This window comes from Lathyrus oleraceus, chromosome 1 (genome assembly GCF_024323335.1).
Source record: "Lathyrus oleraceus cultivar Zhongwan6 chromosome 1, CAAS_Psat_ZW6_1.0, whole genome shotgun sequence".
NCBI lineage: Eukaryota > Viridiplantae > Streptophyta > Magnoliopsida > Fabales > Fabaceae > Lathyrus > Lathyrus oleraceus.
Window position 1 is genome coordinate 204760802 of NC_066579.1, and position 72089 is coordinate 204832890.

The 72089-nt window shown below is 34.8% G+C and overlaps 1 long non-coding RNA gene and 1 pseudogene across 4 annotated transcripts; one reads left to right on the forward strand and one right to left on the reverse strand.

The window, feature by feature from the left end:
* Window positions 1-17925: 17925 nt before the first annotated feature.
* Window positions 17926-20978, forward strand: LOC127127761 (uncharacterized). 4 transcript variants are annotated; one of them, XR_007805450.1, is made up of 7 exons: window positions 17926-19103; window positions 19227-19358; window positions 19473-19512; window positions 19589-19942; window positions 20029-20258; window positions 20337-20407; window positions 20486-20978. It is a non-coding gene; the product is annotated as an uncharacterized LOC127127761 (long non-coding RNA). The 4 variants fall into 4 exon arrangements; XR_007805449.1 differs by having other exon boundaries at window positions 19227-19512; XR_007805451.1 differs by lacking the exon at window positions 19473-19512.
* Window positions 20979-21066: 88 nt separating this feature from the next.
* Window positions 21067-23887, reverse strand: LOC127099988 (lysM domain receptor-like kinase 3; annotated as a pseudogene).
* Window positions 23888-72089: the final 48202 nt, after the last annotated feature.

Consider the following 72089-nt stretch of genomic DNA (forward strand, 5'->3'; position numbering starts at 1 on the left):
AGAGAAACCTACTATGCAAATGATGCATGAAGTGCAATGCTTTACTTGTTTTTATTTTCAAGGGACTTACTGTTTTATTTGCATATATATATATATATATATATATATATATATATATATATATATATATATATATATATATATATATATATATATATATATATATATATATATATATATATATATATAACAACAATTGCAACAATTTGATATGACCATAAAAAATATTTTTTTATTTATATAATTGGAAGGATTACACTAAGTACAATTTCAGAAACCAAAACTACAAAATACATGAGCAAAGGAAACTAATCATCCTAAGGATCCCTAACAAAAATGTCAGAAGATCTAACTGTAGGCACGTACTTTCTTCGAATGCGTCGGATCTCAGACTCAAAAGAAGTCTTCATCTGAGTCTTCTCAAGGACTAACTGATCAACAATCTTCTTCCAAGCAACAGAAGGATGAGGCATACTAGAGGAAGATGAAACCTCTGGTTCTCCCTATCTCTTCATTACTCGGTCTTCAAGAAGCTCAACAAGTGTATCTTTATCCTTTGACTAAAGCTGTAGCTCCTCATGATTTCTGTTCAAAGCATGGAAACACTCTTCCCACATATCCTTCTCTTGTTTCATCTTGGTGAGTGCGTCTTCCAACTCCTTGTTGGTGTAAGCCCTAGAGGACAATACTTTTGGTACTTGTATCGAATTATTTATTAATAATAAAAGGCTTTTTCTTTATTATGTTTGTTTAATAAAGTCCCTAGAATAGCTAGTCCGTTTAATGTATCAAGTGTGACTTAATCATGAAATCACATTAAACATAAGGACACTATTCTTAAAGCATCCGTAGTCGAGCTTTGTTGTAAAGTGGGACAACATTAAAGCATTAAGATTATTATGTATATAGACTGATGATCATATCTCATGGATCATGGATAAGGAGTTATCAAGTCTTAAACATAAGTATGAATATTAAGAGTAATATTTATACTGGATTGACCCGCTATGAGAATACTATATAGAATGTTATGCAAAGTGTCATAAGTTATTCTCATGGTGATAGTGGTGTATACCACCCTTCGACCTAAAACCACTATGGACCCTAGATGTAGAGTCGAGTGCCTTATTGCTGATCAAATGTTGTCCGTAACTAGATGACCATAAAGATAGCTGATGGGTACTCCATGAAGCATGTTGAGGGACATGAGTGACCTAGATGGAATTTGCCCATCCTGCGTAACAGGATAAATGTCTACAGGCCCAATATTGAACTGGACAAGGATGACACAATCTATGCCTTGTGTTCAATATAGACATAAGGGAAAAAGGGTAATTGTACACATAAGTATTATCACAAAAGGATTTGTCAGATCACATGACATTTTCGTGTCTTGGGTAGCAGTGATGTGTTGCTAGATACCGCTCACTGTTTATTATGTTAAATACGTGATTTAATATAATTGCCAAATGCCGCGAAAACCTACAGGGTCACACACAAAACGACAGATTGATGAGAGATAGAGTAACTAAGGAACACCGTAAGGTACGGTGCACTTAAGTGAATTGTAGAACATCGTAAGGTATGGTGTACTTAAGTAGAATACGAAATATGGTAAGGTACCACGTGTCATACCCCAATTTTGTCCGGGCATATTTAAATTTTGATAGAATTGATTTCATTTTTATTTTTTGCATTATATGCATAGCATGACATACATTCCATCATGAATAATGCCTAAAATACCAATCAGGATAAATTTATTAAAAATACAGACAAATCGGTTGAATCATTTCTCAAGAACGTGCACAAATCAGCGGGTAAAAATTTTCAAAATTAAAATTACAGACACCAGTATTATTAATCTACGGTCCACATAGTTTAACCTGGTGTGCTCGTTGTATTTTTCAGCGGCTGTTTCGGTTGCATTTCGACCCGCCTGAGCTTTTTAACCATGCAAATTTATTTTAGAATTTGAAGAAACGCTGTATTTTCTCAATAAGTATATTTTGTGTTGATCATTTTAGTGTGTCTGATTTAATTTTTCGAGTAAGATTATATCCGTTTTTCTTTTATAAGTGATCGCTAAATCTCTTTGTTCATATATTCAGTTAAGGAGATTAGAGTTTTTATTTTATATTGATTAGAAATGTTGGTAAGTATATTTTTAAATAACAAATAAATAATACTTGTTTTCAAAAGAAAATAAAAAAAGAAAAGGAAAACAAAATTGAGACTCTGTCCTTACATTCCACTAACGTCTCTCACCCTTCTCTCTCCACGTCCTCCCCACTACCCTCAACGGATAGCTCACACCCTCATCATTAATAACCATACGTCTCTCTCACGTTCCAAGGCACCCGCTCATCACTCTCTGAAATCCTCACAAACTCACTCACATTTCTCTCTCTCTCACAAACTCACTCAAAACCCTCCTCTCTCCACCTACCTCCCTCAACGTCCTTCTTCCTCCTTCACTCTCTCTCACACCGTCGTCACCATAAACCCCTATTCTTCAATCCACCGCTCGCCTCATCTCCCTCACCACACCAAACCTCCGTCATACTCGCAACCCACAACCACCGCTCAAACTCGCACAACCTTCACAAAGCCTCACACCCTTTCTTCACCAGCGCACCTTCCATCTCTCCAAACCACCACGAAACGCCGCCAACTCCTTCAAACCACCGCCACCGCTTCCACGATCTACTCTTCGACACACCACCAAGCGACAAACCCTAACCACCGCTACCCTCCGTTACCATCATCCGCCGTCAACATAGCTCCAATCAACGAAGACTTTGGCCTCTCTCCACAAATCGAACCATCGCGAACCACAAATCGCGACCTAAATCTTATAGTACACCTTCGCTCACTCCGTCCATCTTCCGTCAACGAACCTACTCCAACAACACGCTGGATATCGTCAGCTTAACAGTTCGTTTCAAAGGACAGCGTACTCAAAGCTTTCAGTCGTGTTCACAGTAAAAGCGGTGGTAGTACATGGTTCCATAGTTGTGCGGATCGTTGTGTAGTTACTGGTTTATGTTAGGGATCAGAATACGAGTCCGTTGAAGGAAGATTGGTCGTTCATTCGGAGCAAAAGGCATGAAGATCTGTTGTTCGACGCAATCTTTCATGAGCTAACATCTGGTCCATATCACGAGTTCGATTCAAATCTTGCCGTTCATACGAAGGTCGGTTGGTTTACCTCTAATTCCATAGATTTTTGTTTTAACTTGGCATAATAGCAAATGATATCAGGATTGGGCCAAATATGCAGTAGGAAAGATAATTCATGATGTTAGTTTTTTTGCTCCTCTTTTACAGTATGATGAAGTGTTATCTCTTTAATTGGGTCTGTTTACGCTTTGTTGTTTTGTGGTATCCAATTGGACTTATTAGCTGTTTTCTGCTATTTTGGTATTGGGATTTATGTTGGTGGTTATGTTGCTTCAGCAAAAGCATATTTTTTTCATATTCAAAAGCTTCACAAAGCTCAAATACAATATGATTAATGCATGTGCCATGTTTTGGTTTGATAAGGATTTAGTTAAAGTGACCATTCATTCTGTGTAAAAATAAATGATAGAACGTTCAGATGTATTGAACTTATGCTTTCACTTTCTTCATTTGAGTTTTGTGGAATGTGAATGTAGTGTGAGATTTGACAGAGTCAAATGAGTGTTAAATTTTATTCACCTATTTTTGTTCTCGAAAATGGTTTAAAGGTGAGCGTTATTTGTTTTGATTTAATTGAGCATGTTGTTATTGTAATAAACCTAGTACATAAGGAATATAGTCCTTTACCATCTCGTTGTGTTGTATTATGTAAGACCGAATTCTTTCTATTCAATGGACTCGACAGTTCCATGTCATTGTACCATCCAAAGTTTCAATAAATTAATGGACCAATTTCACCGCGTTACGACCTCGCGTATGACATCGACCATATTGTCATTTCGCCATAACCGGTTCTTGAGCACATTTTGTGACCATGACTCAATTTTTGTAAATCAACATTATCACATATTTCCATTCTTTTAATTAAATTAGTCATTTAACTTAAATTTTATTTAATTAATTAATTACTATTAATTAATTTTAATTAACATGATTATTTGAGCTTAAGTAAATAATTTTGATAATTAATTTAAATTAAATTAATTAATTGATTCAATCAAATCTTAAGAAAATAATTTGGTTAATTAGAAATTTATTGATTTATTTCATTCCAATTCACCATCAATCTAAACCAATTTCAAAAAGCACAAACCACAATTCTCGATTCAAACATCGAGCCCAGTTTTAAAAACACCCTTGTAAGTCAATTGCTCTTAGCATCGCCATCAACCTCACATAGCTTACTCTTGGGCTTTCTTCTAATGAGACCTATTCGGTTATTGATTAATCGAGTAGATGAACAATACACTAAATAAAATTCATTTCATTCATAAACACGAATTCAAACCTTTTTTCCAAGCCATTCAAACTTCAAAAGAATTTTCTCTGAAATTTTGGGATGAAAAAGATATAGGAAGCGTTCGCTTCACTATCTCTCAATTACTCGAATGATTGGTGTACGCCATATTGCACGAGTTCTTGTCACCCGATTAAACCTTAATCATACACATTCAAATCACATTTTCTAAATCAACTACAAATTCTCCAACCATTTATTCTAAATTTCCGATAATAAAAGCATAGGAGGCGTACGCCTCACTATCTTTCGATTATTCGAATAATTGGCGTACGCCACATTGCTCGAATCTTCGTCATCAAATTAAAACACAATCGAATAAATTCAAACTATTTTCGCAAATCAAATACAATATCTAAAAACATATCTTTCTTAAATTAAATTTCGGATGACAACAGATGGGAGGCGTTCGCCTCACCATCTCTCAATTATTTGAATAATTGGCGTACGCCACATTGCTCATATTATCGAATTCAGACTAAAACACGCTAAATAAATATTGGGTAAGGGAATAAGAGGCGCACGCCTCATTATTCTTTGAATAAGCAAGTAGGAGGCGTACGCCTCACTACCGTGCATATTCGATATCCGCAAACAAACTTTCAAAAATAATTCGAACGAAAAGGGAGTAGAAGGCGGTCGCCTTGTTATTCCTCGAAATAATTGGACGATTGGTGTGCACCATATTGCTCAATCTTTCGTCGTTCTTCAAAAACATCTCAAACAAATCAAACTAACTTATCACCCCCGCGCGATCGAAACCAAAACACCTAAACACATCAATTAAACTTGTCACCCCCGTGTGACCAAAACTCCTTTCAAAAGAACACTGTCAATCCTTTCTAATGCGCACAACAAACAAGTGCTTAAGCCTCCGCCGAGAGTAGACAAGCCAGCGTTTAGCCTTTAGAATGCCGACCTACACAGTCGTTCACAAAACAAAATACACCAAATATTCGTAGTGCCCGAACTACGAATGCTCTAATTTCCTTATTGCACCATAAGGATACGTAGGCATGAGATTGCGAGATCTTGGCGAGCACACTAATAAAAAACCTCTCATTTCCCCTCCTGAGGTCTTCATCCATATCTATCATCAGCTCCAATCACTCGAAACAAGCGAATAACATTCAAATAGAAAATTAGATTAAAAGGTTCCCGTTGAGTACAACGGACGTGAGGGGTGCTAATACCTTCCCCTTACGTAATCGACTCCCGAACCCGAATATGGTTGCGACGACCATTATTCTATTTTTCAAAGGTTTTATCGATATTTTCCTATTCCTTCATTGGATTAAATAAAGTTCGGTGGCGACTCTGTTCAAACATAATTTTTTCCGCGACCATCGCGAGGAATCGTATTTTTCGAGATGCGACACCATGCGCTTAAGTGATTTTGGCATATTATAAGATATGGGCCACATACACTTAAGTGTGCTTTTTTAGCTTGCATCCCATACAAGTGGTTCTATAAATAGAACCCTTGTGCAGAAGCATTGATGCAGTTACAATTTCGTTTCTCTCTCTCTCTCTCTCTCTCTCTCTCTCTTTCTCACTCAAAGCCTTCATTCGTAGCAGCTATCACTGAGATTGAAGGAATCTGTTCGTGTGGACTGAGTAGAGGCGTTGTCACCGTTCAACGTTCGTGATCGCTCTGTAGATCTACATCAAAGGTTTCAATCGCCACAAGAAGTAACGATTCTATCACTGATCATGCCCATTCATAAGGATCACTAAAGGAGATTTTTTTAAGTTCCACTGCATTTTGGATCGCCCTTCTCCTTCAGTGGTATCAGAGCCACTTACGAAACCATGCATCTGATAGTTGTTTATTTTTTGTATTTTCTGTATTAATATGATTAAAAGACAAAATGAATCAAAGAATAAACGAGTAATTAAAAGACAAAATGTGTGTACGATTTGGATGATTGATGTTGAATATGCTTCGGAATCCGACGTTAGTATGGTGAAGCAGCGATACATTGATCATCTATAGGTTACGCAATTGAGATCGATAAAGTTATATATATGATATAAGTAATCCTGATGCAAAATACGGTATATATGATATACTGTTTCTGTTTCGTTCATTCAAACACTTAATGGTTGTTTTCCTTTGAGCGATCAATGGTCATTTGCTTTTTGATCCGACATTAGTATGGTGAAGCAATGACGTGTTGATCAATCATACTGAATTAACAATCGAGGTGTGTTTGACGGTCTGAAATTGGTGCATTAGGGTTCATGACGGCACAAGGGTTGTGCTGTCAAAGAGTTATGCGATTAGGGTTGTGACTGCGCAAGAGTTGTGCTTTAAAGTATCAAGTGTTGATGCGAAAAACGACGTCGATTTCAAATGAATTATTCATTAAAATTTTGAGTTGGGGCGCTTCCCCTACAACCCCGACTAACTCTGTGTAGTGTGATCGGTCGCCGAAATTTAATTTGGTTTTAATTAATTAACAGAATTTAAATTAATAATAATAATGTGTTTATTATTATTGTCTTGTGGTGATCGGTTATGGCCTTAATTTTCCTTTATTTTGTTTTGGGATTTAAAATACGAACTGCGTATCGTGCCTCTCTTTTAATCTCTTAATGTAACTTCTTTTCTCATCTCACTCCCTCGTATGTAAAACGAGTTTCTTTTATGTAATGTAATGTTATGGAGAAAGAGAAGAATTCAATATCGAAGGAGGACAACCTTGAAGATCTTGCTTGGAGAAGCTTAGATCGTTATTAGGTTACCTTAGGTTCTCTCATTGGCTTGGGAGAACAATTGCGCTAGGGGCCATAAATGTTTCATTATGTATGTTGATGCATGTGAATGTATGTTGATGCATGTGAGGGACGATTTATATGATAAATAAGCTGGTGAGATCAGAATAATTGCAATTTCCCTCAAATTAAATATTAAGTTTACACTTTCCAAGTTTTAGCACTCATCCAGACTAGTATCAAATAATGTAGGTTTCGCCTCCGCAAGGTGCATGTTCTATATTAGTAAGGTGCGATGAGATAATTGTAATATCCAATTTCTAAAACAATGGGTCAAACTTAACTAAACAAATTATAATAAGATTATATATTTTTAGAAGCAAGAGTTGGAAATGATCCATGTGATGGATTGGAATAAGGAGTTATTCACCGAACTAAAATATTCGAGAGTTGTATTAGATACAATTGGAAGAAGTTCCTACCTAAATAACATAGTTTTGTGTAATCCGCCTACGCGGACTTAAAACAAAGTGAAATGTGGATCTCGACCCACTAGAAAATCTTCCAACGGGATTTTCGAATCAAATGGTGAGGGTCATTTGTTTTGAGTAAAATAGTGGGAGCATATTTAATTAAATATGTTATTGATACTTATTTTTTCATTACTTTCATGTAGATTACCATGAAAACAAACACCTTTAACAACATTTTGCAATCAACCCTTGACAAAGAAAAATTGTATGGGACAAATTTTCTGGATTGGCACCGAAATCTGAGGATTGTGCTCAAACATGATAGAAAGCTGTATGTTTTGGAGAAACCTGTTCCTGAAGAGGAACCTCCTAGTTCTGCACCTAAGGCAGAAAGAGATGCTTATAAGAAGCATGTCGATGATGCCAATGAAACTTCTTGCCTCATGCTAGCTACCACGAACTCAGAGTTGCAAAAGCAACATGAGAATATGGCAGCGTTCGATATGATCGAACACCTGAAGTTGCTATATCAAGAGAAAGCAAGGCATGAAAGGTTTGAAGTTTCAAAATCCCTTTTTCAAGGCAAGTTAGCTGAGGGATCCCCTGTAGGTCCCCATGTGCTCAAGATGATTGGGTATGTGGAAAACCTTGAGAGGTTGGGTTTTCCCCTCAGGAAGGAACTTGCGACTGATTTGATCTTGCAATCGTTGCCAGATAGATCCAGTCAATTTGTCCTAAATTTCAATATGAATGATATGGACAAATGTCTTCCTGAACTGCTGAGCAGAATCTGAAGTCAAAAGGGAAGTCCATTCTGATGATCGGAAATGGAAAGAGACAGAACAAAAGACCCACCAAGCAGGGTGATAAAGGGAAAGGCAAGGAAGTTGTCAAACCCAAACCCATTGTTGCTGCTTTGAGGCCTATTAGAGGCATAGCAAAGGAAGGCACCTGCTTCCAATGCAGTAAGATCGGACACTGGAAGAGAAACTGGCCAAAGTACCTGGAAGATAAGAAGAATGGAGTAGAGACTTCAACTTCAGGTATTTTTGTTATTGAGATTAATTTATCTACTTCTGCATCATGGGTATTAGATACTGGATGCGGTTCTCACATTTGTACCAATGTGCAGGGGCTAAAAAGGAGTAGAGATTTGGAAAATGGTGAAGTTGACCTACGAGTTGGCAATGGAGCAAAGGTTGATGCTTTAGCCGTAGGAACTTATGTATTGACTTTACCTAAAGGTTTTTCGGGATCTGTTCGTGTGGACTGATTAGAGGCGTTGTCACCGTTCAACGTTCGTGATCGCTCCGTAGATCTGCATCATAGGTTACAATCGCCACAAGAGGTAACGATTCTATCACTGATCACGCCCATTCGTAAGGATCACTAAAGGAGATTTTTTTTAAAAATTTCGTTGCATTTTGGATCGCCCTTCTCCTTCACTCCTCTATATCTTGGTTAGGGAGAGTTAATGGCTCAACCATAACCATATACATGGGTATCTCACAAGCATAAGGCATCTTCAATTCCAAAGCTCTCTTCTTCACCCAAAGAGTGTAAGCTTCCAAAGCTACACAGTTGCGCGGACCAAGCTCAGATGTTCCTTTCCTATGCACATTATGCCAAGCATGAATCATCTTCTACTTCAAATGTTGGGGATCTTTACCCTCTTTATAGAAAAGACCTTCTAATTGAGTGTTATTAGGTTTGTCTCTCAAGGGGAACCCAAGTTGACGTCGAGCCAAAGCAGGGTTGTAGTTCATTCCTCCTTGTGTACCAATGAGAGGCACATTAGAGAATTAACCACAACAATCACTAATCTCCAAGCTACTCAATGAAGAATCATACCAAACGATATCATCATTAGTCAGATACATAAGTCTCTGAGACCACCATAGACACTGTTTGTTTTCCATAAAAGCAGGCGTCTGAGGCAAGTGCGAAATAAACCACTTATACAAAAGAGGAACACAACACACAATCATTCCACCACCTTTAGAGTTCCTTAGTTGTAAAAAGAAGTACATATCACCCAAAAAAGTAGGCATATGATTACCAATCAAGAAAATTCTAATAGCGTTAACATCAACAAAATTGTCAATGTTAGGGAACAAAGCCAAACCATAGATGAGCAACACAAAGATGGCTTCAAAAGCATCCACACTACCAGCTTTAGCAAAGGTAGTAGCTTCCTTGATGAGGAATTCAAATGTCAATGCAAACAATCCTCCTTTCTTCACCCAATGGGCCTCTATCTCAGACTTCTTCAAGTGAAGAGCTTCAACTATAATATGAGATCTGGGAATCTCCTTAAATCCACTAAAAGGTACCTTGCTAGAAACAGGCATTCCTAAGAGATGGGCATATTCCTCCAACGTAGGCACAAGTTGATAATCAGGAAAAGTGAAGTAACAGTAGAGAGGATCATCAAACTGAACCAACACACACAGAAGTCCTTCCACTACATCAGCATACAAGATAGACAGAAGCTTCCCACGATGTTGCTTGAAGTCCAAGGGATCTAATACAAAAGATGATAGCTTCCTTAACTCTTTCAAATTCGGACATCTGAAACTGTACTTCTTAGTGTTCCTTCATCCACAATCCATGGTCTGAAAATATTTGCTAATAAGACCTCAGTTCCTTGAAATTTTCGTGTGATGAATGTTATGATGCGCATGAATGCATGAATGCAACAATCACAAATAAGGGATCGCACAAAGGTAAACAAAAAAAGGTCAAGGGATGAATCAAGTCATTGTCAATATCAATCATCTATTTTGGTGGATTATGGGTTTCACCCTATCAACACCCAAGTTCCATTGATATTGACAAGACTTGATTAGATCAAACAAGAATCAAGGGTTTGTTGTGAGTCACGAGCATGGAGCATGGGTAAGAACCATCCCAAAGGAGTGTACTAAGGACAAAAAAACCTGTAGATCATGTTCTAAAAAGTTCCCAAAGTCTTAATTCCATCTATCAGATATTAGAACTTAGGATGACTGACTCATCAACCCATAACATTCTCAAGAGAAACTCGTCTGAGTGTAGTATCGCGTAACAACTGTTATTAAGTCTACACTTGAACAGTCTCCGCACTACGTCCTAAATAGTCCAAGAGGGGTTAAATGTTCTACGGTCCTCAGCTTCTAGGACCCCAAATCAGAGAAAGTAATGCCTAACCACAAATAACTTGTGTGTCATCAATAGCTCCAAAAGGGTCTCCATGGAGTATATGGGTCTCAAGCCAACTTGTTAAGGACTACTTCACACAAGTCGAACATGACTATACCATCCTCCTATCTTAATTGCACTCAAGTTCGAGTTAGAACTTATCTCACCACTCAGAGATCACCAAGCACAACAAGCAAATTATATTATATAAACAAATATACATACATCAATTACACAATTATATACACACAAAAAGTAGGCTAAACCCACTGGAGACTACTCCCCAGCAGAGTCGCCACTTAATTTCTGTAGGGATAAATTCCTGACCATCAAGCTATGGATAAGCTAGACGTCAATTAAACTAGAGTCGCCACCGCGCTTTTATTGTTTCCAAGGGAAAATGGAAAAGTACAAACAAAACCCAAAGATAAGAAGTTTTGAAATTAAAACATATAAAATGCCAGAGATTACAGGTAAGGAGGTTGGTTACACAGAGGGAATGTGTTAGCACCCAAAGTGTCCTAGGTACTCCTAGGGAGCCCTTTCTCGTGTGCATATGTATTTTTGTACAAAATGATGTTTGCAATAAATAGAGTGGAGGGATGAGAAAAGAATTCATTTATTATATTTTTGTGTTTGGCAAGACCTTCGGACTTGTGCCTACATACCAACATAAAATGAGGGATCAAAACCTCATAGTTCATGGTATCAATTTCAAAGTGAGTGAATTGATTTTAACAAAAATTTAAATTTTTACAAAGGCACAAAGGCCTTAAAAATGGTTTGGATGACTGTTAGTTCTTTTTGGCTTTCGAAATTTTAAGTCAAGTATAATTAAGTTCATTTACAAGTTTGTTTAAGAAAATGAGTTTGAAAATGCAATAGCATAAGGCTAAAGTTTCTAATTTGCAAAATGGTCTAAGTTTAGAAAACAAATACAAGCAAAGAAGATTTTAAAAGGAGGGAGAGATTTTGTAATTAAAGAAGTGGGGAGGATATGAAGAGACTAATCCTAAGCAAACATTTAAAAGTCGAGAGTTGAAAAGATCTGACCAATGGGCTGTAATCCAATAGATAAGAATGTCATATAGAAACCAAAATTTCCCTTGGACTTTAGAATCAAGCAATATCAATACACAAATAGCAAGATGAAGAGCAAGGCATCAAATAAAGATAGCCACATCCAAGCTTAGCAACTTCATGATCTTCTTCAAAATTCCCCATGTATCAGATGACTTCAAAGGTAGGCATTAGGTATAGGTTCAAAATAACAACTTCGTTATGATTATGTTGTAGATGAACTCAAATGGATCTTAATACTTACATCAGATGAAAGTCTTCTTCACAAGCACTTGGTTTCAGAAAAGTTGGCATTGGCCAAGTCCTTTTGCATAGGGAGTGTTGCCTAATTCTAAGTCCAATGTCTCAGATCAATCCAACAGTCCACCCAAAATGTTTTTTAGGGTTTTTGTTCTTATTATGTTCATTAAGGTCAAAATACCACAAATACAAACAAGTATATGCAAACACAATATATTCACAAAGTATGGCTCAAGTGAGCAAAGTGAAAATGACATTAAAGTAAACAAATTGAATGATATGAATAATGGCAAATGAATAAAGGCTTAAAATTAAAGTGCATAAAAGTAAATGGCTTGAAATTAAATGTTAGTTGTTAGTGGATTAGAAGTTAGTATTGCTTTTGTTTTGGTTTTGTTTAAGTCATTCTTTGGAGAACACTAAACTCTAAGTCCAATGTCTCAGATCAATCCAACAGTCCACCCAAAATGTTTTTTAGGGTTTTTGTTCTTATTATGTTCATTAAGGTCAAAATACCACAAATACAAACAAGTATATGCAAACACAATATATTCACAAAGTACGGCTCAAGTGAGCAAAGTGAAAATGACATTAAAGTAAACAAATTGAATGATATGAATAATGGCAAATGAATAAAGGCTTGAAATTAAAGTGCATAAAAGTAAATGGCTTGAAATTAAATGTTAGTTGTTAGTGGATTAGAAGTTAGTATTGCTTTTGTTTTGGTTTTGTTTAAGTCATTCTTTGGAGAACACTCAACCCACTTATCACAAGCACGGAAGAGGAAAATTTCAAAAGCCAAAATTAGAAACTCAACAAGTCAAAATTAGAAGCTCAACAATATTTATTTGGCATTTAAATAATTAAAATCAATTAAAATATGCATTAAATTAAATTATGGTTTGTGAAATTCCTAAAATCTCATCAAAACACCAAAGAAATGGCCATGAGATTTATCATAGGTCAAACAAGGTCAAAGGACCTTGGAGAAAAAATTTCATCATTTTTGGAAACTTAAAACTATTTTTAAACAATTAAAAATATTCACAAAATCAATTAAATCATGAAAATATTAATAATGATCCAAAAAAATAATTTTATATCAGAAAATGGAAGAGGGAATTGTTTGAATTTTTTTGGGGAATTTCTCATATTTTTTGGATCAATATTAAAATTAATATGAATTAATGAAAATAAAACAAATAAAATGAAAATCAAACAATCAAAAAAAACGTGGACCACTTGATCTCCCTCATTAATTGAGGTGGCAGATCAAGGGGTCACAAGCGTGTAATCCACGATGGACTCTAGTCATCGCGATGCAAACTTGGTAATTCAAACCAACGCTTATGATTAAATCAATTCAAATGGATTATGTGGCTCTGAACATGCCAACTCACCACCGGAGCTACGGCTCCAGTCTCCTTCTCAGGCGAGCCTCGCTGGACTTGTTCAATCATAACCATCACCAAAATTAAAAAGAAGGACATGATTTCAAAGTAAAAATGGCACTGAGCTCGAATCTAGCCTCAATTCATCCTAACTCCAAGTATATTGAGAGATACAAGGAGTTGAAATTTGAGGTGAGCGATCTGAGTTGCTTCGATTTGACCTCAAAGCAACTCAATCTTGTTTCCTACATTGGTAGGAGTTAAGACAACCAAGGATCCAAGAGAATTATGGAGAATTGAGTGAGAATCGAAGAGATGAAATTTTCTAAAAAATACCTTCAATGCAGGTCTGAATTCGATGGTTCTTGCTTTGCCTCGTGCTTTGATCTTGCTCAAAATGCTTGTAGAAGTAGATTAGAATGATCAAAAAGTCTTGGATCCCTGGAGATTTGAATCTCAAAATAGTGAGATTCAAACTCAATTTCCAATGGAAATTCTCAGGTTTATCCTCTCAAATGGAAGGGTTTGGTGTTTGGGATCAAAGCTGGCGCGAAGGGGTCCCCATTTCTGATGCATAGGGTCTCTATTTATAGCTAATTCAATTGATATTTGTACCCTTGAAGTGAACTTCCAAATTTGGCAATGAGTGATGCTTGGGTGCATGGGCGTGTACAGGCCCATGAAATCATTCCATTTGGTCCATAATTGAGTGTACACAAGTTTGAGATCATGTTTGAATGCTAGGCAAATGTGCATGAAAGTTTGAAGTTCAATCTTGCCAAATGATGATGCAATGTTCAAGCCATATGCAGCCCATTCAAATCTTGTCAAAAATGGACAAAATTGGACTTTTTGGAAAGGTTAGATCAAGAGGAACAACTTTCATGTTTAACACTTTCCCATTTGAAGCTTGAATCATGCTTAATTTTGAGGTGGAAGTTTTTAAATTTAAACATATCAAAAAAAATTCTAAGTGTCAAGCCATATGCTCACTTATTCCACCTTGGCTAACTTTTTATGTGAGCTTCAAATGAGAAAAACTCCTTCATAAAAGTTGTAGCTATCTCAGATTCCTTCAAAATGGTCACAAATTTGACCTTATTTGGATTTAATATGAAGGATTTATGCATTTTTGAAGTTGAGGAAAATCACTTGTTCAATGGTATTGGTCCAAAATGACCTATAATGTATCCTCATATCACATGCTCATAAAAGTTGAATTAGCTATTCCTCCAAACATAAAAGTTGAATTAGACATCTTGAATTTGATTGTGAAACTTGGAAATATTTCATCTCATAAAAATTGAGCAAGTTATGGCCTTGGGAAGTTGACCTCCAAATTAGGGTTTAGACAAAATGACCTATAATCTTTCACCATAAAAATTGACTTTCCAAGAAAAACTAGCTCTAGACCTAAACATGAAAGTTGTTTGGAATGTCATTTAGAGTAACTTTTCTCTTGGAATAATTTTGATGTGACAAAAATTGTAGGAGATAGGGTCTAGGTAACCCCAATTTTGATTAGATGAATTCCTCTGGTCAACCACCATCAACCAACTTGCTAACTTGAAATTCGCTTGACTTTTGGGACCCATGGGAGATCATATATGCATAAGATGATGAAATTTTAAGTATCCCTTTAAATATTTGATCAATTGGTGAAGAAGCTTGTTGAAGAAGTTACACAAGATACCCAAATGAATTAGGGTTTCCAAGGCAAACCAACTCCAAACTCTTGATGATTTCTTTATGAAAATAACATGTGAAGCTCAAGGGGATTCATATATGATGCCTTAAGTCATTGTGACTCATTCTTGATTGAGCTCCTTGCAACGGGGGTCTTAAAACCTAGATATGAGCTTGATAGATCAAAGGTGAGCATGTGCCCTACCTACAAAAGAGTTAGACAAAATGCAAAGACATATTTTTGGGATTTTAGTTAGTAAAGATGATAAAATAAAAAGTATGATACAATCAAATGGTGCTTGGTGATCTCTCCCAATGCAAACCCAATGAATGAGGGGTAAAGAGGATGCCAATGTGTGATCCCAATGCTAATGCATATTATGAGATATCATGAGGGATCTTAGGGTCAAAATTGGGGTCTTACAAAGGGGAGCATAGAAAAACACCCAAATAAAAGAAAGTCTCTGAAGAAGACAATCTAGGTTAGGGTCGGTGGCAAAAGGCACAGAAACCTATAGAGAAGATAGAGAAGGATATAAGGGAAAAGATCAATATATTGCCCCTATAACCTGGGCCCTCCCAGGTTGATCCATCCATTCAAAGGCACAATAAATTGATAGAGGTAAAGTGTAGGATAAAAGTAGCATAAGTGTGTGAAATGTGAGTGAAATGGTTTTTTAAAGGTTTTGGAATCATGACAAAATCTTGAACAATGCAAGAAATCTGACAAGGGGAAGACATAGAGAGATTTTACTTATTCCCAAGAGATATCTTCACCCAATGTGTTACTCATCCATTAGAAGCATTTTAGTTTCTAATATAGTTGTCTTTAAAACTAATTCACTAACCAAGATTGATTGATAATTAATTAATGTATTAATGTTCAATATCCAGAAGATAGAACATTTTAACAAAGAGGTTCTGACTGGATACTTCTGAACCATGAAACCTTGTCACTTCAGAAGAATCAATTGTTTAGAGTCAATAAATCTCAGAGTCTCATTAAACCATTCTGAAAAATTAAATATTCTGAGATAATCATCTTTTTCATTCTGGACATAAATCAATTTTTAAATTCTTCAGAATGAAAAAAAATCTATCTTCAATAAGGGGTTTTGTAAAAATATCATCCCATTGATGGTCTATATCAATAAATTTAAATTTTAAAATTCCCTTATGAGCATAGTGTCATACCTCGGAAAAGAAATGAGAGAACGACCTAGCGAAGCGCAATCACACGCTCGCAATAATGGACTAAAACAGAGTCGCCACCGACCTTTATTTATTCCTAAAAGGAAAGGGGAAATATCGATAAAACCGAAGAAAGAACGACAATGATACTGGTCTTCGCAACAAAATCAGGGTTCAGGAGTCGATTATGCAAGGGGAAGGTATTAGCACCCCTCACGTCTGTTGTACTCAACGGGAACCATTAGGTTAGTTGTGCGTGTTAGTGTTAGTTTGAAATGTTAGACTTTTCAAGTTATTAGGTGGGAAAGAAAGAATGGAAGAGAGAAGAATGTTTTTGGATTTTCGACGAAGGACTAAACCTAAGTTTTTTATTAGTGGGCCTGACAAGATTTACAAATCCTACTCCTACGTATCTCAATAGAGAACTCAAGGCTTACGTAGTTCTGGGTAGAAAAATGTTTGTTTGTTAGTCGATTTTAGCGAAAACTAATTTGTGTCAATCGACGAAAACATTGTTGGACTACCCAAAACAGGTGGAGAAACATTGCCTTGCATTGTTTTGAAACAAAGTACCTTTTGTTTGAGAAAAGGTTTAAGGGTCAATCGCACGACGGCGAGAAAAGAAACTGATTGGTTTGATGTGTTTGGAGTAATGGTGAGAACTTGGATGGGCGAGATATCCATCTCGAATCCTAGTCTCAGGAGTGTGTGGTATCCACCAAGTTCCATTTCCATCTTATTTGCAAAAGTATTAAATAAGAATTAAGTGTTTTTGAATTTTATTGAGAAAGGGTTTGAAGAAACCGCATTGACAATTTTAAATGATGGCGAGAGCTAAGATATGCGAGGCATCCACCTCGAATATTAATCTTAGGAGTGCATGGTATCCACCATGTTCCATTTCCATCTTTATTGTAAAAGTGTTAAATAGAAATTAAGTATTTTGAGTTTTATTATGAAAATGGCTTGACGTTGGATCAAGCATTTGATGGACGTTTTAAGAGAAATTTGAATGAAGGTTTGAGAGAAATGGAATAGATAGATTTGGATGATGGCGAGAGCTAAGATAGGCGAGACATCCATCTCTAACCCTAGTCTTAGGAGTGTGTGGTATCCACCACGTTCCATTTCCATCTTTATTGAAAAGGTCTTAAATATGAATTAAGTTTTCTTGAGATTTTATTGTGAAAACAGCTTGACGTTGAATCAAGCATTTGATGAGTGATTGAGAAAGATTTGAAACGAAGTAGTTTGAAAGAAAGGGAATGGGTAGAAATGGATGAATAGAAATGGATGGATTTGAGAAAAATACCCGACGTTGGATCGAGTCTTTATTTTTGATCTTTTGGAAATGGTTGATTTTATTCTTGTGTTAGTAGCTAGCTAAACAGTCAAGCGAATAAAGAAATAAAACAGTAAAATTATTACACATCATGGGAATGGGGGGGGGGGGTACATTTTTGTTGAATGGGGATTCAAAGTAATGACATAATTAAATCGGGACAAAAAAAATTAACGAGCAATGCTTCAGTGTAAGTGCAAGAGAATTGTCTAATTATAAGAAAGCCCAAGAGTAAGTTGTGTGAGGTTGACGACGATGCTTAAAGGCAATCGACTTGCAAGGGTGTGGAGATGAGGAAATTGCAGCTAAGTACTGTGCTCAAAACCGGTTTATGCATCATGTCAACATTGAATGATCATGTGCGACCAACTGAAACGCGGTGAAATTCTATTGTTATCTCGATGAAATAATCATGGATAAACAACATAAGAGTGGTTGAATCCATAAATTAAAATCAATGCTTCGTCAATTAAAATAAATAAAAGCGGTAAACATTAAAAAACAATGAGTATCGGAGAAATTATAATAAAACATGAACATGGGAGGATTAAAAAGAATAACGTAAAAAGAAATTAAAGTGTTGCAAAACCAAACATGCCACAGACCATGAGTTACCATCTCCACCTAACCATGAGTTACCAGTTATCAAACTAGGACCAACAAAAACCTAAATACTAAGCTGAAACTTCAAAAGAGAAAAAAACAAACAAAAAGGCCAACTAATGGCCCGTTGGAGTAAGTTGGGCCAAAGCCCACGACAATGGCCATATCTTGAAAATGGAACAGGTCAAGAGTCCAACTGTCACCCTAGCCGCCTGGCTGTTTGGTGACAGAAACCGAAGAGTCCAACGGTCACACTATAATGCCAACTGTCGGTATTAATGAATGGTGGTTGTAATAGAAAGCCACACGAGTCCCAATGGCACAGCAAACGAGCAGACAATAAATGGTTTCAATCATTTCAAATGAAAAAGTAATAAAATAAAATACAGGACAATGTTTAAAGAGGAATCAGTAATGAATAGTAAAAATAAACGAATCTCTTCCCTAAACGAAACCCAAATTATTTTCAGAGAAAAAAATGAACCTTCTCAATTTGAGGAGATCCAAAAATGGATGACTGCGACAACGACGAACGTCGACGACGGAGATGAAACCCGACTGGAAAGCAACAAAAAGAATTATTTACAAAGAGGTCAAATGACGATTGGGCGGCGGACGCCTGAATCTTTCAGTCTTTCACCAATCGATTCCCACCGGTGCACTCAAAACTCGCCTCCCTTGCCTTCGGTATGAGCTTCGTCCAATGGCGGTGAAAAAAGGTATAGGGTTCTTCATACTTTCCTCCTTCTTAACTTTCATTGATTTCGTTAGGGTTTTGATGTTCTTCTCGCCGCTATCTGATCTTTTTGTCTTATGAACAATATCTGCCCCTTCCAAATTAGGGTTTGTGTCTTCTTATAGGTGCGAACAAATGGGGACCACGGGAGTGGATTGGAAGTTCCCAGTGGTAAATAATTGCTTTCTCAACCTTGTGGTCCCTCTGCTCAACTCTTCCACTCGTCCTTTTACCGTCGGTAACAAACAAATTACCTCCCTTCCTCACTTAGACGAAATAGGATATGCTTCTTCTTCTTTTTTTCTTTTCGAAATTACACTGATTTCATGTTGTTGTTAATTTGGAGAACAAGGTGCCGTGCTGAATTTAGGATGATGATTGCAAGCGATATGGTTTGTTTATGGATTAAATTGGTGCTGGCGCGATATTGTGTAACTATTTTGACACGATTCTGGTGGGCTATTGCAGGACAATGGAACCTAAGTTGGAGCAAACTTTTGCCACACACGGATAATTACGAGCAGGATAAGTGAGAGTTTCAAGTACTTTCCGCGAGAGTAATGGATGGACTCCATCAGAAGATTGAGGACGTGAGTACGTGACCATACAATCTGAACAGTGGCTCAAAAAGGATAGCAGAACTGGCAGGCTTTCTCGCATCAAGCATCAACAAGTCCATCAGAATTCTCACCAAAGATTGCTCTTGCTTCACTATGAGCACAAGGATTTAAAAGGGACCTCTGCAGTTTGGCCCTTCTGCTTGTTATCAAGTTAGTACTGGTCTGAGTTTTGACTTGCTTCAATAGCCCGAATAAGCATATGGTCAGATTAAAATCTTCATTGCTTAGCACACATTGCGAGTTTGCTTTTTTATGAGTTTAAAACTTGAGCTCCCTTACCGATTTCAGGTGGTTGGAAGAAGTTATAGACACTTTGGTGCCAAGACTAAAACCAGGCGTGTTGTTACACTGTTGTCCAATTACTGTAGAATTGGTACGGCTTGAGATATAGAGAACAATATTTGGAAGAGGTTCTACGTCGTGATTAGCAGATCACCCTGTCATAACTGTATATAAATCAATCCATTCTTTGACAATAACTGATGAGTTAGATGGTTAACCAATTCAGAAACGTCCAGGTTTTCATTATGATTCGGTTCTAATTGACTTTTTTGTCTTAACTATTCAAAAGGCATAACGTTTGAACTATTTTGCAGTCTTTGATCTTCCCTACAAAAACTCTAGCAGCTTCTGTACAAGATAGTTTCTCAAAAGGAATCATCATCAGGTTGGCAGTGTTATCAGTAACATTATTAAACCCCCTTCATTTTCCGTCGACATACCCTTTCTCAACTAGCTTCTGCAGGTGACGACCAACATTCTGATCCCTCGCCGTATGAATCATGTGGCTTTGAGTATGATATCGTGGCACCACAACCAGTTACGAATCCTGTTCTAACAGGAAAATGACGAGAAAATTGAAGAATTATTCTCAACCCTCCTTGTGAGTATGGATATTTTAAAGCAATGGTAGCACCGCTCAAGAATGAATTTCGGCCTCTTTTCATGTCATTCACTTGAAATTAATATCACGTTTAAAAACCAAGGCTTCCCAATATCTGTATACGGATAAAGGGATTGAGGAAGCTGATGATAATAAAGTGGTGATGCAGGAACGTTGTTGTACGTGATAAAATTCGTAGGAAGATGATTTTCCATTGCAAAAGAAAGACCTTGTTGGTGAAGCATGCACCGGTCGATGTTGTGGCTCACAACTTAATTTTTTGTAAATCTGTAGGTTTATGACTTGTAATGACCATAATGTTGATGTGAATGAAAAATAGGTAACGTTGCAATCATTGAAAATGTATCCATTTCTACAGGTTGACCTCCCAACTCCTGAGACTGATTTGATCTTTGTGCTTGTTGTTGAGCCCGAACCTCTGCTCAAATATCTGCAGATCTGATATCCGCTTTATTACCATTATTAATTATCGAAGGAGTCGTTGTGCTAACTCCTTGAATAACGTTACTTTCAACAGGGATATCTGGCCTTGCACCAACTGAATCTTGTGCATGATTGGTTTCCACATCACCATGAGAACCGGCTTCTGCTACAACTTGATTAGGCAAAATTTTAGGGGTTTGTTGCGTTAATTGAGATACAAGCAACTTCTCAAGTCCTTGTGGTACAACACCAGTGTTTGATCCACCACTCTGTTGGTTTAATTGAGACTTCGATGCTCCTTTAGCAGAAATTAGTTCATAGAGAACAACTCCGAACGCATATACATCTGTTTTGGATGAAACACTACCATATGCAATTTCTGGTGGCATGTAACCAAATGTGCCTGCCATAGTAGTAGTAGGAACTGATGAACTTCCAACTTCAATCAACCTCTTGCTGAATCCAGAGCAATTTTAGCCCTCTCCGTCCATGACAAAGGTTCTCCATTTGAACTACGAAGAGGTTGACTCAAGTTTCCATTTTCATCTTTTTTATTGCAGCTTTCTGTGTAATAAGTTCACCGTTCAACACTGCATAATAGACTTCACAGAAACCTCCTTGACCGATTTTGTTAGCCAAAATGAAGAAGTTATTAGTAGCATTAGCTAGTTCTTCATACAAAAACTCCCCTGATTTTTGCACTCTAATGCCAATGATATTAGCAGGACTCGTAGAATCGGAAGTTCTATATGCAGCATTACTAGAGACTTCAATGATCACACTGGTTTCCTCAAAGAGAAATTCTTGATTCCATACGTTCTTCTTTCGGCAACATGTAATATAAATACAAAATCTTAATAGCGTTAGTCCTGCTACTTCTCCAAGAGATATTCCAATGATAGTTCCACCTGATAGACCTTTAGTGTTTGTGTGAAGAGGCACATAATTACCATTTGTGTCTTTCCCAGGAATATAAACCAAACCAGTCCCTTGACTAAAATTCACACTAAGATTATACTTCTGCAGTAACTCAGCATCAACTTTAGTCTTTTTCGAAATCAAATTCCAAAGAAATCTCAATTCTAAGAGGATAAGTAATAAACAAACCATAATCCTTAGAAACATCACTAGTCCCACAAGAACAGTTAACAGTAACATTAAGAGTTCCAGTATCAGTAATTTTATTTGATGGATAGATATTAAACCTATGTAATCACTCAAAAGTTGTCAAATTGGAATAACCCTCATTAGCAACAGACAAATAGGTACCCCCTATTCCAACATGGTATTGGAATGTGTGACCAATAAATTCATCATTGATGCAATCACAAGGGAAGGGAACATTCACTCTTGTGAAAGATAAGACCAAACCTTTGTGGTACCAGTCGATTACTTCGAAATTGTTTGTGACTGTGTTGTACACTTTGCAGACGGGATCTTGTTTTTTTATTGTGTTTCAAAATGGGTGATATGGTATTTTACGAGGGAGGCAAAAAATGGATTGAATTTAGTCATGAGATTCCACCCGATTTTGTCAAATGATAAAAGGCTCCATGTCCTGCTTGACCAAGGGAAAATAATCACCCTATACCAAGAAAAATGGCAAGGCCCAAAGGTTTATGGAATAGCAGGTGGTGATAGATCAACAAAACAATGGATAGCTTCATGACCAGATGAAATGGTCATGAGGAGAAATGTAAATGAATGATTGATGGGAAAAAATTTCATGACCAAAATCAGGGTATGACACATAGTCACGTATAAGTTGATGTTTAATCTCAATATCTTTATTCGTAGAATGTAAAATGGGATTCTTAGATAAACAAATAGCAGAAGTATTATCACAGAGGATAAGAATGTTACTCTCATATATCTGAAAATATTCTAGCTGACTTTTCATCTAGAGCATCTTAGTGTTGCATCCATAAGTTATAATGTATTTAACTTCTGTTGTTGATAATGCTATGGTTGATTGTCTCTTGCTAGACCATGAGATCAAGTTGTCTCCCAGGAACTGACAGCTTTCAGAAGTGCACTTTCTTTCAAGTCTATCTCCAGCGTCATCAGCATCACCATAACCTACTAGCTTGTACTTTTTTGATTTTCTATAACACAAGCCAAGGTTAATAGTACCTTTGAGAACTTGAAGATCCTCTTAACATTTATTAAGTATGATTCTCTAGGATCTGTTTGGAAGTGAGCACATAAACAAACACTAAATAAAATGGAGGGTCTCGAAGCAGTTAAGTATAATAGAGAACCTATCATACCTCTGTATACGTTTTTCTCTACCTTTGCGCTTACCTCATCCTTCTCAAGGTTACATGTGGTACGCATATGAGTTTTTTCTATCTTGCATTCTGACATGTCAAACTTCTTAAGAAGTTCTTTGGTATACTTGCTCTGATGTATATATCTTCCTTCTGGACTTTGATTAATCTGGATACCCATAAAGAACTTGAGTTCTCCCATCAGACTCATCTCAAGCTCTTCCTGCATTGACTTAGAAAATTCCTTGCACAAAGTAGCATTAGCAGAACCAAATATGACACCGTCTACATATATTTGAGCAACAAGAATATAATATTTTAATGTTTTATAGAACAAAGTTGTATCTACCTTCCCCCTGGTAAAGTCATTTTTTAAAAGAAAATTTCTTAGTCTTTCATACCATGCTCTAAGAGCTTGCTTCAGACCATACATGGAACTCTTAAGTTTAAAATCAAAATCTTGGTTTTTATGATTTTCAAAACCAGGAGGTTGGTGTACATACACTTCTTCAATTATGTAACCATTCATAAATGCAATCTTAACAACCATCTGATAGAAGATGATGTTATGGTTAACAACAAAGAAATTAAAAGATAAATAGACTCTAACTTGGAAACTGGTGCAAAGGTCTCAGTATAGACAATCCCCTCTTGCTGACTATTGCCTTGTGCAACCAATCTGGCCTTGTTCCTTACCACATCTCCTTATTCATTCAGCTTGTTTCTCAAGACCCATTTTTCCCCAATGACATGATTTCCTTTGGGTATAGACACAAGGGTACACACGTCATTTTTGGATAATTGGTTCAATTCTTCTTGCATTTCCAGAATCCACTAAGTATCTAGAAGTGCTTCATCAACACATGTAGGTTCTATGAGGGACAGCAAACCTAGAAGTGTCTCTTCAGAAAGTTTGAATGAGGATCTGGTTCTGACTGGTTCAGTTTTATCTCCCAAAATTAATTCTTAAGAGTGTGAGGATATTTTTATGTTCTTCCTCACAGGAGTCTGAACTTCAACAACTTATGGTTGAACAGTTTCAGAGTCTTTTACCTCAACATCTTTTGCTTTTGAAGTTTTACCTTCAAAGCCTGAATAGGTGATCTCTAAATTTGTAAACTTCTCAACTATCTTTGACTTTTCAGGGTCAAGCTTGTCATCAAATCTAACATGAATTGATTCCTCAACAACTCGTGTTTCTATGTTGTATATTATATATCCCTTAGAGCGTTTAGAGTATCCTAACATAATACACTTTTGTGCCTTAGAATCAAACTTGTTTAGATTGTCTTTAATGTTCAACATAAAATAATCATAACCAAAAGGGTGAAAATATGAAATGTTGGGTTTTATGTTCTTCCACAATTCATAAGGAGTCTTACCCATAATATGTCTTATAGAGATCATGTTATGAATGTAATACATTATGTTAACTACCTCTTCCCAGAAGTGCTTATATACATTAGTCTCATTGATCATGGTTTTTGCCATCTCTTGCAAAGTCCTATTCTTCCTCTATATAACTCCATTTTTGTGTGGAGTTCTAGGGCAAGAGAAATCATGGGAAATGCCTTTCATCAGAGAGTTTTTCAATATCTTTATTTTCAAATTCTCCATCATGATCACTTCTGACTTTAATAATTCTAAAGTATTTCTCATTTTTCACTTGAGAGCAGAAGGTAGAAAACACATAATGTGACTCATCCTTGTGTCTTAAGAATTTAACCCATGTCCATCTGTTGTAGTTATCTACAGTGAATAACCATACTTGTTGCCACTGACAAAAGCAATTTTCACTGGTCCAAAAAGATCAATGTGTAGAAGTTGCAAAGGCCTAGAGGTAGAAATAACATCATTTTCTTTGAAAGGAGTTTTTGAAACTTGCCTTTCTAAAATGTTTCACAAAGAGAGTCTGAAGAAAACTTTAGATTAGGAAGGCCTCTGACTAAATTAAGCTTACTTAGCTAAGAATCCTCCTCATGCTAACATGGCCCAATCGTCTATGTCAGACCCATTACTCTTCATTAACGGACATAAGACATTTTACATTCTGATTTTTAAGGTCAGGAAGTCTAATTTTATAAATTTTATTTTTCCTTTTGACATTAAAAAGGATGGATCCATCCTTATGACTAATAGCTTTACAAGACTTTTGATTAAAGATTATATCATAACCATTGTCACTTGATTGACTTATGGACAATAAGTTATGCATTAATCCTTCAAGTAATAAAACATTAGTAATAGAAAGGAGAGAGTCGGTACCAACTATTCTGGAGCTTATGATATTCCATTTCTGATCACCTCTGAAACCCACAAAGCCACCTGACTTAAGTTCCAGATCTTGGAACGTAAGCCTTCTTCCAGTCGTGTGTTGTGAGCACCCAGAGTCTAGGTACCATGATTGGTGTTTCAACTTAGCTGTTAAGGATGTATGCAACATATATTATCTTATCCTTATTTAACCACATATTTTTGGGTCCTTTCATGCTAGTTCTCCTATAGTTCTTTGAGAACTTGGGTCTTGGTGCAGAATAATCATTTTGAGTATAAGCATAAGAGAAATGGAAGTTCAGAGCTTTTTGTTTTGCCTTAGGTTTTTAAATAGGTTTTTCTTTAGGATCATAACCAATTACTCTTCTTCCATTTCTGTTAACTCCATAGATTATTGAAGTCATCTTGATTCTATCTATGTTTCTATCCAGAAATGTCTAAAAAGATTTTTCATATTTCTTTATGAAATTTTCAGAATCCACAGAAGCTTCTGAAAATTTTTCTTCCTCAACAGGTGCAACTGGCAGACGGATAGCAGCCATTGTGTTTCACAAACTAGATCTTTATCTGACACGGTGAAGTGTTTGATACGCAATCAATACCATAACCAAAGCTTTGATTCCAATTGAAGGTGACGAGAAACACAAGAAATGGGGGTTTGGATTGGATTCCAAAAAACAAAATCTTTTTCTACCAACACATCACACACAAAACAAAGAACAAAAACAATAAAACAATTATTTTTATCTTGGTTCGCTGATAACTAAGTTACCTCTAGTCCACCCGCCAAGGTGATTTCTCCCTATCAACAAGGACTTAATCGACTATAATAAAACTTTATTACAACATAAAAACCAACTTTCAATGTCTTCTTGGGTAATACTAACTAAACCCTAGTCACTCAAGAAAATACAATCAAACAGATTAAGATACAAAATGTGTTTACAAAACGCTTCAAAGAAAGCATAATACACAAATGAATAACAAGTATATCACAAAAAATATATTCTATGAAAAGTATGAACAAAAGTTCTTGTGTGTGTTTCTTTTCTCTCAGGAAAAGTACTTAGATTCAAAGTTTTAAAGAGAGGAAGTGAGAAAGCTCGCATGACTATGTATGTCTGAGTGATCGGTGTATTGTAAAGATACAAAAGAGTTTTCATAATTAGTATGACTAAAACACACACACACACACACACACACACACACACACACACATTCACGCACACACACATATGCACACATACACACAGAGAAGTATTTTTAAAGTCTATCTTCTTCAAATAAAATCACCAAAGCTATTTTTGGAGCTTAGATGGTGGATTTGGAAATTATTAAGTTGATTAGGAGAATTTTTGAATTGTCTAATCGATTAGATCAAATACCTAATAGACAAGATGAGGTAAAATCAATCCTTAATTAGTTATGATAGTGTCTTAATGAATGGTAACAAGTCTCTATCAAAACCTTCCAATTTGGGAAGCAATAATTGATTATTGCATGTACCTAATCGATTAGGTCATTTAGTTTGCCCATGGATTGTTTCCTAAAGTGAACCATCTCTTTGAAAATAATTATAGGGCCTCTCTTTAATTTCATTTGAATTATGATTTCATTCCATCATTCTTAAATTGTTGTCAGTGTCATTTATTTTTCTGATTATGCATAACATTTACCATATATATTGTTACGACATTGTGTCTGACATCTTGTCATTCGAAGGACAAAATTTTATTGTGTATGATTCACGTAATATTTCTCCAACCCTTATTTTAGGTTTACTTGTATTATGAATAATAGCTAAACCCCTAATTTTTATGGATAAGTTCTTGTTCTTACGGAATAACCTTGCACCCTTATATGCAATTGTTATGTTAGTGGATTGTTCCTTTATGTTTTTGAATGGAAAATAATATATAGAAATAAGAAAAATACCAAAAGGGAACACCTAGTGTGAGCCACTACAAACTAAGCTAAGAGCAATAACACCTAACTAATTTCTTCTAATTATCCTCTTCATATATACTAAGTCAAGAATTAAGGGCCTAATTATATCACAAATAATGAGTTATCACTCCCAAAACTTGAATCATTACTTGTCCTCGGGTGATGCGAGATATATGTAGAAGTTAAATAACTAGGAAATATGAAATTATGTACCTCAGGGGACAAATGTTAAACACAATCTCCTAATCAACAGGTTCGACAAGATAAACTAGAACCTTAATAGATTAAGTTGAATAACATGATGGAGCATGAAAACAATAAAAAAACACGAGAATTGGTAACCCAGTTCGATGCAAACAAAAGATACGTCTAGAGGGTTGGTTTCCAACCCAAGAAAGGAAATTCACCATTAGTAGCTTAGTACAATTAGCCTTACAAACAATAAAAAACCATATGTCGTTCAATGCCTCTTCCTAACACTACCCAATGACTTTCTATTTTGGATTCCCCATAAATATGAGAAACCCTCTCACTTTCTCTCAATCACTAAACCATAGTGATTGGTGATTCATCCAATTATCAATGTCGAATATTACAACTCAACTAGAAAAACTGTCTATACCAAAGTACTGAAACATATAGGTGTACATAATAATGTTGAATATACAACTCAACTAGACAAACCTATAACTATGCCAAATTACTAAAACATGGTGTGGTGTACATAAAAATAACAAGGACTCTTATAAACCCTGGCACTCTAAAATCTTCAATGTGAATCCTTGCTCTCTAATGTAGGTTTGAGTTCCTTATATAGCTAAATAACTCTAGGATTTTCTCCTTGGATATTAGCTTTAATTTCTTCCGAAATTAATGCAGAATTTGTTGATAATTATATGTTCCATAAATTTCTCCAACAAGATATGATTTGTTACAATTTAAATTCAAGTTTAAATCTTCAATTAAATTGGAATCAATATTTGTCCAGTTGTCAAAAAAAATTACCTAATCATATTGCTAAACCAATTAGCAATAAAATTTAATTAAGTATTTGACCAAAAAGTCTTCCAAAAGCAACAACAATGACTTGTTACACAAGGCCCATATGTCATACCAACATGTTGTGACACCGCGTCCACCATGTGTCCTTTTTGCACCTCTATACAACTTCAACAAGCTATTTTAACTTGAGCACTTTTAATATTTCTCCATGTTGTTGTTTTGAAAAATGCAGCCAATCCTAAAGGAACAACAATCTCCCCCTTAGGAAAATTGTGGCAAAGCAACTCTTCAAGATATAACACTTATTCATACCAGAATAAGTGGTCGTCTTTAGAGCATACAATCATCAACAGTCTTCCAAATATCAGAGATAAGCTAAGAAGCGGAAAATCAATAGCATGTATCATAAATGCCACACAAAATAATGCTCTAGAATCAATCATACAAACATGCAATCATTCACATCTTAGTCATGCATGACACTCAATCAATTAATATTTAGTAGAATAAAATCATAATAACTAACAATTATCAACATGTAGTCATTCACATGCTTAGTCATGCATAATGTAAGACCCCAATTTTGATCCTAAGATCCCTCATGATCTCTCATCATTTTCATTGACTTTGGGATAACACTTTGGCATCCTGCTTACCCCTCATTCATTGGGCTTGCATTGGGAGACATCACCAAGCACTTTTGATTGTATCATACTTTTTTTTTCATTATTTACTTACCAAAATACCAAAAATATGTTAATGTATAGTTTAACTATTTTGTAGGTAGTGTGTGTGCTCACCTATGCTTCATCAAGTTCATATCTAGGGTTTAAGACCCTAAATGCAAGGATATAAATAAAGAGATGGTTCACATTGACTCTAGACATCATATATGGATCCCCATGGTCTTCACATATCATTTTGATCAAGAATTCATCAAGCGTTTGAAGATTGTGTGCCTTGGAAACCCTAATTCATCTGGGTATCTTGTGTGACTTCCTCAACAAGTTTCTTCAACATTTGATCAAATATTTAAAGTTATACTTCATATTACATCATCTTACACATATTTGATCCTCCGTAAGTCCCAAATATCAAGATAATATCAATTTAGCAAGGTGGTTCGTGGTGGTTGACAGAGAAAGTCAACTGATCAAAACCGGGGTTCCCTAGACCCTATCCCCTACAATATTTGTTATATTAAAATGATTCCAAGCGACAAGTTACTAATAATGACATTCCAAACAATTTTCATGTTGAATTCAAGAGCTAGTTTTGCTTGGAAGGTCATTTTGTATGGTGAAAGATTATTGGTCATTTTGTTTGAACCCTAGTTAGAAGGTCAACTTCCAAAGACCATAACTTGCTCAATCTTTATGATATGAAATACATTCAAGTTCCATGATTAAATTCAAGATGTAATCTTAAACTTGGATGTTTGTAGGAATTTAAAATTCAACTTTCAAATGCATGTTCCAAGAGGATACATTATAGGTCATTTTGGGCCACTACCATTGAACAAGTGATTTTCCTCAACTTCTAAAATGCATAACTCCATCTCGAAAAATGCAAATGAGGTTAAATTTATGATCAAATTGAATATTTTTGAAATATATACAAATTTTATGAAGGAACTTTTTCCATTTGAACTCCATAGCAAAAGTTATTAAAGGTGGAAGAAGTGAACATTTGACTTGGTACTTAGAAAATTTTCAAATGTGTTTGATTTTCCAAACTTCCACCTCAAAATTCATCATGAGCCAAGCTTCAAATGGAAAGGTGTTCAACATGAAATTTGTTCCCCTTTATTTCACCTTTCCAAAAAGTCCAATATCATTTCATTTGGATCCAAATTGAGGGACTTCCGCATGACTCCATTGTGGGATTTGTTTTGGCAAGTTTTGGATTCAAGTGATCATTCTTCTTTGCATGCTTCGTTGTAATGACTTCATCATCAATTGCACATGAATTGGAGATGGATTACATTATTCCTTAGGCCCAAATCATTTCCCATGCGTCCATGCAAGTTGGCTTCCAAATTTGGCAAAATTTCAAGTGGTGCAAAAATCAATTCCCTTGCCTATTTAAACAAGCTCATGGCTTTAGAAAATGCATCAACACCTTGCCCAAGCTTTTCCAAGAGAACTCAGACCCTCACACCATATAATTTCTTGAGGATTTCATTGAAATCGAGTTTGAATTTCACCTTCTGTTTTGAAGTTCAAACTCCAAGAATTCATTGCCCTTTCCATCTCAATTGATCACAACAAGCAAGAGGAGGAAGAATCAAGCAAATTCAGATCAAGATCAAGTTGAATTGAAGCTACTCGAAGGTTAAATTTCAGAAACTTGATCTCTTCGATTTTCTCTCAATTCTTCACTATTCTTTGTGATTTTTGGTTGGCTGAAGTCCTGTCAATGTAGGCAACAAGTTTGAGTTTCTTTGAGGTCAAATTGAAGCAACTCAGTTCATGATCCTCAAAATTCAAATCCATGTATCTTTTTATATACTTGGAATTGGAGAAAATTGAGACCAGATTCATGATCCTGAGCATCTTCTCTTCAAACTAATGTCCTTGTTTTACATTTTTCATGAAGTTTAGATTGGACCAGTCCGGTGGTCATCACTAGAGAAGATCACCGGAGCTAGGGCTCCGGTGGTGAGTTGGCTTCATCTCATCCATCTGATCTTGGTCTAACGTTCTAATCTTGGCCCTTGGTTTTGAATTTCTTTTTAATTTCTGATTTTATGTTTAATCCATTTACTTTTTTTAATTCATAATAATTTCATTTTTAATCCAAAAAAATATGGATCTTTCATAAAAAATATTTAAATATTTTTCTCTTTCATTTTCTGAATTAAAATTATTTTTTGGATTAATTTTGATATTTTTCATGAATTAAATGTTTTTGTGCATATTTTTTATTGTTTAAAAATACTTCTGACTTTTCAAAAATCATGATTTTTTTTGTCTAAGGTCCTTTGACCTTGTTTGACCTAGGATAAATCTCTTGGCCATTTATTTGGTGTTTTGAAGAGGTTTTAGGTTTTGACTAAATTAAATTGAATTTTAATGCATTTTAAATTTGATTTTTAATTGATTAATTGTGTAAAATTTATGTTCAGCCATTTTTATGGTCTTGTGATGTTTGACTATTTGTTTGAGTCTCGGTCAAGGTTGATTTGACTTTTGTTGGATTAAAATCATTGGATTTAGGGGATTGAAGAAATGTACATTTCATCTCCCAAAATGAATGAATGATTTTAATTTGATAAAATTCTTCCCATGACCAATTTGTGTTTCTCTCACTCCCCTCCCCTCTTCATCTTCATCCATATTCTTTCTCATTCCTTTCATTTGAAGGTTGAGACAAAAAGAAAGGTGGGTTTGAATTGTTTTAACTGATAATAAAAACTTTTGAAAACAAAACACACGCGAAAATAAAAGCTATCAACACAAAATATTTATCATGGTTCGCTTGAAATTCAAAGCTACTCCAGTCCACCCGACCAAGGTGATTTCCCCTTCAATAAGGACTTAATCGACTAATCTTGAAAGGTTACAACAAATGAGCGTCTAAGAGGATAAAGATCTCTTAGCCCTCTCAAGTTTATAGAATTCACAAGTCACTTGAGGAATATTCACCGATTAAGGAAAATTGCAGTTATGTGCTTAGTGCTTATAGGTAAGCAAGAATAGAGGAAATGTTAACACTTTAGAGCAGCAACTCGTGTGAAAGGAGAATGAGTAAGAGATTTAAGATTAGTTTCAGTATTCTCATGTGTATGGTTGATTTATTTGTGAGGATGATCCATCCTATATATAGGAGTTTGATGAAGAGACCGTTGGATGAAAGGATCTTGGCAATGATGGATGTTTAATGTCATTACTCTCTGTGTTCTTTCCATAGCAGTTTAGGGCGCTTTAACTTTCTTCCAAAATTAGATTATTTCCATAAGTGGAAGACTTCATAGCTAAGTCTTTATTGATAGATTTTGAATCAGAGTGTTTAGAGATTAGAGTTTATGTTCAGCATGTGCATCTTCAGATAGTTGCTGAAAGCTGATTGACTTCAGAGGTTCTTGATGTCTTCCTGATTGATTACATAAGTGTGTAAAAGCTTCAGACCCTAGAGTGCGCTCTTCCGCTTCAGAGCGTCTGATATATCTTTCTTCGTTGAGCTTGTGCGCTTCCTTTGTTCAAAGTCAGAACTTATGCTTGAGTACCTTCTAAGTGGTCATTCTGAACTTGTATCTGTATCTGATGTATGTCTATCTGACCTCTTTTTGATTAGATTCCTGCGCACTTAGATAAATTATGTTAGGGTACCAATTTGTTTCATCCTTTGTTATCATTAAAATCTGAGAGATGAATTGTAGTCACTGAATTTTGTTCTTACAATCTCCCCCTTTTTAATGATGACATAAACTTCAGAGTGATGATGAAACAATGATACTATCAGCAAGAATTTAAAAAAATGTCTCAGAGTCAGATGAGTGACAACTCCCCCTGAGATAGATCATAATAGGTTTTTCAGAAGTTCTTACCAGATTTTCCTTGTGTAGCAGCTAGTTTTTACCTTAGATGTTATCCTGCATAGCTTAGCATTTTCATAAGAGATTTAATGTGCGAAGTGCAGCAAGAGGCTTAGATATATTTTCATCAGAGCTATTTTTATTCTCCCCCTTTTTGTCAGACTCAAAAAGACTTAGCACATAAAAGAGTAGTCAAAAGAAATAGTTTCATATATGAGAAAAGGAGGTACAGATAAGCAACAATTCAAAATAGAGAGAACACATAATACATAGCAGAAAAATAAGGAAAGCAACAAGCAAAGCCTAAGTGCCTAAGGGTTCGGAGGCGGAGGCATCCTTTGGAGCAGCTGAGTTAGCAGGTTCTGAATGTTGTTGTTGACGGAGTCCTATTGATCCAGTCTTTCTCTCACTATCTATTGTTCCTTCTATAGCTCTTCCAGAGTCTTCAGGACAAGAGGAGAGAAGTTAGAATGAGATTGCTCCCCCTGAGTTAGAGCATCATTTCTTTCCTTTGCAACTTCTTCTGCAGCTATGCGTGTTGCTTCTTCAGCATCAGCTTTAGCTTTTGCTTCAGCTTCAGCAGCAGCAACAACAGCCTCAACAACAACCTTCTCAACAACTTCTCTGGCCCCTCGCTCTTCTTCCAAACGAGCCTTCTATTCTACTTCTTTTATGGCCTTCTCTTCTGCCTCTCTGACCAGACGAGCCTGCAGCCTCTCTCCAGCTTCTCTGATGAAGTCATTTCGGACTTGTTCAAAGAGGCCTTTTAGCTTGAAAGCCTCAGAGGTCATCCATCTGATCACTCTGTTCTAGTGAATCCTCACTGCAGAGGGATCGTCACTGATACCAGAATTCTTAGATAGAGATTTGATTTTCTCCACTGAAGACACAACAAATAAAGTAATTGCTTCTTCCAGGATGGGGAAGGTAGGTTCAAGTTCAGGAGTGGGAGATAAAGATGTTGGTGGTGTGTGGATAGTTTCAACGGGAGGTTCAGAGTTATAGATGATAGGGTTTTAAGAGGTGTTTCGATGGGAGTTTCAGATGGTGGTGATGTTGGTTGTTCAGGAAAAGGAGGAATGTTGACTTCTGGTTCATATTGTTGGTGTATGGAAAGGGCACGAGACTGAAGCTGAGCCAAGGTGGGATATTGAGGTTCAAAAGGCTTTGAGTCAAAGGAGATGGTGTAGTAAGGTGGAGATGGGGGTGTTGAAAAGGGTGGTGATATTGGTTCACTGAACATTTCTACTTCAGAGATGGGCAAGGTTGTGGTGGTGAGGTTAATTATTTTAAGAGGGGGATATGAGGGGTTAGAGGTAGGTGTTTTAGAGGGTTTAGTAGTAGAGGGTGGAGGTTCAGAGTGTGTATAGATAGGTGAGGTTTGAAGAAGGGAAGAAGAAAGTTGCTTTAAATGTACAGAGGGAGAGTGAGGAGACAAAGACTTACTTAGAGATTCGATCAGAGGGACAGGAGGTCTAGATACAGAGGGTTCCCTAAGCTTTGCTTTCTTGGACTTCTTTGACTTCTCAGAGGGCTCCCGTTGTATCTTCATGAAATTTGGTGGATGCTCAGGCAGCTAATCCACAGAGAATTATGAGATGTCCACTCCTTGGTTGGTCAGATCCTACAGATAGTGTGCAACAACCTATGGAGGATCAATTTTGGAGAAGAGTTAGAGGCCGTTGGGAATTTTCCTCTTATCTTTCAGGGCTTCCCAAGAGGTGTCCAACGAAGGCTTTACCCAAATCTGCTCAATTAGCTCCATGCTCTTCAGATTGTGTGTGTTCAGAGGCCTCCCAGTGTCAACAGTGACATCCTCCATCAGATTGTGGCGAATTAGATGATCCACCATCCCGCTCTCTATCAGAATGTCAGAGATCAGCCTTACCAAAGGGATGTAGGTTGTGGGCTTCATGTTGTTCCTGGTGTCTCTTATAGAGTCCTTCAAGTACTTGAATAGCAGCGCTAACAGATTCAGCTTGAGCCCTTTGTGGAGGCAATAAAGTATGCACTTCTGATCAGTGTTGATGTAGTCAGAAGAGTTGGATGTTGGGCGATGATGAATGGTTCCCATAATGATCTTCATCCAGACTCTGAGGTTTTGGTGAAGTTCCTTGTTCTTAGAAGAGTTACCTTCAGCGTTCTGCTTGAAGATAGTTGGGGCAATTTCCTGGGACATATACTTTTCCCTAGGGTTAATATTGTAAATCTTTCTTCCCCCTGTCTTCTCCATGTTCAGAAGGGAGGCAATAGACTTCTCTGTGATGACGATCTTCACCCCTAGAACATAGGACACAATGTAGTGATCATCTGAGTCTACAAAGCGCCAGAATTCCTTGACCAGATATGTATAGACGGGACCATAGAGCCTTTGGAAGTAGTTTTCCCACCCTTGTTTTTTGAGTTCTTCAGTGAGGTCTATTCCATTTCTCTTCATGTTTTCAAAATCCACCAACGATTCACACAAGACTTAAAGCTTGTCAAACAGAGTGGCAAGATGAATGTGAGGTTCACGATCCAAGATATGGGGTTCTTTATATATGGGGGTGGAGACAACGCCAGTTGTTGCAGTGCTTTGTTGAGAAGAACTTGGAGGTTGTTCCGTTGATTCCATTTGTTGAGAATAGTTGTACACAAATTGTTGTTGGGAATCCGTGAAGAAGATGAAGTTGTTGAAGGTTGAAGAACTTTGAGGATGATTGGGAAAGAGAGAGGTTTGTGTAGGATGAGAGTGAAAAGTGTGAAAGTGTGAAAACTATAAGTACAAATAAGAAACATACAAAACGACATCGTTAGGTAGAAGGTGAATAGTTAAAATTAATGATGGCACAGAAAAAGAGTTGACACGCTATGGGAGGCATTGATTACAACAAAAGATGGATGTCTAATCCATAAATTAGCACACTGCTCGAGGAGATCTCAAGGGTCTGTCTTTTGATTTCTGCTAGACAGCTGTCTAAAAGATCCAAAGTCAGACGCAAGAGAACCCACGTGTTGATCTATCTGATCTTCAGAGATACCAATGGATTGGATCCTGAGGGTTTCTGATTTAGATGACTCCTAATTGGTAGAAGCATCAAAGTCAAATCCAGATACTAGATGTTACGTTCAGAGCCTTATTTTGCCATTTCAGAGAAGCACGATTGATTCATTCTTGGAAAATTTCAATTTTTAAGTGTTTCAAAATGAATGAGACTCTATCTTCAGCGAGGGGTTTTGTGAAGATATCAACCCATTGATGGTATGTATCTATAAATTTTAAAGAGATAACCCCTTTATGAACATAGTCTCTGATAAAATGATGTTTTATTTCTATGTGCTTAGCTCTGGAATGCAGAATAGGGTTCTTACTTAAACAAATGGCAGTAGTATTACCACAGAAGATAGGGACGTTACTCTCATATATCTGAAGATCATCTAGTTAATTTTTCATCCAGAGCATCTGAGTAGTGCATAATGAAGCTGATATTTTATCGGCTTCTGCAGTAGAAAGAGCAATGGTTGACTGTCTTTTGCTGGCCCAAGATATAAGATTGTTTCCCAAGAACTGTCAGTTTCCAGATGTGGTTTTACATTCCATTCTGTCCCCTGCATAATCTGCATCACAATATCCAGAGAGCCTGTACTTTGATGTTTTCTCATACATCAGGCCAAGGTTAGGTGTTCCTTTCAGATACCTTAGGATTATTTTAATTGCTGTTAAATGAGATTCCCTTGGATCTGATTGGAATCTGGAACAAAGACATACACTAAAAAGAATTTCAAGTCGAGTAGCCGTTAGATAGAGAAGAGAGCCTATAATACCATGATGGATCTTCTGACAAACCTTTTGACTTACTTCTTCTTTCTCCAGAATACAGGTTGGAGGCATGGGTGTCTTTGTTGGTTTGCATTCTCACATTTAAAATTTATTCAGAATGTCTTTTATTTATTTACTTTGATATACATATGTAGCTTCTGAGGCTTGATTGATTTGAATTCCCAGAAATAATTTTAGTTCTCGCATCAGACTCATTTCAAATTATGCCTGCATTAGGTCAGAGAATTCTTGACAAATAGAGGGGTTAGTTGAACCAAAAATTATATCATCAATGTATATCCGACATATCATGAGATTATTTCTAATGTTTTTACAGAAAAGTGTAGAGTCAACCTTTCCTCTAATAAAGTCATGTTCCAGAAGAAAATTTGTTAGTCTTTCATACCAAGCTCTAGGAGCTTGTTTTAGACCATACAAGGATTTTTTCAGTTTAAAAACATGTTTTGGACATTTAGAGTTTTCAAAACCTGGAGGTTGATGAACATACACTTCTTCTGAGATATAACCATTAAGAAATGCACTCTTGACATCCATCTGATATAATTTGATGGAGTGATTTACAGCGAATGATACAAGTAAGCAAATGGATTCTACCCTGGCAACTGGAGAAAAGGTTTCGTTGTAGTCAATTCCTTTTTGTTGATTGTAACCTTGTTCCACCAGTCGTGCTTTGTTCATGACTACTTCTCCCTTTTCGTTTAATTTGTTTTTGAATACCCATCTTGTTCCAATAATATGAATTCCTTTTGGCTTTAGGACAAGATCCTAGACGTCATTCTTTTAAAATTGATCAAGTTCTTCTTTCATTGCCAGAATCCATTCATTGTTTTGAAATGCCTCATCATAGGAAGTAGGCTCAATTAGAGATACTAATCCCAAAGGAGTTTCTTCAGATACTTTGAATGTAGACCTTGTTCTGACAGGTTCATCCTTGTTTCCCAGAATTAATTCTTCATAGATGTTTGGACGATTTCTTGATCTTTTCTGGATAGTTGAGATTTTAGTTGTTTCTGGATTTTGCTTTTCAGCTTCCTCTGATCCTTTAGTCTTTTCATCAGAACCTGCAAAAGTTATCTCCAAATCTACAAGTTTTTCAACTAGCTTTGACTTTTCTGAGTCAAGCTTATCATCAAATCTGACATGTATTGATTCTTCCATAATTTTGGTTTTTGTGTTGTATACACTATAGCCCTTAGAGCGTTCTGAGTATCCTAACATAATACCTTTTGTGCTTTTGAATCAAACTTATTTAGATGTTCTTTAGTGTTAAGAATAAAGCAGGAGCATCCAAAAGGATGGAAGTAAGAAATGTTGGGTTTTCTTCCTTTACACAGTTCATAAGGAGTCTTCTCCAAAATATGTCTTACAGAGATTTTATTATGAATATAGCTCGCTGTATTTACTGCTTCAGCCCAAAAGTGCTTAGCCATATTTGTTTCGTTAATCATGGTTCTTGCCATTTCTTGGAGTGTCCTATTCTTCCTCTCCACAACCCCATTTTATTGTGGAGTTCTAGGGCAGGAGAAATCATGGGATATTCCATTAGTATCAAAAAGTTCTTCAAATAACTTATTTTCGAATTCGCCACCATAATCACTTATGACTCTGATGATTTTAGAGTCAAATTTGTTTTGCACTTTAGAACAGAAGCTAGTGAATACAGAGTGAGACTCATTCTCGTTCTTTAGAAATTTTACCCATGTCCAGCACTAAAATCATCAATAATGACCAGTCCATACTTCTTTCCATTGACTGAAGCTGTCTTAACAGGTCCAAATAGGTCAATGTGGAGAAGTTCCAGAGGCTTAGAGGTAGAAACAATATTTTTCTTTTTAAAAGATGTTTTTGAAAATTTTCCTTTCTGACATGCCTCACACAGAGCATCTGAAGAAAACTTCAGTTTAGGTACACCTCTTACTAACTCGAGTTTATTTAGCTGAGAAATAATTCTCATGCTAATGTGGCCCAAGCGTCTATGCCATACCCATTGCTTTTCGTTTACAGACATTAAAATTTTTACATTTTGATCTTTTAGATCTGAAAGATGTATTTTTTAAATGTTGTTTTTCCTCTAGCCAGTAAATAGAACTGTTCCATTGTTCTGATTAATTGCTTTACATTTTTGTTGATTAAAGATTATATCATAACCATTATCACTTAATTGGCTTATTGATAACAGGTTATGCATTAACCCTTCTACATATAGAACATCAGATATAGAGGGAAGAGATCCATTACCAATAGTTTCGGAGTCTCTGATTTTTCCTTTCTGATTTCCTCCAAAACCTACGAAGCCAACATCCTTCAGTTCATGACTTTGGAACATATGCTTTCTTCCCGTCATGTGTCGCGAGCACCCAGAGTCCAGGTACCATGATTGGTGTCTTAACTCTGCTGCATAGGATATCTGCAACATAAACTATCTTATCCTTTGGTATCTAGAATCTTTTAGGTCCTTTGTGATTAGTTCTCCCAGAGTTTCTTAAAACCTTGGGTTTTCTAGCATTGGTAAAACGTTGTGTTTGTGCATGTGTGTAGTGATAAGAAAATGGGGATTTAGGTTTGTCATCAGCAGAAGATATGTGTTTGTCTTCATTAGAATCATATCTTATTCCTCTTTTCTTATTCTGACTGACTCCAAAAATCATAGAGGCCATTCTGCTTCTTTCTATCCCATTTTTCAGAAACTTTTGAAAAGCCTTTTCATATTCATATATAATTGCGTTAGAAGTTTGTGGGGCTTGAGATAAAGCTTCTTCAAGTTTTAAACATTGTTTATTTGTAGATTCTTTTTCTCTTGTCAAAATCAAAATATCATCCTTTAATTCAGAAACTGTTATCTCAAGCTTATCACATTCTTCAATGATTCCTTCAAGGACCCCTTTTAAAGCTTTAAATTTTTGTTTAAGTTTCGGATATGAGTTTAGAGATTCAGAAAGGCAGGATTCAAGGTCAGAGCGAGAAAGATCAGAAAATACTTCTTTAGGATCAGGTTCTCCCTCTGATGAGTTTCCAGATGTGGTAGCCATGAATGCCACATTTGCCTCTTCTTCTTCAGAGTTTGATTCTGAGGAATCAAATTCAAAGTCGTCCCAGGTGGCCATGAGTCCCTTCTTAGTTTTGAAGGAATTTTATTGAATCCTTCTCTTCTGGATCTTTCTTTCTTGAACTTTGGACATTCGTTTATGTAATTACCACTTTCTTTACATTCATAGCATGTTACCTCTTTGTTTGATTTGCTTCTGGAAGTTGATTCTGAGCGGTCTCCCTTGGGTCTTGGTCTTTTGAAGTTGTTATTCCTTTTTCTCCAAAGTTGTTTCACTCTTCTGGTCAGAAGGGATAACTCTTCTTCATCATCAGAGTCTTCCTTTTCAGATTCGTCATTATCTTCTTCAGCTTTGAGGGCTTTGTTACTTTCTGGTTTGCGTCTTTCAGATCTGGATTTTAGGGCTACAAATGTGTTCTTCTTTTGAGGCTCATCTTCCTCAAGTTCTATATCGTGACTTCTGAGGGAGCTGACGAGTTCTTCTAGGCTTATGTTGTTCAGATCCTTTTATAATTTTAATGCAGTGACCATAGGTCTCCACTTCTTTAGCAGACTTTTGACAATCTTTTTGACATGATCTGTAGTTGTGTAGCCTTTGTCTAGAACCTTGAGTCCTGCATTTAAAGTTTGAAATCTAGAAAACATTACCTATATGGCTTCATCGTCCTCCATTTTGAAGGCTTCATACTTCTGAATTAGAGTGAGAGCCTTTGTCTCTTTGACTTGTGAGTTGCCTTCATGGGTCATCCTTAGGGAGTCAAGTATTTCTTTAGCAGTTTCCCTGTTGGTGATCTTTTCATATTCATTGTAGGAAATGGCATTCAACAATATTGTTCTGGATTTGTGATGATTTTTGAAGTCACACTTCTGATCATCCGTCATCTTGTTTCTGGAAATAGCAATACTAGCATCAGATACAAGAGGTACATATCCCATAGTAACTATGTCCCATAGGTCAGCGTCATAACCCAAAAAGAAACTTTTGATTCTGTCTTTCCAGTAATCAAAATTTTCTCCATCAAAGATTTTAGGTTTGACATTGTAACTGTCTCTTTCATTGGTGTTGGCCATAATGTTTTTTTCACGCTGGATCTCTCTACATTGTTAAGTGTTTAATTAGAAAATCAATAATAGAGCCGAAGCTCTGATACCAATTGAAGGTTGAGAAAAACAAGAAAGGGGGGTTTGAATTGTTTTAACTGATAATAAAAACTTTTGAAATCAAAACACACGCGAAAATAAAAGCTATCAACACAACATTTTTATCCTGGTTCGCTTGAAATTCAAAGCTACTCTAGTCCACCCGGTCAAGGTGATTTTGCCTTCAATAAGGACTTAATCCACTAATCTTGAAAGATTACAACAAATGGGCGTCTAATAGGATAAAGATCTCTTAGCCCTCTCAAGTTTACAAACTTCACAAGTCACTTGAGGAATATTCAGCGATTAAGGAAAATTACAGTTATGTGCTTAGTGCTTCTATGTAAGCAGAAATTACACAATATAAGAACAGAGGAAATGTTCACACTTTAGAGAAATAACTCGTGTGAAAGGAGAATGAGTAAGAGATTTGAGATTTGTTTCAGTATTCTCGTGCGTATGGTTGATTTCTTTGTGAGGATGATCCATCCTATATATAGGAGTTTGATGAAGAGATCGTTGGATGAAAGGATCTTGGCAATAATGGATGTTTAATGTCATTAATCTCTGTCCATAGCATTTTGGGGCGCTTTAACTTTCTTCCAAAATTAGATTCTTTCCATAAGTGGAAGACTTCATAGCTAAGTCTTTATTGATCGATTCTGAATCAGAGTGTTCAGAGATCAGAGTTTCTGTTCAGCATGTGCATCTTCAGATAATTGCTGACAGCTGATTGACACACTAAAATATTAAAAATAATATAATAAACTATAGATTTTCCTAAGTATAATAGTAGAAGAAAGTGCATAAAAATGCACTGATCAAATTCCCCCACACTTGAACTTTTGCACTCCGAGAAAAATTATAAATTCAAAAAGTCAAAACAGAAAAACAAGAACAAACAAAACATGCAACTCCAGAGGTTATCAAGATACAATGTGCAAGCAAAGTTATAAGTCTAAGCTTTAAGAATATGGTGTTAGTAAGCAACTTTTTGTGACATTTAAAGCAGATAGGAAAATAAGTTACCAAAGAGTACATCCAAAAGCAGTAAGATCCTCACAAGATATAATTCACTCAACTCTCAAGTGTTTAGGTTAACTGTTTATACTCAAAGCACAACATGAAATTTAGTACTACCATAAGATTGAAAATACTCTAACATCCATAATTGAAATACATGCACACAAATATCAAAAGGGCTTTTATTTGGTTGTAACGTGGCTAAGGTAAGGGTGAGATAAATCCTAAGGGACTAGGATAAAATTCAAAGAGATAAAAGAGACTTGAAAGAAACTGCAGGAGTTGAATTTACAAAATATTTCATTTACTTGAACAACTCTATAGCAATTGTTTTCTCTCTTCCTTTCTCCTTTTATTCTTTTTCTTTTCTTTTTCAGAAGAAGATGTATTGATTGACATCCTTCTATTTTTTTCATTCATTTTTTTTCTTTTCTTTTTTCTTTTCTTTTTTTTTCTTTTTCTACCAATTTCTGAAATGTTACAAATATAATTATTCAACCCCACACAACTCCAAACAAGACTCATCCAACCCTTTGAATAAAGTGATAACATTGTTTTTCACTTCTCAGTTTGTAATGAGTTTAAAAAAAAAGGATAATAGGCTCAAGGGGGTTTCAAACAAGGGATGATATTATTTCAGGGTTGGCTTTTTGGCTAACTGGATAAAAAACAAAAAAACAAAACTGCCTTTATCATATGAGTGTGCACAAGTAAACAACAGCATCAACAAGAGTCAATTCAAGTTCTAGAGAATAACAAACATGAGTGAATCACACAAGAAAGAAAAAGATGGATTTTTATATGTTATCCATATAAGGCTCAAAATCTCACAAGGTTAATTGATCTACCACAAATGATGTACAATTTAGAGTTTAGTCCTACCTATCATACTAAAAATGCATAGCAAATTTTTCACATCACACCACGAGACTTTAGTCAAGAGAACTAAGAAAAATTACTCATAATTGTAACTCAAAAACCAAAGGAAAAAGCATGCAATTTTTATTTTATTTTTAAGAAAGCAAACAAAAACCAAAACACAGAAAAATTGAAAACAAAACAAATAAATGGATCCCTCCCCCACGCTTAAAACATACATTGTCCTCAATGAAAGAGCATAAATATAAAATAAGAGTGAGAGAAAGGAAAGAACACACCCGAGGAGTCAAGGCGGATAAATGATTGCATAAGCAGCCTTTCCCAAAGAGAGCTCTTCTACAGTCTCTTCTTCCAAAGTCGGGTTCTCATGGAGTAGCTTTGGGGAGTGCCCATTGACCTTGAAATTTTGATTAGTGCATTTGCCTTGTATTCCAGGATCAAAGAAGAATCTTTGATAAGTAAAAGTGTTGAATGTGAACGTGAAAGTGATCTCCTTTTTCACAACATATAGAATCAAAGGATTACAGGCCTGCCTCACTACTTTTATTTCATCTTTAAGTGAGATCCTATGCATACATATGGATGGGCTAATATCACGAGTGTCAGCCAAGGTCCATTCAATTCCCTTCTTATGTTTCTGCTTAAGTTGAAGCTTTGATGAATAATATGAATCCCTGGGAAATGGTTTAGGCTCTATAAAATGTGGTTGTTCAATGGATGGTATGTTTGGGGCAGCCGGAATGTCAAGATTTTCAGCTACATAAATAACTTCATTTACACTGTCACCCTGCAAGGCAACATCAATCTCATCACAAATATCACAAAGGTTAGTGTTAGTACAATCATCACATGAGTAAATATCATCAAAACTAGATAAAGTTGGAAAATCAGCTGAAAACAAGTCAGAATAAGCTGCATCAACAACTTCAGAAAGCAACTCTATTTGAAAAACAGAATGCTCTTCCAAGGGATGTTTCATAGCATCAAAAATATTGAATTTCGCGACAATGTCACCAAATTCCATGGAAATGGTTCCATCGTCAACATCAACTTTTGTTTTAGTTGTTTTCATGAACGGTCTACCCAAAATGATTGGTGATTTGCTTGAATTTGTTTCTCCATACATGTCTAGAATGTAAAAGTCTGCAGGAAAAATCAAGTCATTAACTTGAACAAGCACATCTTCCACTACTCCAGCGGGGCGGGCATTGCTTCTATTCTCCAGTTGAATGGTTAAACTTGTATGCTACAAAGGACCAAGGTCAAGATTATTATACACAGAAGTAGGCATAACATTAATGCCCGCTCCTAAATTAAGCATTCAATTTTCGAAGTTACTATCCCCAATGGTACAAGGAATAGCAAAAGTTCCTGGATCCTTGCACTTTTATGGCATGTCCTGAGTGAGGGCTGAAATAGTAAGTGAAGTGTTAGGCTGAATAAGGACTGAAACATTTTGTCCCAAATTCACTCTCTCATTTCCGGTAAGCCTCCTCTTGTGTGTACACAAATCCTTCAGAAATTTTGCATATTTCGGGACCTGCTTAATCACATCAAGTAGTGGAATATTCATTGCCACCTTTCTGAATACATCCAAAATCTCTCTCTCTTTTTCGTCCTCATCAATTTTCTTATTTTTCATAACTCTTTGTGGGAAAGGGATTGGTGGTACATACTCTTTTTCAGCCTCAACAACAACAAAAAGTTCAGATGTTGCATGAACAATTTTTTTGTTTTTCTCTGGGGCTGGTTCTGCAACTTTTTCGGATCTCAAGGAAATTGCACTCATATTGGAGACTTTTGGATTCATTACTGTTTAGGCAGGTAGTTGGTTCGATCCTTGAGCTTGCTGCATGTCATTCATTGAAGTGGCAAGCTGTCCAATTTATGTTTACAAAGTCTGAATACTAGAATATGTTCGTTGTTGAAACTGAAGATTATTTACAGCCATTTGCTTGACAAGTTCCGCTAGTGAAGCTTCAGAAGGTAAAGAGGTGGTTACTTGTGGAGGGTTATATGGTGGTGGTGGTGAAATGAGTAGCATAAATTGTTTCACTAAAGAGGTAAGTTCACCAATTATTGTTTCTAGATCTTTGTTGGAAGAAGAAACCTGAATCTCATTCACACCTTTTGCTTGGACCACAAAATTATCCCTTGTTGTGAAATGTTGGGACTTAAGTGACATCTTCTCAATCAAGGATTTGGCAGCAACTGGAGTCTTACCAACAAATACTCCACCACTAGTATCATCTAAAATGTTTCTTTCCATTGGTAGCAATCCCTCATAAAAGTATTGTATTAGCAATTGTTCAGAAATCTGGTGGTGAGGACAACTCGACACTAACTGCTTGAATCTCTCCCAATATTCAGCCAATGATTCCATGTTAACCTGTCTAATACCACATATTTATTTTCTAATTGAAGAAGCTCTTGAAGTAGGGAAAAATCTTTCTAAGAAGATTTTCTTCATATTATTCCAACTTGTAATAGAATTTGGCTCAAGATAATATAACAAATTTTTTGCAGCACCTTGTAGTGAGAATGGAAATGCTGTAAGATTGACATGATCTTCAGTAATTCCTTGAGGCCTCAATGATGTAGAACACACAATCTGAAATTCTTTTAGATGCCTATGCGGATCCTCACTTGCAAAACCATTAAACCTTGGCAACAAGTGTATTAAACCAAATTTCAATTCGAAAGGTACAACAACAACAAGAAATTCAATACATAAAGCATTATAATTAACATCAGGGGCAACAAGTTCTATGAGGGTTCTTTGGTCAGTCATGTTAAACTCAATAAGAAAGAAAAAAAACAAAAAAAACAATGAGAAAACACAACTAATTCAGCAATGCAACAACAAATAGAAAAATACCAATAATGTCCCTATTAAGTAAAAACAATTGAAATATGAAAAAACTGATTAAAATAAAATATAAAAAAAACAAAAACACAAAAATTAATCTAATAACGTCAATTAAGAATTTTGAGAATTTTTGCGAAATTTTCTGAAACTACCAAAACAGAAAATAAATCATAAAAAATAGAAAAATAGGGAATTTTGATTTTTTAGGTCGGCGTCCAGTATTTAGTTTCTAAATAGAGGCTTTTGATCCTTGATTTTTTCCTAATGAATCTACAAAGAATCGGAATAATCTGAGATGATTTTCATAAAAACAGATTTTTTTTCCTAAGCCGTAAAAAGACCCGAGCGCAAGAAAGTTAAGGCAAAAAAATGCTAAAAAAACAACACCTATGACTATAATAATGGTTAGACTATAATAATGGTTAAAATCTATAAGAGTCCCCGGCAACGGCGTCAATTTGATCGGTTGTCGCACACGTGTCAAAAACGAGTTTAAAAGTGTAGTAAAATTGAAGCGACACTCGAATATCGTATCACAAGGACTCTTGAATGTTATCACAGGGGTTTTTAAGGTTCAAAACTTAAATTGAATATGATTAAAGGTAAAAGCAAAATTGATAAATAAGTTAATCTATTGTATCAATTTCCGACTAATCGTTGATTCTTATCATTTCAATTCCCTAGAGGATTCAATCCCATTTGATTACAATATCCATTGACAAGCGCAAATTGGTATTATATGATATATGTTCCTAATTTCCGAATTAAGCAAACGGATTTAAACAGACGCAAAATAAGCAAACGCGACTTAATCAAACACGATAACGAAAAAGCTATGCTAACGTGATTAAAGTTAAGGATAATACAAACAATCAAATTTAATCAACTTTATCCTACAAGAAACAATCGAATAAAGCAAACGAAAGTAATCGAATTAAGCAAACGAGTTTATAGGAAGAATTGAAAAGAAATTGAAATTAAATTGAAATTAATAAAAACCTCAAAGTGGAATTCGAATACAACATATCAACTCTTTGGGAATTAGCTCTCCATAAAATCTTCTAAGCAATATTATGTCATCAAAATTCAGAATTCAGATTACTATAGTAGTGAAAGACCTAATATAATAAAAGGAAAATTCGGGCCCTTATAGGATTCGGCCCGAAAATTACAAAAACTGACCAAAACTAACTATTTTAATTAAGTCTGGAACTTCAATGAATTATTTGACCCTCCTTCACTTAGAACCAACTTTTTACTTCAACATAAAACTTGTAGCTCTTTCTCTTAGCTTTCCAACTCATATTAGAACGCGTCAATCCGACTTCTATAGCCCAAGTTATGATCTGCATAGTGATAAAGTATCAAATAACTATTTATGCTGAAAATAAAGTACGAAAGTAAAATAAAGCCAAAAATAAACTTAAATATTAAAACACACTAAAATATTAAAAATGATATAATAAACTGTAGATTATCCTAAGTACAATAGTAGAAGAAAGTGCATCAAAATGCACTGATCAACAGTTGATTAACTTCAGAGGTTCTTGATGTCTTCCTGATTGATTACATCAGAGTGTAAAAGCTTCAGACCCTAGAGTGCACTCTTCTGATTCAGAGCGTCTGATATCTCTTTCTTTGTTGAGCTTGTGCGCTTCCTTTGTTCATAGTCATAAATTCTGCTTGAGTACCTTCTAAGTGGTCATTCGGAACTTGTGTCTGTATCTGATATATGTCTATCTGACCTCTTTTTGATTAGAGTCCTGCGCACTTAGATAAATTATGTTAGGGTACCAATTTGTTTCATCCTTTGTCATCATCAAAATCTTAGAGATGAATTGTAGTCACTGAATTTTGTTCTTACATCATTGACCAATGAAATCTCAAATATCCTTAGGCTAATTGGTTCATCAATGACTTTGTGTCAGATGAACTAATACAAGTATGAGATAGGTCCATCCCTCTTGATCTCTCTTTTAGTGTGTGATATGTTTTAGGAGTTTGGTTCATCATACCAAATCTCCAACATGCATTAACACCTAAATTTTTATTGCCCGACCTCAGATACTTTTGACTTCTACATAAGTCCAATTACGATTGCTTAACATAAAGCTAAAATTGATCCTAAAGGCATAACATTCTAGTAAGTGAGATTATAAGTCTCCCATCATTCATGGTATTGTGTGGAAACTTGGCCTTTTTTCCTTCCTATTGAAGATGTCTTGGTTCAAGGATCCATGCTTGTGAATAGATGGTTGAGTGTTCTACAAAGAATGACTTAATCAATTAAAAAGAAAAACATCACTAACATGCAATTAACCTTGACTAACATTTGACTAACTCTTATTAATATTGCTTTACTTTCAAGTCATTTACTTTATGCAATTTAATTTCTAGTCATTTACCATTCATTGCCATTTACATTTCATTTAACTTGTTTATGTTTATTCCATTTTCATTTTGCTCATTTGAGCCATATATTGTGATTGTATATATTTGTTTGTGTATTTTGGTTGTGTTTGTGGTCTTAGGACCTTAAAATACTTAATAAACAACAAAACCCTAAAAAATGTTTGGTGGACTGTTGATCTTGATATGAACTTTTGGACTTAGAACCAGGCAACATTCCCTGTGCAAAAAGGACTTGGCCAATGCCAACATTTTGAAACCAAGTGATTGTGAATTGAGCCTTCATCTGATGCAATCCTTGGACTCTGTTTGAATTCATCTGCTACATTGTCTTGATGCAAACTGCTATTTTGATCTTGTGTCTAATGCTTTATTATGAGTTTATCAAGGAGTATTTCATCTGATACATGAGAAGACAAAGAAGAATGGTAGCTATGAGATTTGCTTGCTTGGATGTGGCTATCTTTATTTGATGTCTTGATCTTCATGATGTCTGATATTGCTAATTGCTTCCTGATTATTTGCTTGATTCAAAGTCCAAAGGGAAAGTGGGTTTTCTATATGACATACTTGTCTGTTGGATTGCATCTCATTGGTCAGGTCTTTTCAACTCTTAACTTTTAATTTTTATGCTTAGGATTAGTCTCTTCATCTTCTCCCACTTCTTAAATTTCAAAATCTCTCCCCCTTTTCAAAAACTTTCTTTGCTTGTGTTTTCAAACTTAGACTCTATTTAAATGATTAGAAACTTTGGCCTTATGCCAATGGATTTTCAAACCTTTTTCTTAAAGCAAACGTGTAAATAAATCTAATCATATTGACTTAAATGTTCATCGGGTAAAACTTTAGCAATAACATTATTAGATGAACTTGAATGTTCATCGTTCTGTAATAGTTTTGATTCCGCATTTTCAACCATTTTTCCCTTCTTAAAATCAGCTTGAAATATTGATGTTATATTTTTTAACTCTTTTCTTAATTCTAGCTTTGATTCTTCAATAATTTTGCGTTTCAATTTTTTATCTTCAATATTTCCAATAGAGATTCTTTTAGGCATTTTTTTTGAAAACATAAAATAAAAGATTTAGAGGTTTTAATATGAAGGAAAATTTGTGTGGTTTGATAATCGCTAGTGAAGAGTATTTATGCTCGGATAAATTATCTTAGACTTTAATACAAGAAAAAAAACATACAACACAAAACGTATTCTACAGTCAACAAAAAGGAGATTTTTTAAAGAAAAATACACTATTTATTAAGATAAGTTTGAACAATAACTTGACTTGATTTTTTTTTAATGTTTTAAATATTTATTTTAAATTCATAGATTAAATTAAAAATACAACTGTGAATTTACACTTAAAGTGAATTATCTCAAATTCAAGTTTGAGATCCAATACAAAATATTTAACCTATTGATATTATCATTTGAATTATATTATATATTTAAAGTATGTTATATTATCAAAATATTATTGTCATAGTTAATTTAATTTTTTTTACATTCATTATTATACATAAACTTGAATTTATGCATCGGATAGTTATGTATTGGTAGGATCCAGTCTATTAGAGTAAATGAAGCAATGGACAATAAATGAAACTTATTCTTTTAGCCTATGATAGTTTTACATAGGGTGGCAAAACGGGTTCGGCCCACTAGGCATGTCCGTTTAGGCCCTCACCTTCAAATATGTACGCCCCGTCCCACCCCGTTTTTTTCGCGGGCTTTTGCGGCACGTGTATTTACATAAATTTTTGCATTTTTAGGAGTGCAGTGTCCACGAGCTTTCCCCGCACCGTCCTCACTTTTTTTTGGAGCGGGTTTAAGTTTTTGGCTCACATCCTCAACTATGATCATCCCGTCCTGCCCCGTTTTATTGCACGCTTTTGCGGAGCGGGCCTAAACAGGACGGGCATGCCTGTTTGTCACCCCTAATTTAATAAGAAGGCAAATTTGTGTGGTTGGATAATTGCTAGTGAAGAGTATTTATGCTCGGATAAATTATCTCGGACGTTAATACAAGAAAAAAAAACATACTAACATAAAACGTATTCTACAGTAAAAAAAGAGATTGTTTAAAGAAAAATACACTATTTATTGAGATAAGTTTGAACAATAACTTGACTTGATCTTTTTAAATTTTTTTAAAATATTTATTTTAAATTCATAGATTAAATTAAAAATACAACTGTGAATTTACACTTAAAGTGAATTATCTCAAATTCAAGTTTGAGATCCAATACAAAATATTCATTATTATACATAAACTTGAATTTAACCTATTGATATTATCATTTGAATTATATTATATATTTAAAGTATGTTATATTATCAAAATATTATTGTCATAGTTAATTTAATTTTTTTTTATATTCATTAGCATACATAAACTTGAATTTATGCATTGGATAGTTATTTATTGGTAGGATCCAGTCTATTAGAGTAAATGAAGCAATGGATAATAAAACAAACTTATTCTTTTAGCCTATGATAGTTTTACACAAAAGAATTTACGTCATGCAACTGTAATAAAGTCATATTTATTGATGTTACTTTTGCAATTCTAAGAATTTTATTTTGGTTTGTGATTTATCTTTTTCATTTTTACATGTTTTAGAACGAGTTTGTTTGTCAATTCATTCATAAATTTTCAGTAAAAAATAAAAATAAATTATCTAATATTATTAATGTACTCCTAAATTAAATATGAACTAGTATACTACAATTTTAATTACCTTTTAATGTACTCTCAAATATGTAGTCATGAACGTTGAATATAAATATTTTATATTGATAAGATTTTAGTTTGACTTTCTATTTAAGAAAGTTTAATGGAATTGAAACTCAAATTAAACTTTTTAATAAAAAAGTTGTAATTTATCTTAATAGTATTTATTTAATTGAACGAAATTTCATTTTTCTCTCTATTATTTTAAATAAAATAATGATGATTTTTTTATAATAATGACCGAAATTTCACTTATCTCCTTGTACTGAAGCATAAATCTACATCTCCAAGCCAATCTCACCAAATTTGCAATCCAATTCCTCTAACCAAAATATCAAGCAAAGGCATCATTGAAAGCCACTAGTTTCGGCGTCATATGATAGACTATTACAACTATTGGTGTATCCGAAAACCATCGTCTGTCTACCCATCTTGCTCCTCTACCAAACCATGTGCAACCAGAGATGATCCAAGGAAATTCTCAATTCCCTCCACTCATAGTGACTTCCCCACAGTTTCACGTAGGTGGACCGTCTTCCAGACCAGGGAAATCTAGCGTGGTAACCGGGGCAAAATATGTCTCGGTTTCCAGCTCTTGTAGGCCAATCTAGGTCTTGAAGCCACTATGAGCCATTGAACCTAATTTTATAAGTGATTCAACAATAAAAATATCAAGTTATCGCGAATAAGCTCATTCATATAGAGAAAAACCTACATATTGTCGCCCAAAAAATGAACATCCTTCATGAAGAAGACTCGTAGAAAGTCATATGGCCAAGGAAAGACCATGAAGAGGTCTAGAAATCTCCATACCACCGAGGAAACATGCACCATACACCTTTGCCCGACCCTAAAGGGAAAATGGGCAACCACATCCTTCTAAAAGCCCGTCATCCGGAGAGAATGGATTGTAAGGGAAGAAAGAAGTTGCTTAAGCTTAACCAAGTAAAAAGAATCCTTTGACCGCTTGTATCTTAGACGACAAGATTCCAGGATCCCTATAAACACCCTTGAAACTTCACAATTATAATGGAAATGAAGACCCCAAAGAGGACGTCGAACACGTGGATGGTCGGTTAGACTATTACCGTGAAAACCAAGATGTAAAATGAAATCTCTTCGCAGTTAATTAATTTGAGTTCGCTCGAGCCTTGTTCAAATCCCTGCCCGACGGGAGTATAAATTCATAGTTTGAATTTTATGAAACTCTTCGTTCCCACTTTAATGGAAAGAAATGGTAACCAACAACTATGGCCTTCCTTACTGGAGTCACTCAAGGAAATAAGGCAACTCTGCGCGCGTTTATGGATCCATTCACCATGGTAGTAGTAGCCACCGGGGAAACAGATGAAAGTCTCAAGTCCTGGACTTTTGAGAATGACTCAGACTTAACAACACATTCCAAGAGAAACTAGGGCATAAATAATACCATAAACTGACAAACCCACTGAATAAGGCCCAAGCCTATATTACCTATGAAGAGAAATTATTGGCCGATGGAGGAAGCCGATGATTGGGATCCCTAAATTCGGTTAAGCATCCAAAAAAGATTCCTAGAAATTCGTAGAAGAGCATGAGTGAAGACCCCGCTCAAAAATTTACTTTTACATTCCTTTAAACATTTCTCATGAAAGGATTATGACAAAGTGTGTCAACAAAAAATAAAAAGAAGTCGGAATAAGAAACCTATAATCGGTCAGAGAGTGCGCCTCAACCGATTGATTAAGATATTTCCATTTCTATAAAATAACATGATAATATATGAATGATTTCATCACACTCAAGGATGTGATCAAAGGGATTATCAAGAAAGGACGACTATATGACTATACCAAGGATGGTAAGAGGATCATAGAAAAATCCCTAAAGAAAAGACAGTCTCCCAAAAAGAGAGTCAAGGTCGTGGCCAGGAGAAAAGGTAAAGAAACCTATAGCGGGGAGAGAGAATGACATAAAGGAAAGCATCAATATATCGCATTTATAACTTGGGGGCGCTCGGGTTGAGCTAACCATCCAAAGGCAAAATAAATAGAAAGATCGTTGATTTAATGGCCATGAGCAAAAAGGAAGGAATCACTTCATTCACCAACCCAAAAAGGTCAATCCTAGGATTTAGGGATAGTGATAAGGTAACAAAATCTCTAATGAGATATTCCTTTTGGTGATAATAACAAACATAGCCAATTTTGATGTTTCTCGAGTTCTGATTGAAGGCAGTAGCTCTTGCGATATCATGTACGTTGATCTCTTTGAGAAAATAGGATCAAAGAAAGAAAATCTATTTTCCCATGAAAGATCATATTTGAAAAAATGGAAATCTAATTTGTCCCTATGGATACTTTGAGCTGATGGCTACGCTTAGGGAAGATAAAAAAACTAGAAATCTCGACTCTTAGTTCTTTTTCGTCCCATTCTGAAACTGTCTAGAATTATATTTTAGGCATGCCATTTGCAGCGATGATGGATGCAGCAGCTTCCCCCGGTCCATTTGAAGTTGAAATAACTTAATGTCCATAACGAGGCAGTTACCATCAGCACAAGCCTGATATGAGGTAAGAGGATTTATTAATCTTTACAATCGGATTAGAACGAAAGTGAATCTACAGTTATGGAAGTCAATTTGACCTCGTTGATTAAGAAGCTAAAGGATATAATCATCCATCCTCTGACCAATAAGTTACCGCAAGCAAAGTTGGTTAATAAAAGTGGCTAACTCGAACTTAAACAGGAAGCACTGACCCCGTACATAGACAAACAGTGGTGCAAACATCATGGTTATGTTATCCTTTAAAATCTCTTTTATTGCAACCACTGAAATAAAGAAAGAATTTCTCACCAAATTGTTTTTCCTTTCTTACCATGAAAGGTAGAGATAAGTCATGGGTACAACCAGAATAAATATGGTAATTGGACCCATTCTCAGTGGTTCTCGTAAAAATTACCCAAACTGGATAGGATAAAAACCCGCAATATGGGTACGGGCATGAGCACATACAATTATCAACTAAAATAAGCGCGTATGAGGTGCCTTAGTACCCACCAACCCCATACACGCACAATATATATTTATATATTTTTATTATTATGCTCACATGTTAATTTATCAATTTTTATAAATACATCATAATCAAACTTGTACGCATTTTAATGTAAATGTTTGTTTGTTTCTTAACTTGAGAATAACAAACATCCTTGAATTCTTTTTAATGTTGTTAAAAAATTAAAATGGAGTGATATATTATAATCGATAGATTAATTTTTATTATAAATATGGGTAAATGGGTATGGGTATGAGTACTTAGGAACCCATAGGCTACGAGTATGAGTACAAATGTTAGTGGCCACACGGGTATGCGCTCGGGTACATGGATTTTTCAAATTGTTGGTATGGGGACAAGTACTATACTATCCTACCCAAACCATATCTATTGCCATCCCTAGACTAGAAGGATCGAAGTTGTTGAACATGCGACTCCACACACAAAATGGGGGTGAATTGTGGGGGTTTGAAAATTGATAGTTTAAAAATAAATTATTTTCAATTTCAGAGTTTTAAAATATTTTTCAGAAAATGTTTGAATAATAGCAGCAGAATGGAAATATGTGAAAAATAAAAAGATAAGGAAAAAGCGATAACACCATATTTTTTAGAGGTTCGGTCTAAATGAAGTGGCTTAATCATCTCCCCAAGATTTGATCTTACAATAATTCTTATAAGCTCTTAGTAGGTTAAGATCACGAACCCCCTCATACAAGGAAAATGAAGTTTCAAGTTAACTTCCAACCAAACGAAGAACAGTGACTGAAGCGCTTAGTCTTCCTTCCATACAAAAACATAAGCTTTGAACAGTTAGTCTCCAAGCTTAAACCTTGATATTTTATACAGGCTAATCTCAAACCAATAGGGAGTTTTGAACTAGCTATCCTCTGAACCGAAGCGAGGTTTTACACGGGATGACCAAGATTCAAACCAGGGTTTTACACAGATGATTACGAACTAAATTGAGATTTTACACTAGGCTGATCTCAAACCAAGTAAAACTTTTACACTAGGCTGAGCTCATGAACCAATGAGAATATTTTTCACTGATTATCTTTAAGAACCCACAAAGAGGCATTTTCCTTAAGTGGCTTAGCTTACGAACCAAGCGAAGACTTAATACTAAATCTACAAATAAATCTTTTAATGGGTTTATCTTTGAACCCAAATAAACACTTACTAGTGAAGACATATTCATTCAAGAGAAAAAAGCTCTTGGTGAATTTACAAATATACCTTTTTCCAGAACAAGTTTCCTCATATAAACATAAGGAATTTCTCAAAATGTTATGGCTAAATTAAAGTGAGAAAATATTAAAAGATATTTTAGAGAGAGAAAGAGGAGAGTGAGAGAGCTGACAATTCTGGATGTGAAAATGTGAAAGGAGAGGCCTTTATTTATAGGCAAGTTGAGACAAAAAATAAAAGGATCCATGGGCCAAATTAGTGGTCCAATCAATTGGGTCCTTATGCTAATCAATTTGATGCCTTAAATAATCGATTACAAATGCCCATTCTGAATTTTTTTGATAAAGATTCATTACCCTTCATTAAGATATTGTCACAATCGATTATGGGCACAATTTGCACTACCCAATCGATTGGGAATATGGACATAATTTTCCAAAACATTTTTAGGTTATTTTTTTAGAAATAAAGGTTTTTAAAAAGGTTTTAGTGAGTGAATTATCCATACTTGTTTAGGATAACCCCCTTGTATTTTGTTGATAAACACTGATCACTTAGACACGATCAGGAGGGCTTACACTCTTCCTCTCTATTCATACTTTGAAGTGTCAACCATTGCCGAATATATCAATCGCATATGCACTTGATTGAGCCTTCTTGAAGATGAGGCTATAGATGTATTCAACTTAAAATCCATCATAGTTGGTCATTAAACCCTAACTCTTCGACTTTATTTGGAGGAAGAGCTTTGAAAAAAAATAGTGCATCTTTGACAGTAACATACTTGCTTAACTTTATTCTTTAGGATCATATTAGATCTCCATAAGTTATCTTCAAAGTCTCATTAAGGTTAGGTTGTATATGTAGTCATCATCAAAACCAAACCAAGATAGGCATGTTGGACTTTAGCTTTAATTATCTACAAGTACATAGTTCCATATTTTCCCCCTTTTTGATGATGACAATGCATCTTTTAGGGAGGTGCTAAAAGAAAAGATATGTAGATAAAGTTCGAGTGTTTAAATCCCCCTAAAATGAGTCGAGAGTATACTATAATCCCCTTGAGAGTATAATCCCCCCGTTTTATCATAATAAAAAAAAGCGGGTAAATGATGCAAGGTGGAAAATAAATATGCAAGCACATAGTCACATAGGCATTTAGATAAAGAAAATAACACACTTCATAGATTAAAATTATACTAGAATTTAAATTACAAAAAAGCACGAAAATTTTAGGAATTGAAATAGTGCAAAAATAGTAAAGCAAACACACTTAAAGAATAAGGCACAAAAGTGTGACTATTCTTTGCCGTAAGTATCTTTATTCCTTGAGATGCTTTTCTTGATCTCTGTAATGTCTTTGGCTAGATTTTGTATGGCTAAAACATTCTTCTGACACATCTTCATGATACTATTTATTGTTGTGTTTATCGTGTCTGGGTCTTCTAAATCTTCTTCTTCATCTATCGAGTCATCTCTGAATTCCCAATGTTGGATGTGAATCTTCATCTTTCTAAGTGAGGCATAATCGATCTTGTTATTTGATGACTCCATTGCTTCCTCCATAGTATCGACATCAAAGGAGCCCAAGAGTTTGGTGAATTATGCTCCATAAGAAAGTCATTTTGTCTAGGTTTCTTTACATTGGATCATATGGAGAAGTAGGCTTTCAACCCAAATAGTTTTAAACTTTTCGGTTAGAAACTGATCCACTGTCGCACACAGGTCAAAAGCGAATTTTAAAAGTGTAGTATAAGAGAAGCAACACTCGAGTCGTATCGCAAGGACTCCTGAATGTTTTAACCAAATAATCATAAAAATAAGGGTTTTTTTAGGTTCAGAACTTAAATCAAAGATGATTGAGGTACAAACAAAATTGATAAATAAGTTAATCTACTGGATCGATATCTGATTATAATCAATTCTTATAATTTTAATTCCCTAAGCGGATTCAATATTATTCGACTATAATACCCACTGACAAGCGCAATTGGTATTATATGATTCATGTTCCTAATTTCCGAATTAAGCAAACCGATTTAAGCATTCATGAATTAAGCAAATGCGACTTAATCAAACACGATAACGAAAAAAACTATTGTAACATGATTATAGTTAATGATCATACAAAGAATCCAATTTAATCAACTTTATCCTATAAGCAACAATCGAATTAAGAAAACGAAAGTAATCGTACCAAGAAGACGAGTTTATAGGAAGAATTGAAAAGAAATCAAAATTAAACTGAAATCCGTAAAAACCTCATAGTGGAATTCAAATACATCATATCAACTCTTTGGGAATTAACTCTTCATGGTATTCATATGTCCTATTATCTATTTCGTGAATGTTGAATAATGAATACTAAAACTACTAATTTGTTTAAATAGAGCAATGAAATTCACCCCTAATAGCAACCGACCCAGAAAATACAAAACCGACATAAAAACTAAGTATTTTCATAATTATGAACTCTGAATTTGCTTCTTACTTCATCATAAGACATGTAGCTTATCCTCTTAGCTTTCTAACTCATATTAGAACGTCTCAATGTGATTCTTGTAGCTCAAGTTATGACATGTACAACGAGAAGGTGTAAATAACGGTTTATTAAGAAAATAAGCACTTATTCAGAAAATAAGTTGAACTTCTAAAAACCTATTAAAAATAATTAAAATAATTTGAGAAGCCATATAAAAGTCTTAGCAGAAAGTAAAATATAGTGTATTAAATTAGATTGATCAATTCCCCCATACTTAAACTTTTGCACTTCGAGCAAACTTCTAACTTCAAAATTCAGAACAGAAAAACAAGAACAAAAGATAACATGTATTGTCATCATTACAAGAACAAAGCAAAGTTCTATCTTCTCTTTTCTCTTTTTTATTCTTTCTTTTTTCAGAAGGAATATGTATTGTCATCCTTATTTTCCTTTTCCAATTTTTTCTTCTTTTTCTATTTTTTTTCTTTTTCTATTTTCTGCCAAATTTTGAATGAAATATCACAACTATAATTATTCAACCCCATACAACTCCAAACAAGATTTTTTTCAATCCTTTGAATAGGATGGTAACATTGTTTTTTTCACTTTTAGGCTTGTAATGAGTTATAAACAATAAATGAGATAAATAAACTCAATGAGGTTTTAAAACAAGGAATGATATTGTTCAGGATTGACTTTTTGGCTAAGGATATAAAAAATAGAATACAAACAACTTTTCTTTATCATATCAGTATGCAGAAGTAATAAAACAGTTTCAAACAGAGTCAGATCAAGTTCTAGAGACTAACATACATGAGTGAACTCACACAAGAAAGAAATAGATAATTTTTTTTTTAATGTTATCTATTATTAGGCTCAAAATCTCACAACTGTTAATGATTTACCACATATAATGCTAATTCAGAATTTAGTCCTACTTAACAAATTAAGCATGCACAGAAAATCACTCAAATCACACCACGAGTCTTTAGTGAATAGAACTACGAAAATACTCATAATTGTAACCCAAAAGCCAAAGAAACATCACGCATTAGTAAAAAAGTTTTATAAGAAAACAAAACAACAAAACTAAATGAAGAAACAAAGCAAGTGAAGTAAATGACATCCCTCCCCCACATTTAAAATTCACATTGTTCTTAATGAGAGAATCGAACATAAAATAAGAGATAGGAGAGAGAAAAGAACACACCCGGGAAGTCAAGGATGATAGATGATTGCATAAATAGCCTTTCCTAATGATAGATCTTTTATAGTTTCTTCTTCCAATGTGAGGCTCTCATAGAATAGCTTAAGGTTGTGTTCATTGAATTTGAAACTTTTATCAGTGTCTTCACTTTTTGTTCTAGGATCAAAGAACATTCTTTTATAGGTAAAAGTGTCGAATGGGAAAGTGAAAATGATATTCTCTTTGTAATTTGGTGCAATATAGATCTCATTTTTTATAACATCCAAAATCAATGGGTTAGGCCGCTTTTGGGGCTGCCTCACTACTTTTGCTCCATTTTGAAGCAAGATTCTATGCATAAACATGGACTATCTAATATCAGGAATATCGACCACGGTCCATCTAATTCCCTTCTTATGTTTCTGCAATAACTGTAACAACTTTTGTTCTTGTTCAGATTCAAGTTTAGATGGAATTATTACAGGAAAATTTTCATTAAATTCTATAAACAAAGGGAATGGCTTTAATTCAAAAGTAGGTGGTTGCTCAATGGATGATAAAATTTTGGCAGCAAGAGCTGCAATTATATCTGCAACATCAAACTTATCAGTAGAAATATCATAAGAAATATTATAAGAAATATCACCCTTTAAAGCAACTTCAGTTTCAGTACAAACTGAACATAAGTGAGTATCAGTACAAACATCACAAGTATAGATGTCATCAAAATCAGATAAAGAAATCAACAAAAAGTGAATCAGATGCATCAAGTTCTCGTAGGGTTCTTTTTTCATCCATATTATAATAATCAAACTCAAAATCAGAATTAAACAAATTATGGGAGATAATAGAATAAGAATCAGTAGTAGTCATGCATCATGAGTCAGCAATGCAAACAATGTCCCTAATGAGAAAAATAGTTGAAAAAATGAAAAACAATTAAAATAAAATAAAAATAAGACTTAAAAATATCACTAAAAATCTAATAAAATCAAAATAATAATCTACAAAAAAAATTCGGATTTTTTCGAAAATATAAAAATATAAAATAAATCAAATAAAATAGAAAAGTATGGAATTTGCGATTTTGAGGGTCAAATTCACTTAAAACTCTCTTTTAAGTGAATATTGTTTGTTGAATTATTTTTGAATTTATTGAAAACTTATCACTATAGGTTGAAAATCTATGGAGTAATTCGAAACAATAACTTACAGAGTGTCACTTGATAGTTTGAAATACTTATCACTATACTCTAACCCTAAAAATCAACAAACAGAAGACAAAAAAAAATTCTAATAAAATTCTAAATTAGGATTCCAAATTTGGCTAAAATAAACAAAGAGTCTCCCGAAAACGATGCCAATTTGATTCGTTGTTGCACATGTCAAAAACGAGTTTAAAATTGTAGTAAAATGAAAGCGACACTCGAGTCGTATCGCAAGGACTCTTGAAAGTTTTAACCAAACAATCGTAACAATGAAGGATGTTTTTTATATTCAAAACTTAAATTGAAAGTGATTAAGGTAAAAACAAAATTAATAAATAAGCTAATCTACTGTATCGAATTTTGACTTGTCATTTATTCCTATAATTTCAATTCCCTAAGCGGATTCGATCCTATTCGATTACAATACCCACTAACAAGCGCAATTGGTAATATATGTTGTATGTTCCTAATTTCTAAATTAAGCAAACGGATTTAAGCATTCGCGAATTAAGTAAACACGACTGAATTAAACACGATAATAAAAAAAGCTACGCTAATGTGATTATAATTAACGATCATACAAACAATCGAATTTAATCAAATCTATCCTATAAGCAACAATCGAATTAAGAAAATAAAGTAATCAAATTAAAAAAAATGAGTTTATAGGAAGAATTGAAAAGAAATCAAAATTAAACTGAAATTAGTAAAAACCTTAAACTGGAATTCAAAGACAACAGATCAACTCTTTGAGAATTAGCTCTCCATGGTACTAGTATGCCCCATTCTCTATTTCGTTAATGTTGAATAATGAATCCTAAAACTACTAATTTGTTTAAATAGAGCCATGGAATACGGGCCTAAGAGCAACGGACCCAAAAAAATTTAGTGCATCTTTGATGATAACATACTTGCTTAACTTTATGCTTTAGGATCATATTGGATCTCCTTAAGTTGTCTTCAAAGTCTCATTAAGGTTAGGTTGTATACGTAGTCATCACACACCCAACCAAGATAGGCATGATTGACTTTAGCTTTAATTATCTACAAGCACATAGTTCCACATTCCCCCCTTTTTGATGATGACAATCCATCTTTTAGGGAGGTGGTAAAAGAAAAGATATATAGATAAATTTCGAGTGTTTAAATCCCCCTCAAATGAGTAGGGAGTATACTATACTCCCATTGAAAGTATAGTTCCCCCCTTTATCATAATAAAAAAAAGGGTAAAAGCTGCAAGGTGGAAAATAAATATGCAAGCACATAGTCACACAAACATTTAGATATAGAAAATAACACACTTCATAGATTCAAATTATACTAGAATTTAAATTACAAAAAAGCACGAAAATTTTAGGAATTGAAACAGTGCAAAAATAGTAAAGCAAATACACTTAAAGAATAAGGCACAAAAGTGTGACTATTCTTTGCCATAAGTATCTTTATTCCTTGAGATGCTTTTCTTGATTTCTGCAATGTCTTTGGCTAGATTCTGTATGGCTAGACCATTCTGCTGGCACCTTTTCATGATACTATTTATTGTTGTGTTTACCGTGTCTAGGTCTTCTAAATCTTCTTCTTCATCTGTCGAGTCGTCTCTTAATTCTCCATGTTGGATGTGAATTTTCATCTTTTTGAGTGAGGAGTAATCAATCTTGTTATTTGATGACTCCATTGTTTCCTCCATAGTATCGACAACAAAGGAGCCCAAGAGTTTGGTGAATTATACTCCATAAGGAAGTCATGTTGTCTAGGTTTATTTACATTGTATCATATGGAGAATTTTGCTTTCAACCTAAATAATTTTAAACTTTTCAATTAGAAACCAATCCGCTGTCGCACACGGGTAAAAAATGAGTTTAAAGTGTAGTATAACGGAAGCAACACTCGAGTCATATCACAAGGATTCTTGAATGTTTTAACCAAACAATCATAAAAATACGGAGTTTTTTTAGGTTCAAAACTTAAATCGAAGATGATTGAGGTAAAAACGAAATTAATAAATAAGTTAATCTACTGTATCGATTTCTGACTTATCATCAATTCTTATAGTTTTAATTCTCAAAGCAAATCCAATCTTATTTGACAATAATACCCACTGACAAGCACAATTTGTATTATATGATACATGTTCCGAATTTCTGACTTAAGCAAACAAATTTAAGCATTCGTGAATTAAGCAAATGCGACTTAATCAAATACGATAATGAAAAAAACTATGCTAACATGATTATAGTTAAGGATCATACAAAGAATCCAATTTAATCAACTTTATCCTATAAGCAATAATCGAATTAAGAAAACGAAAGTAATCGTACTAAAAAACCGAGTTTATAGGAAGAATTGAAAAGAAATCAAAATTAAACTGAAATTCGTAAAAACCTTAAAGTGGAACTCGAATACAGCATACCAACTCTTTGGGAATTAGCTCTTCATGGTATTCGTATGCCCTATTCTCTATTTCGTGAATGATGAATAATGAATACTAAAACTACTAATTTTGTTTAAATAGAACAATGAAATTTAGACCTAATAGCAACAGACCCAAAAAAATACAAAATCGGTCCAAAAACTGAGTATTTTCTTAAGTCTGAACTTAGAATTTGCTTCCGACTTCATCGAAAAACATGTAGCTTATCCTCTTAGCTTTCTAGATGATATTAGAACACATCAATCTGATTCTCGTAGCTCAAGTTATGACATGTACAACGAGAAGGTGTAAATAACGGTTTATTCAGAAAATAAGCTGAACTCAAATTAACTTCTAAAAAACTATTAAAAACAATTAAAATAATTTGAGAAGCCATATAAAAGTCTTAGCACAAAGTAAAACATAGTGTATTAAAATACATTCATCAATTCCCCTATACTTACACTTTTGCACTCCGAGCAAACTTTTAAATTCAAAATTTAGAGCATAAAAATAAGAACAAAACAGAACATGTTCAAATATTTTTAGGATGACTGACAAGCAAAATCCTAATTTTAAGTTTCGAGGATATGGTGTCTGCGAGTAACGTTTCGTGATAGTAAAAGAAATAAGCAGTCAATGTACAAAAGAGCATATCATAAGCAGCAAGATCCTCACAGGATAAAATTCTATACACTCTCAAGTGTTTAGGTTGTCTGTTTACACTCAAAGTACATCATGAAAAGTAGCATTATCATAAACTTGAAAAGACTTTAACATCTACAATTGAAATGCATGCACACAAAGGTCAAAATGACTTTTATTCGTGTTGTAACTTGGCCAAGGTAAGGGTGAGATAGATCCTAAGGGGTACTAGGCAAAAATTCAAAGGGTCAAAAGAAAATTGAAAGAAATTGCGGGAGTTGAACTCAATAAACATTTCATTCACTTTCAAATAACGACCTTGCAGCTATTTATCTTCTCTTTTCTCTTTTTCATTCTTTAATTTTCCATAAGAAATATGCATTGTCATCCTTATTTTCTTTTTCTATTTTCTTCTTCTTTTTCTGCCAACTTTTGAATGAAATATCACAACAATGATTATTCAACTCCACACAACCCTAAACAAGATTTTTTTCAACCCTTTGAATAGGGTGATAACATTGTTTTTCTCTTTTAGGCTTGTAATGAGTTATAAACAATAAATGGGATAAATAGACTCAATGAGGTTTTCAAACAAGGGATGATATTATTCAGGATTGACTTTTTGGCTAAGGCTAAAAAAAATAGAATATAAAGAACTTGTCTTTATGATATCAATGTGCACGAGTAATCAAATAGTTTCAAATAGAGTCAAATCAAGTTCTAGAGACTAAGAGACATGAGTGAACTCACACAAGAAATAAATAAATGGATTTTTTTGAATGTTATCTATTATTAGGCTCAAAATCTCACAACGGTTAATGATTTACCACAAATGATGCACAACTCGGAATTTAGTCCTACTTAACATATTAAGAATGCATAGAAAATCACTCATATCACTCCATGAGTCTTTAGTGAATAAAACTCCATAAATACTCATAATTGTAACCTAAAAGCCAAAGAAACATCATGCATTAGTAAAAAAGTTTAGAAGAAAACAAAACAACAAAAGTAAATGAAGAAACAAAGCAAGAGAAGTAAATCACATCCCTTCCCCACACTTAAAATTTAGATTGTCCTTAATGAGAGAATCAAACATAAAATAATAGATAGAAGAGATAAAATAACACACCAGGGAAGTCAAGGATGAAATATGACTGCATAAATAGCCTTTCCCAATGATAACTCTTTTACAGTTTCTTCTCCCAATGTGGGGCTCTCATAGAATGACTTAAGGTTGTGGCCATTGAATTTGAAATTTTTATCAGTGACTTCACTTTTTCTTCCAGGATTAAAGAACATTCTTCTACAGCTAAAAGTGTCGAATGGGCAAGAGAAAATGGTATTCTCTTTGTACTTTAGTTCCATATATATCTTGTTTTTTATAACATCCAAAATCAAGGGGTTAGGCCGCTTTTGGGTCTGCCTCGCTACTTTTTCTCCATTTTCAAGTAAGATTCTATGTATAAACATGGATGATCTAATATAAGGAATATCGGTCACGGTCCATCTAACCTCCTTCCTATGTTCCTGCAATAACTGTAATAACTTTTGTTCCTGTTCAGAGTCAAGTTTAGATGAAATTATTACAAGAAATTTTTCATTAAATTCTAAAAACACATGGAGTAACTTTAGTTCTAAAGCAGGTGGTTGCTCAATGGATGACAAATTTTTGGCAGCAAGAGCTACAATTATATCTACAACATCAACTTTATCAGTAGAAATCTCATAAGAAATATTATAAGAAATATGACCCTTTAAAGCAACTACAATTTCAGTATAAACTGAACATAAGTGAGTATCAGTACTGTAGCGGTGTACTCGTTACCATTGGAGATATTAACTAAATCCAAGGTAAATCATACAAAGTCGAGTCGCCACCGCACTTCTAGAAAGCGAAGAAAAACCTAAAAGTTTTACAAACAAAACTAGTAAAAGACAGAGATCTGGGTAAGGGGGTTGGTTATGCAATGGGAAGGTGTTAGGCACCCATAACATCCTAGGTACTCCTAGGGAGCCCTTTTCACAACTTGTTGCAAAGGTTATTGTTTATGAAATTATTTATGTGCAAACATGATTGAAGAGATGAGAAAAGAATATACAAGTTTATTTACATTTTGTGTTTGGATGGATGAATCCATTGCCTACGTACCTTCTTATAAAAAGAATAGGATCAAAACCTCGTAGTTCGGCTAAAAGATTTCAAAAACAAATGAGTGGATTGATTGGTCCAAAAGCCTTAAGGTCTTTTGTTATCTAAGGGAGAAAACTCAACCTGAAAAACCACAAGTCCACCATGTGAGGATAGCTTCGACATGCTAGTGAGGGGTTAGCCCTATAATAAGCATGGAAGACTTATTGTCCAATCACTAAGGACATAGGTGAGTATTATATCTACCACAAAGATAACTCAAACCTAATAGCAAAAGGTTTATGAACAATTTGATTAAGACATGGTCATTGAAACCACAAAAGATCACATTTGAAGTGAGTTTAATTAACCGATTAGGAGTATTCACAAAATGAGGTCAAAGTTGACTTTAAAGATTCAATTCAAAAATGAGTATTATGAAAAGAAAGTTTGAAAATCAAAGGCATAAGGCCTAGGTCTCTAATGTTGAAAACAAGTCAAATGTTTGCACAAAAGTATTTTTGGTTTTGGGTTAATATGGAGAGAAAAGGTTAAGGGTGATGGTTAAGGGATAAAACCAACAATAGGAGTTCCTTTCTCGAGATCATAGGGATGATCCAAGTAAGTTCCTTTGGAATGAGCTAGCACAAGGAAAAAGCAATAAACAATAAAGAGGAAATAGAATGCGAATATATGGACTTATATCCAACTCCAAGCAACAAAAAGGAAATAGAATGCCAATATATGGACTTATATCCAACTCCTAACAAAAAACGGAAACAGAATGCCAATATATGGACTTATATCCTACTCCTGAATAATCAAAGGAAATAGAATGCCAATGTATGGACTTATATCCAACTCTTGAACAAAAAACCAGCATGAAAAGCAAACACATGAAAATAAATCATCACACTCTATATACAAACAAGAGGCTCAGACAAATGGTTGGGCTTTAGTCAAGAGGGGTCATATCAACCTCGACAAACAAGCCAAAACTGTAGGGGTATGCTGAAGCTCTTAACCACTAACATTGAGAGTTAGGGTGAAGCTGATGAAATGTGGTAATGAGGATGAGACCTCATGCTCTTAACCCTGGCCTGGGTGAGCTTGAATCAAAGAAAGCGTGGGGATCCAGAAAGAGGGACCCTATTCCACTTGACTGACTATATACAAAGATCTTAGGTACTTGTTCAAGAGCATCAGCACGTAGTGCGAGCATAATGAACGACTCCCTGAATAACAGAGGATTGACTACTAATCCCTTTTATCTGTCAATTGCCTCTTCACTTAGGAGGACTTATCAAGTAACATGCCTCACTTGGAGGTCTTTGGCATAAATGTAAACAATCACAATCAGAGCCTTTTAAGGAGGACTTCAGCCAAATGCCTGCCAAAAAGGTGGCAGGACTTCCAGACTACATGGAGAAAAAGATAGGCTACCTAACTGGTGTATCAACCACACTCCAAAGCTTAAGCAAAAGCTAGCTAGCAACTAATGTACCTGTACAAAAGCCAAACAGTTAATATTGTATTCAGAAAAACCAACAGACAACGGTGGAACTTTTCAATATCTACACAATGCAAGTCACAAGTGCGAGCACTCAAGTGAGTTCATCACATCAATAGACCTACAACACAATAATAGTTAGTAATCAAAAGCATCTTGCATCTCAAATAATGAGACCACACCAACCATCAAAGCTAAATGCTCAAACCTGAAACACAAAGCACAATTAGTATGTGTACAAATCACTAGTATAAAGACTAGGTTCAAAAGCAAGTCAAATGACCAAAACAGAATTCAATCTTTTGCAAAAAGCATATTCAATCAATCAAGAAAAGGTCCTCAAAAGGACCAACATCAATTCATAAGGAAAATGCTTCAAACAATTCATGTCATGCAAAGGCAAACAAAGTGCACAAAGTTGGACATCCAAATTAGAAAATCCAAATCAAAACAGAAACATAAGCAATGACATTGAATTTTTTTATGCAAGCTTATCATGTTATGAAAGATCATCATTCAAAAAATAAGATCCAGAAGAGCTCAAATGGTATATGAATGAAAATGCACAAATGCAAGGTCAAGAATGTGACACAAATTGTCACACTACATGTTCATGTGTCAAAAAAAGTGATGGCATATGATAAAAATTCCAAACCAAAGCCAAAAAATTATATCACATGTGAAGATCAAGCATGCCAAATTTCAGATCAATTGGATTAACCATGAGCATTTCACAAAGCATTTATCATGACATATCAATTTGGCATCATGTTCAATAAAAAATCACAAAGTAAAAATCCAGAAACATACAATTCATGAAATAAATCCTATAAAAAACTAGAGATTAAAACAAGAATGTGAAAAAAAGTTTGGATCAATTTGGATTAATCTACTATTTTTAATGATTTTTTGAAGTTGATGAAATAAAATGGAAATAATGTGGAAAATGATAATTCAAAGGAAAATCAGAATGTGCATAGCTAAGGTTCGAACACACGCCAGGCCAGGAAATGAGAATATTCAATTGGAATTCAGAAAATGCATGGCGAAGGAATCGAACGCATGCTCTAAGGCTCCAGAGCGCTTAATGAAACGCAATGCATCATTTATTGCGTGGCAGCCAACTTAGCAGTCTATGTACACAAGGCACGGTCAAACGGATCCAGGCCAATGAAATAGCCATGCACGCGCTCACGTGGAAGATGACCTAGCAGAAACCCTAAGCAACACACAGAGACGCCAGAATAGTGGTTCCGGTCGTCTTCTCCGGTCGTCTCCGGCGGAGATGCATGAATTTTTTTCCAGAAACTTGCAAATTATACACGGTTGGAAAGGTCTTTCAACAAGGATCATGAATATCATATTCATTTAATCTAAAACCTCATGAATCGAACGGATCGAGCACAAAAATTTTCATCAACCAAACTTTAAATCAACATATCATGCACAATATCCAACCAAATCAAGATCTAAAACTATCAGCATTCTCATCATAACACGATCTACATATTTATGGCAAGAAAAAGGCAAAAGGAGATGGTCGAATTTCCACTTACTTGAAATGCAGTGATCCAAAATCGTGTGTTCAAGCTTCCAGAACTTCCAAATCTTCTCCTCTATACTTGCTTCGAAGCTTTGTGTACAAAGAATCCACTGAAACCTCTTAGATCCAACTCAATTTCAAGCTTCCATCAAGATGTTCATGCACACGACCTGCTCAAAATCAAGCTCAATTATCCAATCCAATGGTTGAATCCTGCTCAGAATTCCACAAGAAGTGAGAATATGCAAAGAGAATCAAGGTTTGTGTGAAGAATTTTGAAATTCGAGGAGAGAGAAAAAATGGAGGGAATGTGAAATTTGAGATCTGAAATTGTTCTCCCCCGAAAAACAGTTATGATTTAGCTTATATACTATGTGTTAATCATGCTGAAATTAGGATTAGGCTTTGGTTAATAGAGATTAGAGAGATGTGAGGTGAATTGCAAAATTGGCAAGTGTGCTTAGCATGTACATGCTACACGTTAACAGTGCCATGCTGAGGTACAAATCCACTTAAAATCAAACAACAATCATGATGGAAGTGTTAATTTGCTTGCATGATCAACCAAATTTGAATTATCAAATTTCCCTCCAAAATACATATGTATGGATAAGTGATCCTGTGATATTCTTTCATACAAGGCAATGATTCATTTGGAAAGTATTGGTCACAAGGAGTATTTTGCAAAAAGAGTGAACCAATTTGGAGTTTTGAATCAAAAGTTATGCCATGTTGAACTTCCATGCATACTTTGTGATCATTTGGCCATAACTTCTCAACCAATCATCAGATGGACATGATATAGGACTTTTTGAAAATGGGAGAGAAAGATCTTGAACTTTCATGTTCACCAAAAATTCATTTGAAGCTTCTTTGATGCTGGAAAGTCAAGTTGAATGTGGACCAAAAACTTGCCATTTTTGGAAACTTGAAATTACAGGTCATTTTCCATTTTTGGAAACTTTTGCAATGACTTCAAAATCTTCAATATAGATGTTTGACATGATGAATAGGCCTTGTATGAACATGATTGAGGTGTAAAGATTCATTTCCCCAAAGCATAGCCCTCAGTTGACTGCCCAGTTGACCTTCATGGTCCTCAGATGACCTCCTCACTTGCACAAAGGATTCTCTTGATGTGCTTGACCTGTTGACTGCTTAAGCTGCAAGTAACAAAGGTTAATGACATATTTTTGTGCATTTGGTTAGCAAACAAAAAATGACAAAAGCAATGATATACAATGCAAACATGCTTGATGATCAACAATCACTCACAAAGAGATCCCAACCATAGGTAAAGGAAGCAAGATGCTCAATGATCCTTGAGGCTTATGCTATGAGATGCTATGATTCCATGAGGGATCTTAGGGTCAAAAATTGGGTCTTACAAGTACAAACACCACAAGTATAGATGTCATCAAAATCAGATAAAGAAGAGAAATCAACAAAAAGTGAATCAGATGCATCAAGTTCTCGTAGGGTTCTTTTTTCATCCATATTATAATAAGCAAACTCAAAATCAGAATTAAACAAATTATGGAAAAATACAGAATCAAAATCAGTAGTAGTCATGCATCATGAGTTAGCAATGCAATAATTATGAAAATACCAACAATGCTCCTAATAAGAAAAACAATTGAAAAAAAATGAAAAACGATTAAAATAATATAAAATAAGACCTAGAAATATCACTAAAAATCTAATAAAATCAAAATAAGACTCTACAAAAAAATTCAGATTTTTTCGAAAATATAAAAACAGAAATTAAATCAAATAAAATAGAAAAGCATGAAATTTGCAATTTTGAGGGGAAAATTCACTTAAAACTCTCTTTTAAGTGAATATTGTTTGTTGAATTATTTCTGAATTCATGGAAAACTTATAACTATAGGTTTAAAATTTATGGACTAATTCAAAACAATAGCTTACAGAGTGTCACTTGATAGGTTGGAATACTTATCACTATACTACAACCCTAAAAATCAACAAACGTAAGACAAAAAATGCTAACAAAATTTTAAACTAGGAAGCCAAATTTGGCTAAAATAAACAAAGAGTCCCTGACAACGTCCCAAATTTGATTCGTTGTCACACAGGTCAAAAACGAGTTTAGAAGTGTATTAAGATGGAAGCGACACTCGAGTCGTATCACAAGGACTCTTGAAAGTTTTAACCACAATCGTAACAATGAGGGGGGTTTTTAGACTCAAAACTTAAATTGAAGGTGATTAAGGTAAAAAAAATTGATAAATAAGCTAATCTACTGTATTGATTTTCGATTTTTCATCGATTTTTATAATTTCAATTCCCTAAGTGGATTTGATCCTATTCGATTACAATACCCATTGACAAGCACAATTGGTAATATATGATGTTCCTAATTTCTAAATTAAGAAAACAGATTTAAGCATTCGTGAATTAAGCAAACGGGACTTAATCAAACACGATAATAAAAAAAAGCTACACTAATGTGATTATAATTAAGGAGCATAGAAACAATTGAATTTAATCAAATCTATCCTATTAGCAACAGGTCAATTAAGCAAAAAAAGTAATCAAATTAAGAAAACAAGTTTATAGGAAGAATTGAAAACAAATCAAAATTAAACTGAAATTAGTAAAAACCTCAAACTGGAAATCAAACACAACAGATCAACTCTTTGAGAATTAGCTCTCCATAGTATTAGGATGCCATATTCTCTATTTAGTTAATGCTGAATAATGAACCCTAAAACTACTAATTTTTTTAAATAGAGCCATGGAATTCGGGCCTAAGAGAAACCGACCCTAAAAAATACAAAATCGGCCCAAAAACTAAGTATTTTTCATAAATCTGAACTAAAAACGAATTATGTGACTATTTTGAACTCCAAATTTGCTTCTGACTTCAACACAATACTTATAGGTTATCCTTTCAGCTTTCTAACTCATATTAGAAAGCATCAATTTGATTCTTGTAGCTCAAGTTATGACATGTACAACGAGAAGATGTAAATAACTGTTTATTCAGAAAAATAAGCACATATTCAGAAAATAAGTTGAACTCAACTTAACTTCCAAAAATCAATTAAAAGTAATTAAAATAATTTTAGAAGGCATATAAAAGTCTCAGTGCAAATCTTCCCAAATGAGCTTTCCCAATCGATTTGGTTAGGGCTTCAATCAATTGGGTCATCAAACCTTCAGAGATTTTAGCAATTTCCATTAATGTGTGGATTTTGTTGACTTGAAGGAAAAGTTTCAATCATATTTGATTTGAAAATTAAAGCGCCAAGGTTATTCAATCTATTGTCTTATGACCCGATCGACCCGGCTTTTGCAATTCAACCTTCTTGGTGCTTTTGTGCCTTGTGTAGGATTATTTTCTTTAGCTTTCACATTTTCAACACCCCTAGCCAACTTATTTTCACCCCTTTCTATAAAACACTAGAAAAAACATTTATTTGGTCAGCAAAAATATTTTAATTGATGAGAAAAATATTAAACACATTACTTTAAAGGATTTAATCACTACGCCAAAAACTGGAATAGACAGCGCACCTTAGAGGGCGCTTTATTACAAAAGCGCCCTCTAAAGTGAAGCGAAAAATAAGGAGCAATAGACAGCGCACTTTAGAGGGCGCTTTTGTAATAAAGCGCCCTCTAAGGTGAAGCGAAAAAATAAGGAGGAGATAGAGGGACAACAATACATGGCGCTTTTTAGAAAGCGCCCTCTAAGGTTACCCTTAGAG